General features: G+C 43.6%; 1 protein-coding gene across 7 annotated transcripts; it reads right to left on the bottom strand.

Moving 5' to 3' along the window:
• Nucleotides 1–36,788: 36,788 nt before the first annotated feature.
• Nucleotides 36,789–62,085, bottom strand: ST3GAL5 (ST3 beta-galactoside alpha-2,3-sialyltransferase 5). 7 transcript variants are annotated; one of them, XM_027662719.1, is made up of 7 exons: nucleotides 62,067–62,085; nucleotides 48,573–48,694; nucleotides 46,759–46,873; nucleotides 44,788–45,131; nucleotides 43,214–43,400; nucleotides 40,460–40,618; nucleotides 36,789–39,282 (listed from the first exon to the last, which is right to left on the bottom strand). In XM_027662719.1, the coding sequence occupies exons 2-7, from the start codon at nucleotides 48,614–48,616 to the stop codon at nucleotides 39,019–39,021; spliced, it is 1,113 nt and encodes a 370-aa protein (XP_027518520.1). In that variant the 5' UTR covers nucleotides 48,617–48,694; nucleotides 62,067–62,085; the 3' UTR covers nucleotides 36,789–39,018. The 7 variants fall into 7 exon arrangements, with proteins under 7 accessions (XP_027518520.1, XP_027518517.1, XP_027518518.1 ...); XM_027662716.1 differs by having other exon boundaries at nucleotides 48,583–48,694; XM_027662717.1 differs by lacking the exon at nucleotides 62,067–62,085 and adding an exon at nucleotides 61,400–61,483.
• Between the last annotated feature and the right edge of the window lie 10,004 nt (nucleotides 62,086–72,089).

Here is a 72,089-nt window from a genome sequence, read left to right as displayed (position 1 = left end):
CAAGACAAGAACTGATGACAGGAAGAGATGGATTTGGGGTGGGTTGGAGAAGGGAAGGGATAAGGAAAGTGTGGGTGAGGAGGAGACAGGCCAGAACTGATTAGGAGGATGAAGGTACTGTTAGTATTTGGAGACAGATCAGGAATAAGGAGAAGGGTCTGAGAGGCTGGTGGGTTCTCATAGGCCGGGTGACAAGAAAGGAGTAATGAAGGATTATAAGGGGGCTGGGTGGTCATCGAGGAAGAGGAGCAGATGAGGTTTTTCTTTTCTTTTCTTTTTCCACATTTGGATAATAATGGCCCTCACACTATTTTAACTCTGATTTTTAGCAAAGTTTATTTAAGCTTTGACATAGTGCAATGTTGTCAGCTGAGCCCTGGTTAACAGTGCTGTCCCCTAAGCCCAAGGCAAGGGGAATAAATCAGTTTAAATCTCTGCAAAAGGTTTCCCAATTGCAACAGGGTGAAAGCACAGGCAGAGTAAATTACTGTGATTCAGCACAGTAATGTTCATGTTAATTCAGCATCTGAATCCTCCAAACACGGAAGAGACACTCTGTCATTGATATAAACCTGGAAACAAGCTAAAATAGCAGCACAGGCTGGTTTTAGAGGCACTTACACGGAGCAGTTAGCCTGGGCAGTGAGCTGGGACTGCTTGTGGTGAAAGCCTCACAAATGGAGAGGTGGGTGAAATGCCAGACAGCCCAGGGAGAGAAGAAAATATTTATATTGATTTATCCTGACATTTGAACTGTAATGTCCTTATAATAAACCATACCCCAGAAGTGGGTGTTACTCGGATTGTCCTGACACCCGAGAGCAAGAAAGCCAAGAAGGGGAAACTGAGGCAAGGGCAAAGATTTGACATCCAGCTGCATAAGCTCCCTTTGTGGTGCTTTATCAGGGCTATTTTCACCCATCATGTATTCACATAGTTAAGAGAATCTAGGAAGCTGCAATTCCTTTGCTTTCCAAAGCCGTTACTCAGGAAAAGACTAATTAAGTGGCTGTGTTATTACAGCAGGTCCTGGAGTCTCCGAACACAACCAGCGGCGATTAGGCAGGCGTCAGCTACTGGGCGGGATTTCCCACTGCCCAGCTGTGTAATTATCACGGCAGCTAAGCCAAAATCCTTTGACAAAGAAAACCAGCTGCAGCCTGCGGGGCTGGGAGATAGCACATGTCCAGCGGAGAAAGAAAAACCTCCTCTCCTCTGTGTTTTTCCAAACAGAAAGATCAATGAAGACAAGCACACCACATTCCTGCAGGGGAGCAGACGGCAATATCGATTTCTGGGGAGCACCTGGAATAAAGATCAGGGGTACAGTACAGCTCACTGTGGGGTTTTTTTATGGAGAACTGGATATTCACTTCCTCTCTTAGTTAGGGATGTGGAGGCAGCAGGTGAAGGTGCTAAGGAGGGAGGATCTGTTGCATTGCTTTGAAATATGGACCCCATGCTGCGGCATCATCCCTGCAGGGAGGGCCTGAGGGCTGTCTTCAGTATCCCCAGTAAAGGACTGAAGTGGACTTTGAGTGACGGAGAAGGTTTGGGTTTGTTTCTAGAAAAGATTTCTGTTCTCTGTGAGCTTGAGTAACCTCCTGCCTCGGTTTCCCCATCTCTAAAGTGATGGTATGTTCGTTAGGTACCTCATGGGCTACCTCAGCCACATCCCAAACAAACTGGGCAGAACCCAGCCCACCACCCAGGAGCTTTCTTCTCCCCTGAGAGTGTCACCAGATGCACTTTCAAGAGATGTCTTCCCTGTCTGTGGTCACAAGGCCTTTGCTGGCACGTGAAATGCCCATTAGCATTTCCAAAGCTGCTCTTCCCTCCCAGAACCCAGCCTGCCTGCCAGCAGGGATGGCTGATGCACAGGAGGGAGCAGAGAGCCAAACACAGGGGAGACAAACTGGGCTGCCAGCATTTGTGAGAGGAACTGGAGTTATTTGGAGGAGTGCATGCAGTTCCTTGCCATGGATCAGCAATGTGTCTGGTGGTGCAGCAGGACAAAAACAGGTTAGGAGAATGAGGAGAGATTGCAACTGGGGAACATACCACTGCCACCACTACCAGCTCAGGGTCATCCCCTCCTCACAAGCTACCTGCCAGGTCCATCTGACCTCTGTAGGAAGAGAGTCTGCCCCTGGTTGTTTCTGGTATGTTGGTGTCCCAGCACATCGTGCATGGTGTAGATCTGGTTGTGAGGAGCTTGGCATGAGCTGCACAATCAGCATGTGTCAATGGGCACAGGACACACCTGAACCTCCTGGCATGAAGGATGGTGTGAGACACAAGAAGGAAAAGAAGGAGAAGGACAAAAGCCAACATTTTCCAGAGTATCAGCATATTTCTTCCCATTTATATGTAGTAGCTCCCAGCCCAGTTCCAATTTCATATCATCATCAAAAGCTCTCTCTTTGCTCCCATCCAACTTTATTTGGAGTGATCCTCTCCCTTCCTTCAAACAGCCTGATGGGACCTTTTCAATAGGTCCCTCATAAACACTGTTTGCTTGGTGGAGCCTGCAGGCAGGGACAAGTCTCACCTGCTCTGCTGCATGAAGAACTCATGGCTTTCTTGAAGGTCCCAGCCTCGGCCTCTAACTACATCCTCAGTGACTCTGAGAATCTGCCAACCATTAGCAAATCCCTTCTCAGAGGGCTCTTCAACCCACAAATCCATTTGCACATAAATTGCCTGACACACAGCCTGGATGAGTAACGAAGAGTGTGACCTTCCGGGGATCAAGCATTGCTAATATCTCAACTATTTCAAATGTTTAATAACTGAATTTAATGCAGCGAGAACAATTTGATTGAATGCGCAATATCTGTAGCAGCTAATTAACCACAGTGGCCCAGAGAGGTCTTGGACTTCATACAACCTTTCAATATAATTACAAATTTTTAACAGCAAAATGAATTTAAATCCAGGCTGACACAGCAATCCATCTTCATCTCCAGATAAAAGGTAGCACACATGGTATTAACATTTAAACAAGAGCCATGGGCAGTGGAGAGAGACAAGGAGCATTAGCAGATGTGCCGAATTAATTACTAACAGCGCTGTGGGAGGGGTGGATGAGCGCATTGCATTGTACAGGTCACACAGCACTGCTGCTCATTTTGCTGGATTTCCCTGTAATCCATGGGTTTAGACTTCATATCAAAGGCAGGACCCTTTGGGTCTTCCTGTGTCTTCTCTGGAGGACCAAGTGTGTGGGTCCTGACTGATCCTCCTCCTGCATGTGCAACAGGGCTCACATCAGCAATCACAGGACATCACATCCCTAATTTTATTAGAGCTGTTTCCCAGCAAAGTGGGTCTGAACATGACAACCCCTCATGGGAATCCTCTACTCTCCTGTGTCCCATGCTTAGATCTTCTCCTGGAGATTTCCTCCACTCCTCTCTTCCCAGACAAGGGCTATGTGCTGTGACTTGCAGGGACATGAGGAGTTGGGTACAGAGCTTGCAGGGTCAAAGTTTGATCACTCTTGTTATAGATATGTGGAGATTAAACTGGACTTCAGTACACTAGGTGGGATTCATGGTCCCCTAACACAGCATTCCAAGTAGTCTGGGGGATCTGGGGGTGTCTGTTCCTCTCCACTGTCTGTAAGACATGTCAAACATGATTCAGGAAAGGAAAACATTTGGATCCATCCTGCAAGTGGAGCATCTCAGCACACAAAACTGTTGTGGGTGTTAATGGATGCAACAAGTGTGTTGTGGGGTCATTTCCTTGCAAAGCCCTGACATTCAGTAGTATCTGACCTTAAAACTCAACAACCACAAGGCACCTTCCCAGCCACCTCCCAGATAATAATAACTGGAGGGGAAGAACACATCTGGAGTTTTAGTTTGCTTTCTTGGTTTGAGACTTCTGCATTCAGAGAGCCTCCCCTAAAAGCCAGGAAGGCAAGCAGCAGGTATTTATGAAAGGTAAGATTTCTACTTTAACAAGCAACCACCTACCCTCAGCTTCTTGGACAAGGCATTTTAAGCCTTTCTAGAACCTGTACTACTGTAAAGCCAGCATAGGTAATTTCTGTGGAAGTGCTCCCCATTTATAACAGCAGCATTAGACTGACAGTAATGACCTTTCCCAAATCTTTGTTCGCGAAGACTGGCCATGGTAGACTGACAGTAAAACAGACAACAGCCTATGATGACATCCTATGATCATGGTATTGAGCGGCATTAGTTAATATAAAAAGTTCAGAATAAACAGATAAGACATGAAGAAACTATTTGTTCTTGCTTTTAGGAACCTTTCAGATTCCTGCTTAGCTTGTATCTGTCAAAGACATTTTTCCCATAAGAGCTCGTGAAGCATTACCATAAATCTGTTCCATGGAGAGTTTTAATTGCTGAGTTCAGAACTAGGCTGACTCTGCCAAATGTGATAGCATCAGCTGGTGGCGTCATTTGTCATTGTTACAGGCAAATAAACTGGTGAGTTAATCAAAGGGGATGAAAAATGAGGTGGTTTCGGTTTTTGGAATCCTGAATACAATTCCTTCTCCTTTTTTCTCACCAGTCTACACCAAAATGCCAACAGCACCAGCTGCCCAAAAGGCATTCATTCAAACATACATTGTAGACGACACATAGGCATATTCTCATCTGGTAAAGTCAAGGACAAAGAGAGGAGACATTGTTTAGTAGGAGACAAAGAGAAAAAATCATTCTCTGGAGAGTGCAGCTGAAGGAGATGAGCAGATAGGCAGCCACTGCTGCTCAAACAGCACCTCAGTCCAAGGCCCCTCTGTATCAAGGTCTCTGTGGAAGGTCAGAGTGGTGAAACATATTCTTTCAAGGACCCCTTGGACTACTGCATAGAACAAGTAGAGATCAAAATCTGAGAGAGTCTGTTTATGAATCCTGTTTGTCAACAATATGTTGTCTGGAAGCTCAGATCTGGGCTTTTGCTAATCCTGTCCTGATCCCAGCCATGAGGTGTTGTTTCACCCCACGATTGCTTGCAAATCTTTGCTTTTAATGTGCCAGTGCTGGTCTTCAGGAGACCAAAAGTAGATGAGAAGTAATGTATTTGGTCAAAAGATGTCCTGCTTATCTCCTTCTTCAATACCTTTGGTGGAAAGACAGGAGTTAGTCACCAGATGAAGACCTAGTGTATGTCATGTGGTACCTCAAACTGATAGAGCAGGCTCCCTAATCCTCAGGAGACTCAGTAAAAGGGTCCTCTTATCTCATACAGACTTCTGAATTCCCTGAGCCACTGTGAAGAAATGATGCAGCCAGCATCTCCAAGTCTATGGAGGTATACAGTCACTCACAAATGAATCTCCACGGTGATCATAGAATATCCTGAGTTGGAAGGAACCCACAAGGATCATCAAAGTCCAACTCCTGTCCCTGTAAATGTAAAGTAAATATATAAGCTGAAACATTTATGGTTGAAATGTCTTATGGTTGAAATGTGTTATGGTTGACCCCAGAACAAAACCCAGGTCCTTGGCCAACATCAGCAAGAGCATCTCTCCTCATTCTGAATATTTTGAAGGCATCTTCTCATACTTTCTTTTCCCCTTCAGGCCATCCCCCACTACCTCTCCCAGGAAACTTTATTTTTAATCCAGCCCCAATAGTCCTGAGCTTACATGTATTTACAGAGAAGTGGAAGACTAAGAGCAAAACAGGGTGTTCTGCACAGCTCTGTACTCATCTTCCACCCAACTGCCCTTACCCCAGCCACAAAAGCCCAAAATCTTGCACATATAATAGTTCTTATTCTTCCTACCTTTTTCTTAATTTTCCCTCTCTTTAACAAGAAAATCACACTTTACTTTCATCATCCCTTGACACGAAGTTTGTTTAGGCAGGATCAGAACAGATGGAGGGGAAGGACCAGATACTTCTCCACAGCCAGCTATGGCTTCTTCAAACTTCATATATTTTTTGTATCTTCATATCCAGAGATGAACAGGTTTCGTCTTGCCTAGTTGCTAGTCTCCTGACTGGGGAGGTCAGATGGGCCAAGGTGAGCCACTCAGCTTTGCACTTCGAGATGCTGGAAGAGAAAAGGTGTTTTCTTCCTCAATATGTGTGGAATAGCTTCCTCAATAGGTGTGGAATAGGTGGAGAGAACAGTGACATTCCCTTTGCTCAGAGCTTACACAGTTTTAGGACTTTTAAGCTTTCCCCAGAAAAGTAAGGGGAGACTTACTCCAGTGCCCAACAGCATCTGTGAAAAAAACCAAAATGGTAATTTAAAGAAAAACAAAGTCACCTCTTCCAGGGCTTGATCTCATGTTCTCTGAATTTGACCTCCCGTCCACTAATGTGTACGAAAATACTCTTCACAATGAAACATTTCTTCATAGGCAATTAACTTGATTTTTATTACACAGGAATTCCTTTTCCTGTCAGACAGGGTTTGGGTGAGCTGAGCACTGCACATGACATCTCTAGTTCCTCCCAACAGATATCACAGTGAATGATCTCACAGAATGTGCATTTCCCCTCCTCAAAATTTCAAAATGGGACCACATCCTAACAGATTTCCTATAGCCTAGTAGGAGGCTGCACCCGATTTGTCCCTCCAACTTAGTGACAGCAGTGGCTGGACATGCTACAAGCTTCTAAGAAACCAAGGTTGAGACAGGAGAGAAATTCCGTTGTAATAAACAAGTGGAAAGCAAATATATGCTGGAAAGAAGAAATAAACTGCAAGAAAGAAGCAGCATGAAGGAAATTTTGGTATCAAATCTGTCAGGTTTCTGCAGGCAGAAGGCAAGACCAGTATGTTTTCTGTTTGCCTAAAGTGCAGCAATCAGCAGTGCTTAGTGCATACAATAGCAGTTGGCCTCACAGACTAAATCCTCGTACAAGGCTCAGGGTCATCTCCTTTACCACAAGTGAGAGATCCTACCACTGAATATCTTAAGCTGGTGTCTACTAAGGATAGTCTTTGTATCCCCATGCCTGGCATCTCAGAGCATCCGTCGGTCATGGTCTCAGACCCCAGTGCCCTGTGCCAGTGGCTCACTGCATTGGCATGTTCCCCTTCTGAAAGAAGAAACCAAACCAAAAACATGTGTCATCTTGCCAAGACTCACAACCTCACCCCAGATCTCACAACCTTTGAAATCTCAGATCCTAGTAGCAAGCCTTTTACCCCTACCTGGAAAGAATTCCTTGGTGGAGAGCATCCTGTCCCATACATCCATGCAAAAAGAAAAATAGCTCATGTTTTCGTACCAGCAAGCTCTCGGCCCCACTGAAGAGAGCCATTGTGGAGTGACTGCATTATAAAAGTTGTTAAGACCTCTTCCAGACCATAAAATATGCAACAAAACAGAGTGCCAAATACCAGTCCTCTCCACGGCCCAAGACAAAGAGCCGCCCTGCAAAGCATTAATCCCTGCAGCTGCCTTGAACTATTCATGTCTCTTGGCCTTACATAAGGAGCCATTCCATCCCAGCTACCACTCTCCCCAAACCAGAGATTTGCAGAATCTTTAACACAATTAAAGGTCATTCTGAGAACAGAGAACCCGAAGATTTGAATGGGAGGCTGTGACTTAGCAGAGAGGGCCAGGCTATTTATTTTCAGTGGGGAGTAAGTTTACCCAAAGATGCAGTTATGGTTGTTTCTCCCTTACACACATCAACACCCTTTTCTTTTATCTAACAGCTTCATGGTTTCTACATTCTCTTGGGCTATGAGGGACCTCTCTTCAATTCTCTCCTTTTCCTGGGGCGATCTGAACATCTCCCATCTTCCTACCCCAAACCACCAGACCACAGGACAGAGCTACACAATTAAGCATTACCAAAGCCCCATGGGTTGTGTTATTGAGGTCAGCTCTGCAGGAGCAGCGTGCTGTCCCCTGGGCCAGCCGGGGACCACGTACCACCTCCTGCTGCTGGGGATGACAGGACCCAGCTTCAGTTTCCCCCAGGAGAAGATGATCTGTAGGAGACACAAAACCAGCTGCAGAAATGTGGGAAGCATCCTGGTTTGCTGAGCTCTGAGTAAAATATGCTCCCAGTCAAGATACAGGCTACAGTGTGCCATCTGGGTCATCCTGTTACAGACCTCCAGTGAGATTTTTCATTTTCTCTTACTGACACTATTAAATGTTTCATACATCCACATGAATATGCCATGGACAGAGTGTCCCTTGCCATTTCATCCCTGTCCATGGCAGGAGATTTGAAACTAGATGATCTTTAAGGTCCCTTCCAACGCAGACCACTCTGTGATTCTGTGGTTCTATGAATATTAGGAAACTTAATCTACAGGCTGGAGAGAAAGTCATGGACTCTTCTTCTGTGGCAGAAAGGATTTTTAGGTTTTCACCATACAAAGCTCTAAGAAGTAGATTTGCAGAACATCCTTTGATGAATAAAATAAAAGCTTTGCAGTGCAGCCATAGAGGTTGGGGGTTGAAGCTGGACCCTCCACCCGTAGGGGAGGAAATTACATCCAAATTTCCTTCACTGTGGGTAAACACCCGAAGAGATGGGCCTTTGGATATAAGGAGCTGCCACTTCCACATGGCTATTTGGTTCCTTGCTTTTTGTACACAGGCCTGAAAATAAAATGTTTCGCTTTAAACCAAAAGAACATTTTGGCTCAACACAAGAATGCTTTTTAATTTCTTGGGTTATTGAAATAAAGCTACAAATTTTAAGCTTGGCTGGAGCAAAACTTACATTTTTTACAAATGTGTGCTTCTGTAGCTAAGGCACACAAACAAACAAACAGAAATCTGTCTCTCACAGCTCAGCTTCTCATCCCAATAGGAGATCTTTCTCCATACTACTAGTTTTCAGTGGGTAGGAGATGCCACCTTTGGTGGTTTGCTTATTTGGAGGTCAGGAGACCTCTGCTGAAATGCAACAGGAAGAAATTGCCCCAGTGACAAGAAGACCATGTTTCTGGCACAAAAAGCTGTTTTGCACTTTCAGGTGGCAGCTTATGACAAGATCTGTAGTAGTGAAACTCATTGCACCAGCAGCCAGACCTTATCTCACTTATTTTAAATCAAAAGGAGGAAAAATGGGAGTCTGTGGTGCTGTACTTCATCTGGAGTAGGTAACTTGAAGGAGTCTTAACAGGAAAAAGAATCTCTAGAAGAGAAGTCCCCAGTTTCCACCCAGCATGGTCCCTCTAATTTGCCCAAACTACTCACCAGGATGCCCAGCTCTCACCTTTGGATTAGCATTGAATCCTCCAAGAACCAAAAAAACCCACTAAGACCTGGCAAGATTAATCTAATTTGTCCTTCCCTGTGAGTCATTGAAGTATTTTTAAATGAACTTTAGAATAACAGAGCCCTCCTCTTTTTCTGTCCGTGTGGTAGATGAGAGCTTTGGCCCCAGAAAACATCTTACGGGCACCATTCTGAACAGGAAGCAAAAATAAAGTTGTTCCATTAGCAAAGGGACTTGTTTTCCCCACCACTCTGGTCTGGGCTGTCCCAAAGCCCCTAAAGGCTCTGGTGCAGTTGCTTGCAAATGCTCTGATGAAATGCTACCAAATCCTGGCGCACAAGCCCATCCCACACCAGTTTTATGTGACTGCAAACCCTCAGTTTAGAGGCTCCCAGAAGTTTAATGTGCAGTGTCTAAAATAACCTGTCTGTTTGGTGACGCAAAATGGCTTGGACAATTACATATCCACTGGGATTCTCAGAGCTGTGAGGTGCATGGAAACCAGTCTATAATGACCCATCAGCTGTCAAAGCATTTTCACTCCTAATTTATGAGAAAGAACCAGGAAAAAACAAACAAACAAACAAGTGAAACTAGATCAGGTCAATGTTTTTCCGATTATTATTTGCAATTAAATTTTTAGGTATGTTACTGACAGCAAGCTGGACACAATACTAAAAGTTCAGGCATGTTGGTGCAGGCTGATGCTGTGTACCAGCATCAGTGGGGTTAGAGATGATGTCACTTCAAAGACCCAAAATAGGGGTTGTTAAATGCAGGCTCCTTTATAGTGTCATGTGTCAGCATACCCAACTGTAGAAGTGTATTAGGGAACCTGGTCTTAGAGAGGAGCCACATCTAAGGTTAAACATCAGCAACTGAGAAAAGCATCTTTTGGAATCCTTCTCCATCATGGCCAAAGGACTGTTGAAAAGAGGATGTAAAAAAGGCAAAACAACACCACCACCACCACCCCCAAACAGATATATTTTACAATGCACTGAAACAGTGGGTTTTAAACTTGTACAGATATAAAAAAAAAAAAAAATTGAAGTGGCAGACCCAATAAAACCTATTTTCCTGAAGACTTTTCCCCTACAACTTTTCCTCATTTTCCCAGGCCAGGAAAGACATTGTCAGTGGTACAATATGCACTGCCCAACAGTGAAGGGTCTGTGCCTCATTCCAAAGGCATAATCCAGGTCTCTCCTCCCCCACACCAATTTGCACAAATCCATTTTAAACCAAACTGTCTATGAGGCCACCTTGCCTTTGTCAAATTTGGTTGATCAAGTGATTCAGGTGAGGGTAGTGACTGGAATGGCAGAGTCTGCTGAGGAAAAGGAAAGGACCAAAGATGGAAGAAAATGTGCCCAAAATACTTGAAAAGATCCCTGGGCTTTGATCTGGCTACCAGTTAGAAACCACAGGCAATGTGACTTGTACAACAGGCTGTTTACAGGAGCACACATTATCGAAATCCAAGGGCAGGGACATGTTTCACTGATATTTCACTGATGTGCACCAACACTCTAACCTGTCCTACCCAAACTTACAGGGATGCAGGACTGAACTGTGCTTGGCTACAAGCCCAAACTCAAATTCTGTTAAAATAGGCATTGGAAATCAGGACCACAGTTTGAAATTCTGGGTAGCATAGACTTCAGTTAGGCAACTTCAAGCAGAGGTGCAAACCTCCCATGGTGGTTGGAAATGCTGCTCATCTGCTCCCTTCTCCTGGGTAATTTTCTGGATGCTCCAGAAACGCATCAGGCAAAGGCACTTTTCAGGCCTCTGTGGCAGAGGGTAAATCTTCAATCTCCACAGCCCAGTTCCCCTGGCTTTTGGGGTTTGTTGCTGAAAACCTGTAAACAAAACCCTCTCTGCTAGTGGGGGAAAAGCAGTACTTGAGCTACTCCTTGAGCAACAAATCCTGATTCCTGCAGGAAAAAAACAAGGGTGTAGTCCCCAAGGATTTTCCACTTGATTGTGAAACCAATTCCAAGGTAAAGTTCAACTACAAAATCTCAGAGTGGGAAAAGTTTCAACCCATCAGATCTCTTGGGCTCCTAGGCTGTGTTTGCCTTTCCTTGGCTTTACCTTCTCACTACCCTCCTTGTTCTTGCTACCTCTCTTTGTTCTCCCCTTCTCCAGTCCAATCTCTTTCCCAACTCTCATGTTTGCATCAAAAAGAAAGACTGGGAAATGTGACCAGCAGGTCAAGGGAGGGGATTCTGCCCCTCAACTCTATGAGACCCCCACCTGCAGTGCTGTGTCCAGCTCTGGGGCCCCCAATATAAGAAAGACGTGGATCTGTTGGAGCAAGTCCAGAGGAGGCCACAAAGATGCTCAGAGGGTTGGAACACCTCTCCTACAAAGACAGGCTGAGAGAGCTGGAGTTTTTAAGCCTGGATAAGCCTCTGGGGAGACCTCCTAGGATGTTCCAGTACCTAAAGGAACTACAGGAGTGCTGGAGAGGGACTTTTGACAAGGACATGGTGCCACAGGACAAGGAGGAATGGCTTCAAACTGAAAGAGGGCACATTTTGATTGGATATTGTGAAGAAATCCTTTACTGTGAGGGTGGTGAGGCACTGGAACAGGTTGCACAGAGAAGCTGTGGATGCCCCATTCCTGGAAGGGTTCAAGGCCGGTCTGGATGGGGCTTTAAGTGACCTGGCCTGGTGGGTGGCATCCTTGCCCATGGTAGGGGGCTTAGAACTAGATGATTTTTAAGGTCCCTTCCAACCCAAACCATTCTACGATTCTCTGATGTTTATCTCTCAGCTGGGTCCTTTTCACAGCCTTTTTTGACCTGGAAGGGAAACAAAAGGTTTTACACCCAATCTCTGAGTTCATTCCTGCGTGGCAAACAGCAACAGTTCCCACAAAATGGGTGACTCTCTTCTCCAAAATCACAGCTCAACCTCCTCTTCCTTGAAGGACAGACATCCTGGCTCACAATGTTCAGCCCAGACAGATGCTGCAGGGTTGATGTGAGCATCGCTGGCAAACTCCTGAACCCAACTACACTCACTTATTAACACGTGCCTCACGCTCAGCCAGCAAAGCCCTGGGTTCTGTTTTGGGTGTCATGATCATTGCTGTTGCTGATGATGAGCATTTTGCAAATATCTGACGATACAGCCCCTCTCCTGCAGGCACCTCGATATAATTGGGCAAAGGCGTGATGGAAGGAAAGATAAAGAGAAAACACGGGTAGATCTGGCACAGAGCCCGCTGCTCTCTTCCTTTGTTTATAATGTGCACGAGGGACAAAAAGCAGAGGAGAATGAAGGGGTTTGTGTGTTTGTGGTCCACGCAGGTCTCACAGCATTATTAAAGGTTAATTTGATGATCTCCAGCTTTACACTGTGCTCTTCCCCAGATTCGTGAAAAAGTGCGTGGGATAGGCAAAAAACGCGTTGCAAGGGGACTCTAAATCTTTCTCCAAAGACAATTAACTGTTATGATCATTCACTAATAATGAGTTCGTGTTTGCAAACCGGCCCAACCGCAGGATATGCTGAACACGTTATCATCAGCTCCGAGCTCCCTGAAACCTGATCAGGCTTCAAAACACGCCGGGTTCCTCGCTGCGAGGAGCGCTGCCTGCTTTTTTATCTTCTGCCTCCAAATTTCAGTATTATTTAAAAACTATAATTGAATTTCAGTGCTCTCTCTGTGTGTGTGTGTGTGTGTGTGTGTGTGTGTGAAGAAAGGAAACACTTCTCCCAAGATTTACTGCATGTCTGTTACTGTGTGGGCTGTTTTGACTCTGCAGCGTAGCACAGACCATGCAAACCGCGCACTATTGGAATCGGTTCAAACTTTTACAGTCCTTCAAATTGGGGCTGGAGCCGGAGAGGAAATACTAAAATCCTGTATATACAACTTCTGTCTGTGAGGGGGAGAGAAATTCCATGAAAATTAAGAACTCAATGATGTATAAATTTATATTCTGTTTAAAGGCTGGGTTGGGTTTTTTTCTTCTTTTCTTTTCTTTTTTGGGTCTTTTTTTTTTTCTGTTGAAAAAACAACTGAACTGTTATACAAGGAAACCCAGGATCTTTAAATAACACTGGGTCCTGCTAGCTGGTGGTAGAACAGGGGCTCAATCTTTTTAAGCCAAGCCATCTAATTAGCATGTGAGCCAAGTTTTATGAAGGTGAGTCAGTTCAGATGTGTTGCTCCTGAGAAAGCCGAGCCAATTTCTCTTAATGGCATGTGCTGTGAGTAATTAAACCGGATTCTGCAATCAGCATATTGTCCTTCCTGGCTGCAGACACCCGCCAGCAGGCTACAGTCAACAGGCACATCCACAGCAGCTCCTGCCCAGCAGGGACTGGCAAGCCCCAAGGCCAGGATGTAAGGAGGAGAGGGTTCAGGATGCTTTCAGCATCCTCTGATGGTTGCACAGCCTCGCCCCAAAGAGCATTTCACTACAAAATTAAATCAAATATAATAAGCTCATCTTGGGGTTTCCTATCCCAGCAGCACGATGCCCAGTGCTTGGTACCCAAATGGCTCCACTCCACCAGTACGGTCCTAGCACAGCACTGGTTTTGGAAACACGGACACTGACCCACTCTTGGTGCATTTCCAACAGGACCTCACAGCCTCCCCAGCCACTGCACCCGGCTCCCATCCACAAGGAAGCTGCTCTAACCAGGACTACTCCCATATTGTTTCCATTATATTTTTATGACTGTCATGTGGACAGGGGAAAAGGGGAGGTGGAGGGGAGACAAAAAAGAGAAAAAGAGAAGCAGGATGTCAAGTTCTGCCTTTGAGGAGAGAGCTGACAAAAATGCAATGGTCAACTCCCTCTAGCACACATTTGCAGACACTGAAAATCTGAGTGAGCACAGGCAGCCCCACAACAGGAAAGACCCAGCGCTTCCCTCAAAAGCTGTTTTACAGCTCCTCTTGCAAACAGAAAGGCTGTAACCTCCATCCCCCTTCGTTTCTTTGCTTTTTTTTGTTTTGGCCTGGGCAATTTGCTCTTGATCACACACAGGTCAGGAGAAAGTAAGCACAGCAGTTTGATAAATTGCTTTCTGCCTGGAAAGCCTCACACGGCTCCAACAGGACGCGTCTCCCAGCCCTTCCCCAGCAGATGCCTCATGCTTTTGCCCCAGCAGTGACACCACACAACCCTGTGGGTCACAGCACCACAACGGGCACTCACAGCAGTCCCCAGCACTGTGGATGTTTGCAGTTCATACCCGCAGGGTCATGCACACCCTTGCACGTCTCCAGAGCTTCATGAGCCAAACTATCTTTGTCTTCCACCCCTGTGACAAACATCTGACCCTGCTGAGCCCCATCTGGAAAATGGGATCATTTTAGTTCATTCTGAGTTTTTAACTGGTTCCCATTGATGCTAATGGGTAAGTGCTGCAGCTTGTCCCCACATCGATGGCACCACTCTGGAGAAGGAGAGCTCATCTCTCCTACCCCACATGAGTGTCCATGCCATCAGGCTTTGGCTCTGCTGCACCAATCCCCAACGATCCCCGCCCTCCATTCACATGCTAAAATGTTTCCAAAGTTCATCCTTCTGCCAAAGGGGAGAAAAACAGGAATCTCACAGAAATCGTCAGTGGGCAATAAGCTTGCTAACCTAGTTGGGGCATGAAAGGCATTTGGTTGAAAATCGGGCAGTGATGTCAGGCTGGCTGTCAAAGGAAAAGACAAGAGAAACACATGAAAAGGGGAAATCACCTTCTCCAAGTGCTACTCCTAGTAAAAACTCTGCACTGAGTGCAAGCTATTTCTATAGCCGGTCTTTACTGTGATATTTCTTAGGGCTCACCTCACCTTCAGTCTCCAATATCTCCTGAAATAAAGCATGTACGGTTACTGCCTTTGTGTTAGGATGCAGGAAAAGCTCTAAGCGGCTCCTCACGTGCAATGTGGTTACATCCAGTACTCCTACAATGTGGCAGCAAACACTGGGTGCACGTAACTAGGGTACACATTTCCATTGGTGTTTTAACCTTCCCTCAAAAAAAAAAGTAATTTTTATAATGGAATTTTTTTTGACCAAAGGAAAACCATCAGACCTAAAGTGCATTATGGGAGCTTCAGTTTTCCCCTGGGGTTTCCATTTTCTGCAGAGGCAGGAGTTGCAGTCAGCCTGGACTGCAAGGAGAGTTTGCATCCAAAAAAGAGACATCAGGATGGGCAACTAGGTGGCTGAAACAAACCAGATCAGGAAAAGCAAATTATGCTGCCACTCTCAGCTGCAGCATATTCAGTTCCATTTTGACAGACCTGGGGAGACTTCTGTTTTCATCAAAAGTGCCTGCAAAAGAAAAATCACTTTCAGGCCAGGATTCATCGTTTCCTTCCTTTTTGCTGAGTGATGACAGATCTTGCAGAAGCCCTAAGCATAGGTGAAGTAGGAGAACCAACATAAATATAAGCTAAAATGCATCTCTACTTCCTTCCCATGGAATATCGTCAGCCCTTGTAAATTCTGCCATGTGAGCAGCTGGTTCAGAGGCCAAAGAGAACAATAAACAACGCAGGAAGCAACTGCTGGCATCTCTGGAGAAGGTCCTGGAAGGCCCAAAAGCAAGGCCCCTGCTTTGCTGTGGGCTATGTGCTGAGTGTATGTGGTCCTCAGGGGGACTGCAGGTCAAAGAGAAGATAAGAAAACAAAGAGGGGTAGAATTGCTGCCACAGGGCCACCTAATGTGTCTGTGGCAAAGCCGTGCTCTCCATCCCTTCACACTTTGTGTGTAGGCACCAGAACAAGTCAAAGATGGGCAGCAACCTCTCGCTCCCACAATTTGTGCATCTTTTTTCCATCCACATGGCCTACAAAGGTTGGAGAGAGTAGGACAGGCTTTGGCACATTTTTTTAAAGCCATCCCGAGGTAGAGAGTGCACCACCTCTCCAGCTGAGTGACGTGGTAGGAAGAGGCATCTCTGAGGGGAAATGTCACAGTTTGGTCTCATGCTTGCACCCCTTCTTAAAGTTCATAGGGTAAAAGTAGAGCAATTGACTTTGAGTCTCTCACCAATGGGTCACACATGGCTCCTGAAGCATCAGCACAGTTCCTTCCTCAGTTGTTAGCAAAAACTTTTGGGCATAGTGCAAAGTCAGCCTGACTCCAGCACAAAGTGTCACACAGACTCAATCTCCTGGGTATCATCACGCCTGTGAGCTGCTGCCAGAAGGGACATCAGCTGCCCAGGTTGCCCTGTGGCTCTCTGTTGGGACCACACAGCCCACCCTGCCCTGACACTCTGGGGCTGCCATGGACGCCAGCCGCTGTCTGGCCAGCTGAGACGTGTCTACACATCTCTGCTCCCTAGGTAGTCATCTGCTAAAAAAGCTCATTGAGGCCACAGAATGAAAGCTGAGAGGAGACACGGTTGCTGTCTATAAATACACTGGGGCAAGCATCGGGGAGGCAGTTGAGCTATTGAAGCTGAAAGACAATGTTGGCACAGGAACAAACGGGTATGAAGAGGCCAGGAATAAATTAAGCAAAAAATTAGAGAAAGAAGACAACCCTCTGAGAAGCTCTTGCCTGGAACAGACTTCCAATAAGGGACTACGTGACACAAAGTGGATTTCAGTCAGATGGATCTGACTAAACTAAGGAAGATGTGGAGGGGGCTCCATATCATTGCTGCCTGAAACACAAAGGGTCACAACATGCATCCAGGTGATCCTTCCTGGTTCCCCATCCCACATTCCTGTGAATGTGTGAGTACCACTATGCAGGGGACACAGGCAAATACAGAGACATAGATATAAATGCTAGATTTGACCTGAGCTGCCTCAATGTCACCATAGAATCATAGAATCGTAGAATGGTTTGGGTTGAAAGGGATACCTTGATGATCACCTAGTTCTAACCCCCTGCTGTGGGCAGGGACACCTTCCACTAGACCAGGCTGCTCAGAACCCCATCCAACCTGGCCTTGAACACTGCCAGGGATGGGGCATCCACGACTTCCCTGGGCAACCTGTGACAGTGCCTCACCACCCTCACAGTAAAGAATTTTTTTTCTAATATCTAATCTAAACCTCCTCTCTTTCAATTTAAACCCATTCTCCCTTGTCCAGTCACTACACACCCTTGTAAATAGTATTGTCCCATCTTTTCTGTTAATTCCCTTCAGATACTGGAAGGCCATAATTAGGTCACCCTGAAGCCTTCTCTTTTCCAGGTTGAATTATCCCAGTTCTCTCAGCCTTTCCTCACAGAAGAGGAGCTCCATCCCTCTAATCTACTTGATGGCCTCCTCTGGACTGGCTTCACCAGGTCGATGTCCTTCCTGTGCTGAAGACCCCAGAGCTGGAGGCAGCACTGCAGGTGGGGTCTCACCAGAGCAGAGCAGAGGAGCAGAATACCCTCCCTGACCTGCTGGCCAAGCTGCTTTTGATGCAGCCCGGGACACATTTGACTTTCTGGGCTGGAAATGCCAATTGCCGTGTCATGTCCAGTCCCTCATCCACCAGCACTCTCAAGCCCTTCTCCCCAGGGCTGCTCTTGACCTGTTCATCCCCCAGCCTGGATTGACAACAGGGCTTGCACCAACCCAGGTGCAGCACCTTGCACTTGGTCTTGTTAAAACACATGAGATTCTCATGGGCCACTTCTTGAGCCTGTCTAGGTCCCTCTGGTTGGCATCCCATCCTTCAGGTGTGTCAACAGCACCACCTTGATGTCCCATCAAAGTGTCTGTGTTTGGAAATGTAGCTAAGAGTAAAAAGCCCACTATAACCTTTTCCATTAATTTGACCATTTTTTTAATCTATTTAGTGCTGGTGCCCACCAGACTCTACTGCCAAAGGCTTGCAGAGGTACATTTGTGCTTGATTGTGTATGATGCATAAACGTATATGAAATACAGGTTCCCTAACATCCCTGAGATACCTGAACTATACTCATGTTAATTCGAGTCCTGTAAATCAGAGTCATTCTGTAAACACTTCTAGGCTATATTATCTTTGACACCTATTTTACTCAAGATGTATTATCCTAGTCATCCCAAATGAGAGCCAATAATCCCTTCCCACCACACCCCATATCGTAGATTCCCTATATACTTCCTATTTAACAGACTAAGTTCGCTAAGCATGTTTTAATTTTATTGTTTTGATAAAAAATACATCTAGAAAGCAAATTCAGGGCAGATGGGCAGGTGAAAGGTCTAATTACTAAATTTATAATTCATATGTAGCTCTCAATTCCTCCATCCATTTAGGTTCAGTCTTAGGAATGCTGTTACCAAACATAGCACTCATTACATATATTTTTTCAATGAAAATCAATTACTGTTCTCACAGGCATAGAATCATTTTACATAAAACCCACAAGATCTTCCATCCTATGATCTTCAAGTCTTTTTAGAATCTTTCTGACCCTTGAAGACACTGAAATGTGAGCAATTATGTCAGATTTGGGGGACATTGGAGGAGGCACCATCACAGAGAAGTTGTTTTGTGTAACTCTCCTGATTCTGAGAGAACCACAAAAGGCTCCAACACATCTTCAAGTTCATCTAGAGGAAAACAAAAGAATTTTATTCACTTCAACAAGAGAGAGAAATGCACTCCACCATGCAATAGCCTATGTGTGACAAGCTTGATATTTATTCCAAATCACCTCAGATGCACTCGGTTTGCAGACTTCAGGAACGTGCTCCCACTCTTCCCAAGAAAGATGAAGGCAGGGAACATTTGAAAGTCCTCTCCATTCTCCATTGCCCAAAGACACTCTCCTGCTCTCTGCATGCCCTGAAGTGTGAGCCCAGGAGCTAACCCCACACTTGTGAATTGAGACTGTCTTCCCATTCCAACACACAGCTCTTGCACATTTTTGCTTCAAAATGAAATGTGTTAAGGAGGCCCTTGGGAAATGAAACAAAAATGGCATTTTCTTTCTTTCTTTTTTTTTTTTCCCCTATCCATCACTTCTTCTCAAGGCCTCAAGTCCCAGGACATCCTGCCTGACACAATCCAGAGCTGGTCCCTTCAGGACCTAAATGAAGTCACAGCTTCAGGGTTGCCAGACAGAAAGTTCACTGGAAGGGCCATGGGAGGGGTTTTGTCCTTCCCAAGGAGGATAAGAAGTTGCAGGAGAAACCTGGACACTGACTGCAAAGGTGAGAACTAAATCCTTTGAGGAGCAGGACAAACCCATGAATAATTTTTCTTCTTGTGCCCATACTGATGATGTTTTAACAAAGTATAATTTAATGTGAGAGTATTCACAGCAGCTCACAATGATGAGAAGAATAAATGAGCCATGACATTTCACTCCAAGAGCAGTAGATGGGGAATTCATAGATGCGATCTTGTGAAAGCTATGAATTCCCTACAGCCCTCTCCTCTCTCCATATTCATCTGAAACATTCATTTTTGAGTTCCCTATTCTAACACAGGAATAGCCGTTCCTTACTCACCAGGGAGCCACAAGAACATGAGATCCTTGAATCTGCCTGCATGGGAACATCTCCTATGTACCCAAAGAACATCCCTATCTTCATACCCTCCCACAGAGGATAAAGAGCCCCAAATCTGCCTGAGTAATTGTCTCAAGAAGGAGGAAAGGAGGTGATCCCTCCATGCTTTTCATACCCCACAAGCAAAGCAGTGTAGGAGGATCGCACACTGCAGCTAAATGTGCTTCTATTTCTGGAGATATTTCTCCTCTTTATGATCATGTGTCACTTTGCTGTCACTGTGCAGGCACCTCAATACTTGTATCTGCCATGTCTTCAAGCGTAACTCTTTGAACTCCTATGAAGACTCACAGGTCCCTCAATTTCAACCTCGATTTCTTTGCTTTGCTTATCTTTCAGATACAGTGAGAAAGTGGGATCCACCTTGAAACTCAGTGACAGCAAATTGGCCCTTTTCACTCCCACTCAAAGCAGGCAGGAACATGCAATCTGGAAATCATTGACACCTTATAAAAGCGGTCACTTATTTTGAGGACCCAGTAAGTCAAGGTTTTCTTCATACGTGGAGCTTGGCACAGCTCTCCTCCCAACTTTCCTATATGAAATTTTAGGCTTAACACCTTTTTTTCTGCATAATTTGCTTTTGAGTGTTGAACTGTTTTCCTGCTAAAGTTTGCCTCATGCTGAGATTTGAAAAGCAGAGATTTTTGGCTAAAAATGAATCACTGAGGTCAGAAAGTTTCTACAGACCTCATAAACTTCATAGTCCTAAGTGATTTAAGACTACAATCCTAGGATTGCTTTTGGACTGAACCAGGAATTTGGTTGACCACTGTTCAGTTCCCTGTGGAGACTGTCACTTTGGGAGATATTTTACAATTTGAGGTGTATTTCAAGATGGTGGCTCTGACAGAAGCACCTATTGTGTTGCATAGACTGTTGAGACAAAGGTGGCTGCAACGTCAGAGCTCTGGCTGCCATCCACACAATGAAACAGTGAAAGAAGTGAGGAGGGATTCCTCCCTGGACTCCTCTCCTCCATTTCTGGTCCTCAGCATTGTAAGCCACTGACTTCCCATACCATATTCATATTACTCCATTCCAGAGCACTGGAAGCTCATTTTTACAAATATTTCATCATTTGCCTCTAAATCCCTCTCCCCTGCCAACCAAAAGGTGAATTCCTTTGCCTCCCACATGAGGATGTATAGGGCACCCACCCCAGAGCAGCCACCTGGGAGCCAGACAGCCATTCAGGATGCCAGGGCTGTGGTTTCCAGCACAACAAAAATAACATCAAGGCTATCAACCTATTTCAGGACCGTTCCCTCATGCAGGACTATCCAGCCAAACTATTCCCGGCTGCTACTGTACTGGCTGATGGACACTGCGTGTGCCCAGCATACTGTACATTCCCTTGTAAGGGCTTGCCCCATTCCCTGCTATGCTCTGAGGTGTCATCTGGCCTTTTGCCCCACACCTGCTGATGGAAAGGTCCCCACAACACCCACTCTTGAAAACCTGCTCCCAAGGATTTCCCGGGAGCTCCCTGGCTGGATACAATGGCTTTGAACTGAAGGAGGTGCTACCAGGCCAGAGCTGAGGTGCTGCATCATGGTCCTGTGGTGCAGGGACATGGTTCTCTGGTCATGCAGCATCCCATGCAGCAAACATACTGCTCTTTAGGAAGCTGTTTTCAAACTCACTCCTGTTTACTAGATTCTCTACAGTGAGCTAGGGCCTGGGACTAGAGTGTGGGAGGAGGGAGAGTGACAGGGGAGCTGGGTCCAGCATTGGATCCCAGCTTAGGTCTACATTGGAGATCCTGGAGCTGGAGCTTCACTCAGGGTTTATCATCACTGATGCCAAAAATTCATAACAGAAACCCCAGACTTCTGCAAGATCCAGAGGGGCACTTTCATCATTGATGAGGAACAGGATGGCAATAGGCCATCCTGTTGGTGTAACACCTTGCAAAATGGGATTCTGGGCCACACAAAGGTCTGCAGGGATGAGGATTATGAATGACACAGTCTTGGAAGAGAAATAGGTAAAAGCTGATGGATAGTGGGCATTACAAGAGTCAAAATATTTTGGATATCAGCCAAGAGTACTAAGGACGGGACTCATTCTATCCCACTTTGTATTCGTAGTAAGATGTCTCACTGCTCTGTGCTTTCTTTACAGCCTGTGAAGACAATTCAAACCTTAGGTCCAGGGCAACTCATCTCTATTGACTTCAGAGGGAACTCAGACCAGATGCTACCTAAAAGTTAAGGACCTGAGTTAGTGGGTGAACCTAAGCTGAAACCTTCAGTTTATCACCAAAGTGAATAGAGAAGAGATCAGTACTGCCCCTCCTCGTCCGCTCAGGAGGAATTTGTAGACTGCAATGCGGTCTCCCCTCAGTCTCCTCTTTTCCTGTCTGAACAAAACAAGGGACCTCAGCTGCTCCTTATATGGCTTTCCCTCTAAGCCCCTCTGTGGCACTCCTGTTAGCTTTATATCCTTGATAGAAAACATAGATGAGCAAGTCCCTGATGGAGGTCAGCTTACAAACCAAGAGACTGGCTCTGAACTGTCTTTGGGGAACACAGCTCTGAAGTCACACACTTCACCTCAATAATACATATGTGGCTTTGTTTTCCCACCTGCCTTTTTGCCCATCTGAAAGCACAGAAGACATGGTGCTCAGAAAGTATTTTATCTGTCCTCCTCTTCCTCACCATGCCCTGCATACCAGCTCCTCTCTCTTGAGCTTTTCAAGGGAACATCTCCCTCAGTCTCCATCCACCAAAGACACTGGGCGCCTGAGAGATACATAGTAGGAACTTTCAGTGCTTAGTTCAAAATTCACATCCCTAAAATTTGTACAGCTGCTGTTTACTCCTGGAAATACTTGACACTCGTAGAGACCACGGCTTCCATCAGCAAGGTTCCTACCTGCCTATTAGTGGGCACTGCCTTTCTCTGTAGCGCTGGTTTTTTTTACTCCTGTTTTAATGCTTTTCCTTACAATCAAATGTTTAAATATCCAATTTAAAAATGACTATGATTCTTACCATGCAAGGCAAATCAAGCTAAAGAGCAGCATGAGCAGAGAGAGAAGCACTCTAGAAATGCCCAGTTTGCCTATCCACCACCAGTTCTTGCAAAAGACCCAAGACATGTTTTGGCATTGCTTGTTTTGGCATTGCTCATTTCTCACACTGCCCCACTGCCTCACACTGAGAGCAACCACTTTGCAAAATCTGGAAACTGTTCCCTTGACCCATCAGATAAGGCTGCCGCAGGATTCAATTTCTCAGCAACACTCCTGGCCAGCAGCTGAAGCAATTCCTGCAGTAGCCCAGCCTGATAAAACTTCTGCTAGATTCCTCCCTTTTTGGCTGAAGATTTAATTTGAGATCTAGTATCCCACTGTGCACTCCCCCAGACTTCCAAAATGTTCTTCTCAAAACAGCTTTCCCGTCTCGCACTGCCAGGCTTTGCACATCTGGAGTCCAGACCTCATTGTCACTGACCCAGGACTCACCATAGTTCTCCTCCTCCAGCTCGAAATTAAACACATACAGTCATCCTGATCTGAGCACAACCCTTCTGCCAGGTGGTGTCAGCATCCCACGGCGCCAGGTCCAACAGCTCACGTTTGCTTTTAAAACAAAACAGCCTCGGCTCAAGGCGCCCATGCCGAGTTTCTAGGAACCCCACAAAATGTCAGCTGTGTCCTTAGTAATCAATACAGCCTCTCCACCCACATCAGTCTGAGGATGAAATCAGGGGAAATCTGTTATTTGGCTTCTTATTTCTCCTTGAGATGGAAACCCCAGAAAGCAGCCTGTGGAGATGGTCTGTGATGGTACCCTGCAGAAGCACTGGCAGTCACTGGCTAAGTCCCCACCAGTGGGTAGCCTCTGCTGAACATGCTGATGAGTAATTTCTGTCAGTGCACCATTTTGGAGTCACAGAGCAGTTAGGATCAGGCCACAGAGGCCAGGCTGGCCCCAGCCCTGTAGGAAGTGCAAGAATCACCCTCTCCTCTCTTCTACTTGTTTCAGCGAAATGTTCCCAGCTCCATGCCTGCCTTTTGTGGGTAGTCTTCTGCTTGTATGTCACCCTGCCCAGAGCAATCACACAGACTTCTTGGAGCTGTAGTCCATTACAATGGCACAGGACCACAGGAAGACGTTATACAGCTGCTTTGCTATAACGTAGAAACCTTCCCCTGCTCCATATTCTACTGTGCAACTAGTTCTGAATTTGTCTGCAGCTTCTGGTGACCTTCAGGCTGTCACTGGAAACATTTAGGACAGTAAACTTCTGGTGAATAAAATTGTTCCTTTTGCCTCACTGAGATGAATTCCTTCGCTTATGGAGCTTGGCCCCCTCCAGACATCCATCTTATTCCAGCAAAGAAACTCCAGGTGCAGTCTGTCCTGGTCTTTTTGGAGGAGAACACCCTCATCTTCTCCATCTTCTGCTCTGAATCATCAGGTGTCAATCAGCAGTAATGATTCCCACCCGGAGGAATCTGGAGGAAACACAGATTGGACAGATGTTCTGCTTTCAGAAGACAGCCAGTGATATATATGCAAGAGCAGTGGGTGCTGCGAGAGGAGCGAGGCTGCTATTAGCAAAGAAGGAAAGGGTCAGGAACAGCTACTGTCAGCTTGATGCTACCAAGCAAAAGAGAGAAATGGGAAGATCTGGATCCCTCCTTCAATAACTCCTTCTTCCAGTATCACCTAACCCGACCCTTGTTGTATTAAAAATATTATCATTTTTGCTCAGTACTTGAACTCCAAGGTCCCATCCATTGCTGAACACTGTGATGGGTGCCAGAACCATGTCCTGCACATGTGTCTCTCCTCTCTAGCAAACACCCAGAGTATCTCAGTGTATCTGGTGTTGACAAGATAGGCTTTAACTTTGGAGAGCTCTTGGGTGCCAGAATGACAGCGCTGAAGAATGAGATCTTCTGCTGCTGGAATGGGCACGTGTTCAACACTGACTCAGGACAGGAAAATGCCACTTACTAAAGCTCCAATACTTGTTTCTCAACCAGCCAAAGCTCTTGGAGGTCTCTCATCTAAATGCTAACCAGGTCTGGAGCTGCATGTCTTTCGAGACCTCACAAGAGCAGGCACAGTATAAGGAGGATGATGTGCTATTCGTTTCAATTTGTAGAAAGATGCTCCTGGATTTTTAATAGCTTAATACTGAAAGTTTCATTTGAGCTCTCCTGCTTCAAATTTCATTGATCAGTGGGTTGGTGCATAAAACACACAGGTTTTGTTTCTGCGTATTAATGTCTGAGTGCCACACTGAGCACCAGGGTCTGTGACCACGAAATCAAAAGGGAGGATGAGGTGACTAGTCAAAAAAGAAAAGCTATTATTATATTTAAGCATATTTTAGGGTGGCAGTTTTCTCCTGGCATCACCTCCCAAGGTCTCAGCCTTCAATATGCTCTCAGCGTACTTGGTCAGGCAAAAATCTATGGTCAGAAAAGGGATTCCAGCTGTGTGTTCTCCCCCGAACCACACTGAAACACTCATTCAAAATAAATTATGCCCCAAAGAGAAATCCTCCCTAAGAATTATGCAAGGGTTAGCATTTGCAGGGACCTCTTTAACACATTCCCCCATCCTACCAAAGACCCACAACGAGTTCAGGTTTTCTTTTATATCCCCATCAGCGGGGGAACCGGGACATGGAGCCCTGATCCTACCAGCTCCTGCACAGCCTGGCCTCCTCCAGCTAAATAGTTCTGGGCTTACGCTGCAGTCTAACTGGCCCGGGATCATGGCTAAAGGGCCCCGGAGAAGAGCAGAACAGCGCTTGGCGTAGGTTTGTGCACCCATTCGTCCGTCCGTCCGTCTGTCTGCCACTGCCCTCTGCTGGGGAGCGCGGCGGCTCCGGGACCCCGCGTGTGCTGCGCGGTCACGCAGACCCGGGACACGAGTGGCGTGAGTGTCAGGCTGCGGTGCTGAGGATGGAAAGAGGAGCTGTTCCAGCTTTCAGGCCGGCTTTGGCTCCCTCCTACACAGAGATGATGAAACCCAAACCAGTGGGAGACGCTGCGATACTGATGCACCCACACACAAGAGTCCACTCAGGTGATGCAGATACCTGTGACACCAATAAATTATAAACACGATGACCAGTGTAAAATTAATAATAGCTTCCCTTGAACCACAGTATAAGCTTACTTAAACAGCATAAGGAGCAAGAGCATGTGAGTGCTTCCTAGCACTGATGGCACAGTCAGACACGGCTTCACATATGTGTGTCAGCTCTGTGATCAGCAAAAGGGCACACAGAGATGGTGTAGGTGCACTTAGGAGGCATCCTGTAACAAAAGTTGCCAGAGGGAGGCCAAGGTACACATAAGGGACTACAAAAAGGCAGAGCATCCCCCCAACACACAAGGAGAATGGCTGGCAAGACAATGAAAATTAGGTGAGCGGTATCAGGAGCAGAGGAACACACGACCATCATCACCCTTCCCCTTTTGGGGCTTGGGAATTAGCAAAAAAACATCAAGAATAAATGAAGGAAAATGGAGAAAAAAGAAAACAAGCAGATTGGTTCTGACTTGCTCTCTCAAGCCTGGTCACCTTGACCTGGGTGAGTGGGAGCCACCGAGCCTGCAGCCCCCAGCGCTCACTGTCAGCACTTGCTGGCTGTGTGTTTTTACAGCTAATGTATATGGGATTGCTGGATTGACATTGTGGAAGAACTGACCATCAGAAAGAAGCCTGTGGTGAATTTAGTAAAGTTTAGTTCTGCAGTTCAAAACTGGCCTGATGGGCCAGTCTTTCAAATACTCCCTTTGCAGCCATCCCTAATTCTACCATGGATGGATGGATGGATGGATGGATGGACAGACTTATTCATATGCAACACAGGGTTCTACTGGAAAAGGACTACGGTCTCAGCAGTATTCAATTCCATGTCTGCTTGTTTGGGTACCAAACAATACCTCCCCTCTCCCTGGGGCAAAGTAACCACCCCAGGATCCTGGCAGAGGATGGTAGCTGGGATTTGTACCCTTATCCACTACCTGTGTTGTCTGCAGACTCCTCCTGTCCCCTTCAGTGGCTTTATTTGTGCCAGAGACTGTGAGTAGCACAGCTAATGACAGGGGGCCAAAATTACATGGTGGCCATCAGAGGTAGTTGTCACTCACCTGCTCTGGGGAGCAGAGAAACCCAACCCCTGTGCAGGTACCTTATTCTGCTCTTGTTCATGACAGGTTTGGACCCTCACACTCCCTCTTTCTTAGCCCTGTAACACAGATTAGGGAGAACAAGAATTGCCCCCCAAAAGAAACGAGAAGATACCTCATGTAATCCCAGCATCCAGCCTGTACTGGCTTCTGCTTCAATCTGAGAGTTGGGACAAACAGGACCTTTTCAGGAGCATCTTTCTTGTGATCCTTCAGTTAGTGTCCACACCCTGCAAGTGGATAGCCACAGCAAAGGAAATGTGGATCAGAGCCATACTTTCTCCAGCACACAGCGATGGGAAGGTACAAGAGGACATCAAGGAGGCAAATGTTTGGGAATATCTTGGACATGAGGGTCTCCTCCTAAGCTTTAAGTACAAGAGAACAGCTAAGACCTGAAAGCACTATTCAGATCTGCTCCAAAACTTGTTAGCAGAATCCCTTATGGGCCTGGACTAGTGCTGTGACCCGTACAAATATCCGACCTCTCTTTGAATTTTGCTAAGTGCCTGGATTCAGCAATAGTCTGCAGCAACACGTTCCAGAAAATGATTGTACTTTCCATGAGAAAACTGTGTGCAGATGCCCCTTGAATGAGGTGTGTGACATAAAAAAACCCAATACAATCACATAAAACAGTGGGAGATCCTTAGTTTGGAGAGCACAGCAATTGTTAGCTCATCTCAGAAAGGAAATCCTTGATGCTGAGGCCAGGTCCTCAGCTTGGATTTTTCCTGAGCTCTGCACTTCTCTAACCACATAGCCCAAGAAGCACTGTAATTGATAAGGAAGTGAAACTATTTTTTAGCTCCTCATCCCTCCTTTTCATCTGGAAGGAGGATATTTCAGCACAGAGCTCCAGGATATAAAGGCCACAGAGTTGGGCAGCAATCAATGGAAAGTCTGTGAAGGAAAAGAAATGCATTCACACAGGGGAAATCTGGCAGTAAATGAGACAGAGAAAAAGGTTTCCTCTCTCCTGGGGGGAAAGCACAAGAACTATCCCAGCAATTTTTATGGACTACAGTCTTGTAGCCAAACCTGGAATCTTCTGGCTGCTTTGAAGGATATTGTGAGATTCCCCCAATATCTGCACTGAAGTAGCCCATTTCCTACACAACATTATTCCTTTTGATTTATGTCCACCAAGCTTTGTGTGCTGGAAGAAAAACAGAGACAATGGCAAGCAAGGCACTCCAAGGAGTGTGTGACTGTCCACAGAGCTGCCCTTTTGGAAGGGCTTTGGAGGAGCAGCAGCACAAGTTGGATAATCACAGCAGCAAGAACATTAGAGATCATCCATTCACTTTTCCTAGTCCTTCCATTCCCTTCCAGATCGACCCAGTGATGAGGATTGGTTGTGTTTCCTTACCCTAACACCATTCCCTGCTCATTGTTACCAAGGAGGTCATCAATTCCATGGGCTCCATCCAGTGAGGATGAAACTCCTGCCTGCAAAGACTCCCTGTTGAAATTTCAAGCATCATTTTTTCTAGTCAAATGAAAAACCCCATGGATCATACTTCTGCAACCCTGAAGTCACTCCTAACATTGCACCTGCAAAAGCCAAAGTCAGTGAGTGTCCTGAGAGCAGTGGGATTAAGCAAGCCTGAATTTCCATCAAGTGTTGCAGCTAGAGCTGGCTGGCTGAAACAGGGTGGTAAATGACTTACCTTATTCCTCCCCTACCCAGGTATAGATTTTTAGATTGTTTATGAACTTGTAATACCTTTAACGACTCTCCCCACATGTAAAGTTTATTTAAAATAGGCCATGAGCTACTTGGGGCACCAGCAGGCAGAGGTCACACTGTGTAATCTTTATTTCCTCTGTAAACATAATGAAAAAAAAGTAATACTTGCCATTCAACAAATGAACAATGACTTGTTCAAGACCGCAGTGAAAGCCAGATGCAGGCTACAGCAAAGGCAACATGCTAAGCAGCAACTGCATCCCCTCTTACCTGCCCTGCCTGCTGTGGGCATCCCTGCCTGCAGGCACATTAGCAAAAACCAGATTGCTCTCATATTGGAATTGGGAACCAGTCCAAGGGTCCTAACCCAGCCCAGGCTCACAGAGATCATGCAAAACCAGAATTTTACCTGCTAAAAGATCCACCAGTTTAAAACTTCCCTGGGGGCTCTCCAAAGGTAGTTGGAGGTACTCCAGGGTTCTCCCATGGGAAGCCACTGCTGGAACTGCAGACCCTCATGAAGTGATGTCTGTACGTGTAAGCTGCATCAGGGGCCTCAACACTCAGCTGCCTCCTTGCTTCTGTACAAGAACCCACTTGCATGTCCTCCCTCTATCCAGTGAGTTAGTAACACAAGGGATGACTTGGTGTTTCAGCTGCTGGGGCAGCCACATGCCACGGGCAGTATGTTTATACTTCCCTGTGATGTTCCTATTCCTTTCTTCCATGCTGCCCTTTCATGAGATGATAAATTGAGCATTGTTCAGATCTTGCCTAACAGCTAGCACAGATGGGAAGAAAAGTCAGAGCCAGAATCAAACCTCTCCAGGTGTGTTTGCTTCATTCCTGCATTTTGCAGCCGTGTTCCTAGCAGCACTGGTTGAGAAATTGTACGTTTTTGGCTTACATTTTTCATGGCAGCTTTACACTGGGAAACATCTCTGTCAAAGGACTGAAAGCTGCACAGGAATGTATTTCATTTGGAGCTCTGCATGTTGATGATTGCCAGTTGCTGGGTCAAACATCAGGATCTCTTCAGAGATACATCAGGAAGTTGTTGTACTACCAGGTGTGATCATTTTATTGCAACTCTGTCTTTTGTGGACTGCAGAGAGAAATGACAGCAAAGATGTGATCTGGGAAGCGCTGTTTGGAAGGAGAGCAGTGGCATTCTCCCTGTCTGGCCCACATGTGCTCACGATTCAGCTTCGGGTTAAAAAGGATGAGACCTCCAAGCACTGTCAGCTGGAGCAAGGGCCTGAAAGATGTCATTGCATTGCCATAACCCATTGCAGCCCCTACCAGCAGCCAGTAAACCAGTCCAGAATGGGGGAGGAGACTTCATTGTCACATGTACTGGATCAGGGACAGGCTACATCCCCTAATAACAGTCAGAACAGGCTCATGAGACCAGCTAAGGGCAAGCACACACACCAGGAACAAGTAATAAGGGGTCACACTTGCAAGTGTATCCCAAAACAAGAACAGGAGTGGTATGCATGCAGTCCCTTTATAGTTAAGGATTGGGCTGAGGGTCAGAGATAAGCAGAGCTTGGGAAAAATGCTTGAGTTTTCCAGGCCAGTGATTTAACCAGTTATGTTTGACTTCTATTTCTCTCTCCGCTGACACAGTGATCAGAAAACTTGGAGTAGAGACAAAGCAGAAGTCCTTCAAACACAAGGAAGAGATTCTCCAGGGATATTAGACATGGCAGAAGCAGCTGCAGTGGGTACCGATGGGTAAGCTCACACTCTGCTGGGGCATCAGTCAGGGCAGCTCCCAGCTGTGCAAGTTTGTGCCTGCAGAGAACCCACCCCTCACCTCACTTCATGGCTTCATATGCAGTGAGGTGTATGTTGTACATGCACCGAAGCACATCTGCCCTGTGTTTCCCCACCTCACCTGTGCTGCAGATTTCACAGGGTGGCTCCTCCCACTGCCACCAGCACTGCAGGTGCAAGGAGCAGCTGAAGCAAAATGCCAGCTGAGAGGGCAATGAGCCACAGAGAAAATCCTCCCTGGATAGGCTGCAGGCAGGATTTCACAGGAAAGTGTTTTACAGTGTCAGGGTCCATTACATCCTTTGGCTCCAGCTGGCTTCTCCAGGTTTCACACATTATTTTCACAGGAGGAGAGACAAACTAAATGGAAGTGCAGAGACCATGTTTCCTGCAAATTTTGAGCCTTCCCTTTATTTCTGCACAATTGGGAATCTGTTTTGTTCCCAGATCTCCTCTCCTAAGCTGAAATTCCCAATCATCACTCAACAAGAGAGGTGAGTTCTAGCCCCAGTGCTCAAACACACAACCTCTGCAAGCTGACAGGTGCTTTGTCCAGGATTGTACATTTTAAATCGGTCTAGGAGATGCTCTAATTTTAGCCATAGTGGGGGTCAACTCACAGCTCCTTCTGAACCAAGGACTTGCAATTCCCTCTTCTCTGCCCTCAGCATCAACTTTAGCTACAGGGAAAAGTCTGTGCCCAGTTTCATGACAGCATGTCCTATAAGGAGAACTAGAAATGCTTCAGGAGTAAGGGCGAGTAACCACAACCCCATCATCAGTGTCTAATATCATCCATCAAGTCAAAACGGCAAAAAGAGAGAGTCTGGAAAGAACACTCCCTTCCTCCCTCTGGGGGAGCTAAATCTATCCCCTGCTCATGGTGGGATCAGCTGCAGCTGAAACAGTCCTGGCTGGAGCTTATCCAATACAGTCTTCAAACTTTCCAGTCCTGGAAGACCTCCCAGCACAATTACGCCAATGCTTCTCTAATCTCATGTTAGAAAAATCTCCTTACTGAACCTAAACCTCCTAGGATGCTATTTGTGACCATTACATCTTGTTCTTTCCCTAGGATGATGCAGAAGTAAGAAGGGAATTACTCTCTCTATTTTTGACCCTCTGCATTGTCTTCTCTGGACTAGTTGGTCACTGTTTGCTCAAGTATCCTTGCTAGCCATGTTTTCGGAGGTCTCAGGATTTTTGTTGCCCTCCAAGTCTCTGTGGTGGCACAGAGGATTGAGTCAGGCTGGATAGACCTCCATGCATTAGTCCAGCTCCCCGGGAAATGGAGCAACTAACAACATACGCAGCAACACTCCCTCTAGAGCTGGAGATTCCTCCCCTCCACAAAACTGTACAATCCATGGGATAAAAGTCCTTATCTTGAGCACTACTTGTGTGTTGACCAAGGAAAACGGGTCATTCCCGTGTCGCTCACTTCAGACCTACCTTCCAGCACCCAGCCAATACGTGCTGCATTTGTGGTTAAGGATTTTTCCTGGTTTGATCCCTCGAGTCGGTGCCTTGAAGCTGGAGAACCTCGGGCACTGCCTGTGCGCATCCCGGCTCGGCAGCACCACTCGCGGCACAGCACTAGATGGGGCTGCGCGTCCACTCCTCGCTCCCGATACCGCTGCAGATGGGAAATGCCTCCCAAAGCTTCAGCTGGAAGCAGAGCCCGAGCTGCATTTACTACCCACTGGGAGCCCTCCTTGGCGCTACTTTCAGGGACCACTTCACCGAATTTGCTTTTACACCACGGTGTAAATCTCAGCATCTCTTCTCGGTGAGCCTCCAGGTCGGCTATCGGGCACTGGGACAGCTCTTTTGGTACCCGGGTATTTAAAATCATTGAAATTTCTAATGCAGCCTGACCTGTTTTAAGCAATGGATGGGGATGTCCCTTTGCAGCAGGAGGCTCCAGTCCAAGCCACCCCCAAGTGTCTCTCCAAGCTGCAGAGCTAGAAACTCACATTCAGTTTCTTTCATCTGTGTAAAAAAAAAAGGCAAATAGCAAAAGCTGTAGGTAGTAGCATTTCTGAATTTTCCTTCCTCTGAGTCAAAGTCTCCATTGATGGTCTGAGAGCTTGACCAAGGTCAGGGTAGGTGAGAGGTGCTAAGGGATCTGAGTGTCTGACTCTGCACCTGTGTCCCTTGCCTACCACAAATCAGCCTAAATTAGGCTTCCAAGGAAGAGCCAGGAGCACAGTGTAGGTGCTAGATGGGTCATAGAGTAGGCTTAGAAAACAGGCCTGATAAAACCAGACAACAGAAGCAATAACAGGCTTTAGGCTCTCATGACCATACAGAGGAAAACCCACTGGGGTTTTGAGCTAAGCCATGATCTGAGCCAATAAACTGCCTCTGTAAATAGGAAAGGACTTGCTTAAAAATAACTCCAGACCTCTCTCCTGAGCCATAAAATGGAAAATACTCACGATAATCTCGATACTCAACTGCTAGAATGAACCAACTCTTCTTTCTTTTTGAAGATTTTGCATTAAAAAAAAGGCATGATATGAACAACTATGGTAACCTGTATACTTCCTTCCTGGACAGAGCAGCACACAGGGGTCATAAACCTGCCCAGGACCCACATCCTGATCTTTTCCTGCACGTACATTAACACCAAGCCCTGAAAAGCCACACCAGCTGCTTTTCATGAGTATCTGCTCTCCTCAGCAAAAAGAAGTTGGCCAAAATTTTTTGTTGAGATATTTCGTGGTCATTACAGCAGGATGAAGGGCCCAGGCACGCAGTGACATAGAGGAGCAATCCTGGCAGCTGTGGTCCTGCTGCACACAGTCCTAAGGCTGCACTCATATGTTCAAATGAAATGTGGATATTCTTGCCTTCTCCAGCCCACCACTAAGGTCCTGGTTCCATGCCTCTCCAGACCTCCTTATCTCAACCCTCCTCCCCACCACATCCCTTGTTTCCCCAAGTCCTTTTCTTGGCTTTCTCTGCTGCAGCCACTTTAACTCTGTAGCCAAGTCCAGTCAATTGGGCACAAACCATTTCCACCTGAAATTCTCCAGCTGATCAGCCTTGAGAAGAGACCAGAGAGACACAGCCCTACGTGGCACACAGGAATGCTCAAAGTGGGAGAGAACAGAGTAAAACAGCATTAAAACCCCAAAATTATATTGATGGTCAAAAATAAAGGAAGCTGAACCAAAAGAGATGCAAGGGAAAAAACAATCAGTAACAGTTCAGCTCTTACAGAGTTAAAAGTGTTAGAGTTCTTTGTAGCTTCTCCATCAGCTCCAGGAAGTCCTCACATCTCATCTATAATTCAGCCTGAGGTGGTGGGGAAGTAACTCCAGTTTATGCAAAACGGACTTTTTTTTTCAGCTGAGATCAGGTAGAAAAAGGCTGGAGCAAGTGACAAATTTGCAAGTAATCTTGTGTCTGCTTCCCTCCAGACTGGCTTACATGCTAAAGGCTCAAGCTGGGGTTCAAGAACTCCTTAAGCAACAGAATAATTATTTTACCTACACATTAGGAAATCAAAGATCACCGAGAGGGAAGCGTGTGATGCTCAGCCCTGCAGCAGCTGCTTAGATTTCTAATTTTCCTTTGTCAAAGAGATGGGGGAGAAAAGAAGGTTGTTTTTCTATGACTTGCCTACCACTTTCCACCACGTTCTAGCTGAACCCTTCCAACAAGTAACCTGACCACTGCTGAAGCCATTCCGTGCAACTGGAAGCGCCTCCTTCCAAAGGCCAGGGCTCCTCACTGCCCACGAGGAGGGAGCAGGAGTGGCTGCACTGAACAAGGAGGCTTTGTTCTCCTCTTTGGCAGATGTAGGAGCTTGGGAAGAAGTTGCTTTTGGCCTGAGCACAGGAGAGGGAGGCTGTGAAAACAAATGACCAGGCAGATGACCCCAAAAGGGAGGTGAACTAGCTACATTCAGCCCTGCTCAACCCTCCAAGCATGAGCAGCTCTAATTCCAGTTCACAGGCTGCAAAATGCAAGTGTTAACAGGCATCAGAATTTCAATCAAGATTCTGTCACAGGTGTGTTTTTTGTTAAACCACAGAGAGGTGATGCATAAGTAGTTGGACAAGAAGAAAAGAGTAAATCAGCCGGAATAAGCAGGCAGCTGAAGAGAATAACAAAATAGATGGGCCCAGCCTCTCCACTCCCTCACCTGAAAACACAGTCCTGTCAATTCCTGGCTTTGCACATTCATATAAACCACAGGAGCAGTCACGGAACAGTTGATTTAGCTCTTTCCTCCTTCCTTGACCGTCAGAGTGGCCACTGATGCTGTCATGTCCTTGAGAGAGTCAGTCACACATGATAGTTTGCATTTCAGCTTGTGAGGAACACATACCAGGTCCCCACCAAAAGATCCCTTGTCATCCTTCAAGGAAGGCATTTTATTGTGTTCTTTCTAACTAAGAGAGTCTTTTAGCACATGGGTGCAATAAGCTGTACACAGAGAAGAGCAAGGAATACAGGTAGAGCTTGAGCAGAAGGATTCCCTCATGGCAAGGTACAGGTCCATCACCAGTGCAGAGCTATGAGCCACTGCAGCTCCTTCCCAGGGAACAGTAGGGAGGATTATACAAGTATAAAATGCAGTAAGTTTTGCAGCACACCCTCCCTTCTGCTGGAGACTTGCTGGATGGAAATGCAACACTCGATACCCCTTTGTAATTCACACCAACCATGGGCACATGGGTGGGTGCTTCAGTCCCTGCTCACAGGGTTGTTTTAGGGAAAATAAAATGGCCAGAGAGGCAGAAAGTGCCAGAGACTGTGGCAAAAAAAGCACTGTTTGTGTGCCCAAGAAAGGCGATTAGAGACACAAGGGTTTAGTCATGGTGTGACTAAGCCCCACAGGGCCTCAACATGTGGGCTCCTGTCTTCCAGCACCTCAGGAGACCTGGGATGAAGGTGATGCCAAATGACTCAAAGCTGTTTTCACCACGGTGAACCTACATTTGTCTGTAAACATAACCCTGAGAACTTCAGGAACTTTCAGGTCATGACCTGTGCTACTGCAAGAAAGTAAATGTTCCCAGAGTCAGGTGGCTGCAGAACCAAAGGGGTTGCATTTCACATGGAGCTTAGCTGTACATCTTCACACGCTTTCTTCCTTTAATTCATATTTTAATCTGGTCATATATCATTTTGGTCAGTGGTTTCTTCAACACTGCCTAACTCTTCAACAGCATTTTTAAATATCATCATATTCTTCGGTTTTCCTGGAGCTGGGATTTATCTCAACCCTAACAGGCAGGATTTTGCCATTAGGTTGTTTTTAAAACATAAGCAAGGTTGTTCTTTCCCAGAGCCCTCATTTTAGATGACAGCAACGAGTATTAGTTTGTCATCATGTATATCCGATTTATTTATTAAATAATAAAAGAGCTATGTGGAACACCAACACCTTAAGTATGTTTGATATTAGGAAAGAAAAGAGCCTTTCCAGGCAACAGAAACATCGGAGGGCAAGATCCAGGTGCTGGTAAGATCAAGTATTTGTATAAAACCTTGCTGCTGGCACACAGCATTGCATCTGAGCTGTTCTTAACAGAGGTGCACGAGCTCTCCCTTCATGTGCCCTTGGCACAGGCAAAGAGGTCACACTCACACTACACAGCTGTCTCCTCCGGTGCCTTCCCATTTCCTGCTGGAGTTCCAACTGCAGTACGAGAGCTGGAGCTACCAGCACACATCCACCCGCTGGAGAGGCTGAACTGCTCTTCAGCTCCTTATCTCAACAGACCCTACAAGCTCAACACCCAGTTCCGATGCCAACTGGTCACTGACTGCAGCCACCCTTTCTGGCACTTCCCCACTCCACAGTCAAGCAGCTCTTTATGGCTCCTCGTGCACGGAAACCATGAAAAAAATCAGCATCAGAACAGGTGAGGCACATCCATGACTCTGGTATCTCCTAAGCAGAGAGTTACAAAGAAGAATTCCACGTGGAACACAATGGCTTTATCACAGCTCCCTAACTCCTTGCTGACTTTTTAACCAAACACCATTAAGGCTTATCTACAAGGGATGATGCAGACTCTCTGCAGAGCATAAGGTCTGTGACACAGCACCAGAGATACACAGAGCTTTGGTTCTTGCCTCATCTCCAGCAAGGCTGAAGCACAGACCAAAAGCCACAGTCTGTTTCCACCATTGAGGGAGACACACCCTTGAATTTAAGGCCACAGTCTGAAATACTCTCATCCACATTAACTTCAAAATTCTGGAAGCCTACAGTATAATCACTGTTGAGATGGATTCTCTCTTCCAGGCACCAGACAGATAATTCCACTGATAGGTATTAAAAAGGTATAAATGAACTCAGAAAGAGTTACCAGCTACTACCTCTCTGTGAGTGCCTGGGATTGCATCAAGACTTTCAATTGCACCAGTAAGACATGTAAAGTCCTTAATAAAGGAGAGAGAATAAATAGCAAACTGAGCGACAAACACATAAATAGAAAGTGGTTTCATCAGTTTATTGCTTTTTGCTGCCACTTCACAGAGGGTCGAGTCCACGCAGGCACATTCAAAGCAGCACACACAACCATGGAGAACAAGGTTTTATCAGAAGCCATAAAACTCACAGGAAAACAATCTAATCCTACATCAACATAATCTGAGAATTTCACAGTAAATACAGCATTTCCAAAGAGCTATTGGCATTTACATTAATCAACCTGATTATTTTAAGTTGCTGAATAAAGCAAAGTGAGGGACCAAGCGCTCAGAAACACATACTTTAGGTGTATTCAGGACATCTCCCCAATGCACATTTTCTGAAATCTTTCAAATTTTCACTAATGCTAAATGAAATTAAGGTATTTTGCTTCCAGTTTAAATACCAGGAGAAAATAATTTTAATTTTGATTTGCGTTTTAATATATTAACTAAAAGGATATTTGTATAAAACTCTTCACACATGAAATACTTTTAAATTAAATATATTACACTTACAGGAAAAACATAGATTAGAAATTTATTGCTAGTGTAAAAAATAATGTTTCTCATGGAGGAAGAGGCTGGATTAATATGATTGCTAAGAACACAGACAGTGTCAGTGACAAAAACTTCTGATTTTCAAATTTGCTCACCACCCACAGCTGGCTTTCAAGGACATGTAGGTACCTGGGATTTATGAAAGATGAGATCCACAACTTTCTCCAGAGTTATGCTTTATGATCTGATGTCATTTCATTGCCTTTTAGAATAACAGTGAGAATCAGTCTGCTGCATTCTAACGTCATTGTTCACTAGATCTTCTCTTCGTGGAATAAAAATAACAAAACACAACCTCCCTAATCTTGTATTTCAGAACTTCAGAACTACAGCTACATTCATATCTTTGCCCATAACAAAAGGAAAAGTGGGAACATTCACCATGTGAAGAGTCCATGATTATGAACAAAGTTTCTAGGCCAACCTTTGATCGACTTGCTAAAAAGCTTTCACTTCTAAAGAAAGCCTCTTTCACATAGTGTAGATTAAGCAACACCACTAGTCAGTGCAAACAGTCATATCTAATACTCAAGTAGTTACAAAATAAAAATGAATGCCAAAAGTTGCTTACAGATCTGCACAGCCCAGTGTCTTTGCAGTGGACTGATTTCCATTCACAAGAACATATACCAGTAGCTTTCTTCTCTTTCCTTTTTAAATATGCTGTTTTCAGCAGTTATCTGGCTTGTTACTAGATTATACTGCTTTCTCAAAGTGATTTTCTTCTTTACTTATACACGCTCACCCAATTGCTGACTTAAAAGTTCATAGAAGACCAACAACTCTACCTCCCCCTTCAATCCAACAGTCAACACTAGAGTTCATAAGGGTTATCAGCATTGCAAACTATTAAGATATCTATAATTAATTACTTAAAGATAGTAAAATCAACCAATGGAAATTGTAACCTGGTCATAGATTCTATTATTGCTAAATAATTCCTACAAACTGGTCTTTTATAGAACCAGCAATCCTCAATTCACTCAAAAAAAAAGGGGGCAGATTTTGTATTAATGACACTTCTTTAACTGGGGTAGGATTCTAACCCAATACATTAATACATCAATGATTTTGATATCAATCACGAAGCCAAGGTACTCACTACTCAGTTGTTGCCACAACAATTCCTTTTCCGTCAACTCCACTCCCATGTTTCTCCTTCGCACCAAAAAAATTATTAGCACGAAACCAAAAGAATATAAATATTTGAGGGGGGAACACAATGCTCAAGTTCAAGTAATGAAAGACTTCAGAAGCACACGCCCTTCTTTTCATGGTATGCATGAAAAGGAGTCAGACACCAAGAGCTGGAACAACAAAGACAGGAGTTCAGCGGAAAACAACACTCGGGTGCTGTTAGACAATTCAGGCCAGCGATGTGCGTTCCACATACATCTGAAAACAAAAAATCTGCTTTTATTCAGACAACTTAAAACATTTTAAATACTTTAAACACATCTCTCTCAATTCCAAGTCGCATTTACACAGCTATTCACAAAAATGTGCAAAGTAAAATCTGACGAAATTAATTTACAAGTCCAACAAACTGAACGTGAAATTAAAAAAGGCAGCAGGGATTCCACGTCCATTTTATATACACTTTAAAGAACTAAAGATTGCAGAATGGTTGATCCAGCTGAACCTCTGGAAATTTAACAAGCCCTGTCCATGCTGCACGTCAGTCACTAGTTGTCTTTGCTGCAGAATTCACAACGTATCCCTCCAGTGAGGTCTTTGACAACTTTTTCTTTGATCAGCTTTTGCAGGAATTTTGTTTCGCTTGTCACATTGTGCATAGTTTGTCCGTTCATGGCAGCCATGCAGAGGTTGTTGTAGTAGTGCAAAGGTGTGCTGGGCTGGTCCAGGTCATATCCAAACCCTGCTATGCTGACTTCATCACACAAATGTGTGGCCAGAACAACTGCTGTGACCCCGATCGTAGGTACATTCTGAAAAAGGGGGGAAAGGGAAGTTTGTTCAGTTCAAACATATAGTTTATAAAAACACAGTTTTTGTAAAACATTTTACACAATTTAATGGCTTCGTCTATTCCCTCTGTTCATTTAAAACTGAAATAAATTAATCAGTTAAAACTAAAACTAAAAATCAATTCAGTGATCAAGTAAAGCTAAATACTCCAGGGCAAAATACCAATACAACTTGAGTATTTGCCTTTAATGAGGCTTTTGGCTGTCAACACTAAATTTTTTTTTTTCTGTGAAGACAAGGTGCCCTCTTACTGTGTAGTTAAACTGCAAGTGAACCCTCGCTCCAAACACTCAAACAACTCCTGACATGCAGTTAAACTTGACATTTCTTGAGTTACACTTATTTCAGTCTTGAGCAACAACAGGCTCTCTAACAAACAGTATTCTTCAGAATACGACTTTTCACTGAACAACCCGTGAAGAAGGCAAATATACTATGATACAATTAAGATACATAGCTTCGTAAGTTATGTTATTCTGATAAATAAATGTAAGAAGATCCTTCAAAGATTCGTGCAATAATGTCAACATTAAATGTCTTCTCAGTTCAAGAGAACTAGTGACAACCAATTCCTCCAACACATAATTAAAATAACAAAACGCAGTGTAAAATTAAGCCAGGCAATTCATCACTCTGTACTACTGCAGGAGCAAAGGACGTGGAGGGAGGATATGCCCATCAGTTGCTACTGAGTACTCTGCACACACTGCGTTTCCAACAGCTGCAAGGTTGCTTTAAACTGGCCTGGTTTTCAGACTCTCTCTGGTTTCCCTGCAGCTGGAGACACATCTGTCCACAGCTGATGGCTGGTTTGCCTTAATGGCACTGTTTGTAACACACTTAACATATATCAAACGTGTGCTTTTGAGTATTTCACAAATATGTGTGAGTGAACACACTCTACTGGAGTGAATTTATGTCTCACAGCATCTGAATGCCATTTCATGTCAGCAGGCACAGGCATAAAACCTCATCTAAAAAGGTGAGCTGAAATCTTACTTTGATTTTGCATGAGAAAATACAGGAGGTCTTTTGAGAGCACATAATCTCCCTATTAGCTGAGACTAGCTCTGAAACTGCACTGTTTGATTCACCTTGTATTTTACTGTCTCTTTCTGGTAAAAGGAAACCTCTTACCTTATCCCAACCCCAGAACTTTGATCGAGGCTCAGGGAACTGTAAAATGTCCAAAGCTGTCTCTTTGATAATGACTGGATTTAGAATCCGAAACTGCTTTGATGTAAAAGGAATTTTCTCAGCAACCTCCCTCCAAAAGAAGAGTCGCACCCACAGAGGCTAAAGGAAATAAAAAAATACAGTTCAAAGGGAAACTCTGAGACAGACTCAGTAGCAAATACAAGTTACAGAATTCACCAGGGAGTCTGAAAAAACTCAGGAAACAGTTTATGACTAAGGTGGTTCAGAAATACCAGCTCAAGTGACCGACCCAAAAGAGGAAAATCTTCAAAGTATTTGGAATTGCAGGGAGGACAGCAGAGGGAAAAGTTGTTTATTCTGAACATTTGGCTGCACTATGTGTTAATCAGTCAATATATCCACCAGCACCCCCAGGTTCTTCGGGCCTTCCCCAGCACAACTGAGCAGGCAGCAGCATTTAAAGAAATGAGGAAGGGAACCACAGTTTTCCACAAAGATTAAACAGGTATTCTGAAGAAAGCACTGGATTTAAAACAATTGTGCTCAGGCTTTGAAGTGAAGAGCTGCTGTTTGACAGCATCCAGCTAGTGATAAATGTAACACTTTAGAAGAGGATTTACACAGGACTCAGAAAGCCAGATTCTGATCTCATGCCACTGCAATCAGTTAGATGCCCACTAATGGAAGAAAAAATACTACAGCACACTCATTTTACAAGTCCATAAAATGAGTAACATTAAGCAAATGACAAAACTGATATAGCTGCAACATAGACCTATATTTTTTTAAACAGGCTTTAAAGAACAGAAGCTTAAACTGATCAAATACAGGCTGTAACGGTTCCCATCTTTCCACCCGTAATCTGAATCAGTTTACTACAGTACCAGTGCCTGCACAGAGAGCTGAGCCAACTGAAAGCTGAGTATTTGAAAGAAGTATATTTGCTGTTCACAAAATCACAGAGCCACTGAAGTTGGAGATGAAGTGATCCAACTCCCCTGGCTCAAGCAGACACCCTGAGCCAGATGCTCAGGACTGCATCTGGATGATTTTGAGAAAGATATCCATGGATATTCAACTCCACAAGGTCCCTGGACAACCTGTGCCAGTGCTCAGTCACCTTCCTTAAGGTTAAAAAAAACGTTTTTTAAAAAAAAGCGTTTCCTGATGTTCAGAGGAACCTTCCAGTGTTTCAGTTTGTGCCCACTGCCTCTTGTCCTATCACCAGACAACACTGAAAAGAGCCTGGCTTCATCCTCCTCACACTTTCCCCTCAGATATTTATGTATTTTAACAAGGTGTTAGAGCCTTCTCTAGGCTAAACAGTCCCAGCTCTGTGAGTCACAGCAGAGGTGCTCCAGTCCCTTAAGCATCATTGTAGCTGTTCAGTGGACTCTCTCCAATATGCCCATTCCCAAATCAGATGCTGGCTCTGCATCAGCAGAAACAGCAAAGCAAGGAAGAAATGTGAGAATGAGCTGATCTGCTCCTAAGCCACACAAAACAAGTACAGGTACTCTTTCCAAAAAGCACACGCTCCCAACATGTAACTCACTAACAGAGGATGCTGCAGATGCCCAAAAGCAAACATTCTTTCAAACCCCCCCCACAAATTTTAATACAGAAAGCCAGCCTCGTACTAGTCATTCTTCAAGACCAAACCTTAAAATATGAAATAGCCAGAAAGCTTGTAAAACAAGAAAGTTAGGAAATCAACTCAAGTTACAAAGCTGCTGGTCATCAAAATTACCACACTGCTGCAGGGAAGGTCACAGACCAACACTGTCTTGCCCCCAGTTAAAAAAAAAAAAAAAACAAACCAGGAAGCAGAAGTTCTTCAATTTGCACAAATTCATGGATTCAGGAAAATCTCCTCTCTGCAAAACATGCTCAGATTATTGAAAACAAGGCAATATTCCTCACACACACTCCCTGGACTAAAGTAGTAGTAGTAGACAGTCATGGCCAACATTAAACAGACCTTCCACATGATCCCATATTGTAAAAATCACAGAATTAAGAAGGGAATTTGGAGTACCTAAACTAGCATAGATCAAACAGTTAAACTTGGCAGGCTTTCTCTTAAATCTCTCTCAATAATTTAGAGCGTTTGTTTTCAATCTGTGGTCAGAGAAACCTAGCTACCAGTTTTCAACTTGCAGAAATTATCTGCCTGCAAACTGAAAGAGGTGGAAGCCACCAATTCAAAGTTAATTTGGAAATATGAAACCCTTTCTATCAGTTCCTTAGGAATCTCTGCACTTCTTTAAATATTTAGTTCGAGAAATAAGCAACCTCATCATTTTAGAACTACAGTCAAATGTTCAATCACATGTTTAACTGCATGTATGCCTGTTGTAGCAGTACAGGCTTTAGCTGTTAAAAAAAATGAGTTGGCATTCAGAAATCTCATTTTTATTTTGGGCTGTACAGCCTTAAACAAGTCATTTGAACCTAATGTGAAATGAATTACACTTTAGTAAACAGCCTGTCATGTAGCTTGGTGTGAACCACCAATATCTGCAGAAAAAAAGAAGTGTTACTGTCAGCATGGGGCTTCAACGTGAATGCTGGCCCAACTGTAACTAGGAGACAGAGCTAAAAAAATCCCACAAAGTTATGTAAAAGATCCTCAGCACAATAAAACAGAAACTAACGAATGAATCAGCTCCTTAAGCACTGGAAGGGAAAACAAACAAAAATACAGGTACACAAGACTGTCACATCACATACCAAGGTTTCATTTTTCACCATTGCTTGAAGCCAGTTGAAATCAACACTTTTAAACAAAACAGCCACAAACAAGCTTGCAGGAGGATACTCATGTTCAGAAAGGGGGGCTCCTTCTGGGTAAGTCATCCTTATAGTTGTTTTGTTACCAACGTGATCTGTGTATCCTTGAACTGGTGCATCATTTAACCTAGAAAAAAAACCCACAATGGTGATAAATTATATTTAATAAATGCAGGTTATAATCTCATTAAAACATCAGACACTAAGCAAAAACTTGTTATTTAGCCCACAGATTTTTAACAAAACACAGTACAGTGTTTTCTCAGAGCCTCTATGTTAGTCTCGTGCACTCATCCTGCCCTTATCTTTGGGAGGAAGCCAATTCTATTTCTACATTAAATGGCATAAGTGCAAAACTTTGAAAAGATTGAACAGAAAAGTAACTTAAAACAGCATTGCAGAAGTTCCTGTCTATTGACTTGTGTCAACTCAAGAGGCTTAAAAGAGGAAGGGGAAGAAAACACACAGAAAGTTGCCTGTGTTATCCTTTTCAGATATATATATATATATATACACACACACACACGTACACACGAACTCACATGAGTATTCCACACAGAAAAGCATTCAAATTATGCCTACAATGCAGTGTAATGCATCCTATGGGTTTATATCATTCCAGCTCACCAAAAATTTAAATGCTGGCACACTGCTGACCAGAGCAACATCATCCTACTCCATCAGTTCTGCAGAACAGTGCAAGTCCTGCAAACTTTTCTGTATCAACACCTTCACACTGCCAGCCCTAATTTTCAGAGAACAGCTAACACAAGTTCTCTGCCCCTGCATATGCTAACAGGTTTGTTTACCTTTGTATAAGAGCTACTGACTCGATGAAATCTTCCCTTTATAAGAGGAGCAAGCCATACTTTACAAAACAAGCTGGGAAACTGCTTCTATTAAATTTACTTGTGACTTTATATGAATAAAAACAAGGAGAGTTCAAAGAGCAATGTTTAGAGGGCACAAATACAGAGCACATAATCCAGATGTTAAAAAATATGCACAATCACAGAAAGCATGTGGTGACCTTGCAAAGATCAGGGAAGATAAGTGTGCTATAAAGGCATAAGCAAACACCAGTGCAGACTGAAACACCAATTAATGTGTTTGAAATAGGGGTTATAAAAAACCAGTTCAAATAAGGATCCCAACTAGACAAGGGGAAAAAAATCACAGGTGAGTCCTCTGAAAGCTTAAACATATGAATGGATAAAATCATAACTGTCTACTTGACTATAATTTCACTGATTTCTATCTCATTTCTGCCCATTTTTTTTTTTATCTGAAGTCCACAAATAATTACAGTGAATTCCTGGCTTGCGAACATGACAATTTATTTTGCTCCTAAGACTTCAAATTCCATCAAGTCACAAGCAAATTTATGAAAAGCACTTTCAGAAAGTCCTACGAGTTGCATAAGTGTTGGAGATACTCCTCCCTTAAAAAGAAAAAAAAGTTGGCTCATACAGTAATGTTGAAGTACTTGGAATCCTTAAATGGAAAATATGTACCTTATAACAATATCAAACTGATTCAATAAGTGACCCAGCTCTGATCCATGAAGAATTCCACCACTGCCAACAACAACACAACGCTTACAGTGTTTTGACTTCAAATCTTCTGGTAAATCATGCTCAGGTAAGAGTTCGAGAAGATTTTTAAGCTTGTCAAAAAACTTGTGAAATCCAAATGGAGGTTCATACTTAAATAAAGCTTCATCTTCATTTACATTTTTCCTTACAAAGGGAGATATGTCCATGCTGTATTTCTCTGCAAATAACCTGCTCATTTCTTTCTTCACGTAAGAAGGTCGGCACTGCTCCTGCAATGCGGCGCTGGCATATTGCTGTGCTCTCTAAAACAAAACACACACAATTTCAGACAGGAAAGCCAGCTGCAGGAATGTACAAACCCTCTCAGTGCGACCCACCAGCACTTTAGCAAACACAGGGGTTTATTTAAAAAGTTTAAATGTGGAAGTACAACATATTTTAAAGCATTTACTCAAATGCAGATACTAACGAGTGCAGGGTGAAAAGCTGCAAAGGAATGCCCCTCCACACAATCACTTGAGCCTAGATATGAGGTTCCTAAAGGATAAATTAGGCTAGTAGAACTGCTAAGTGAAAATGAGCTGTTTGAGAACATTTGTACTATTATTTACAACAACATATAACATAAAAAAAAGCTAGACATATGTCTACCTGCCTAATTCAGCAGCAGGTAGAATTCTACCCCGCTGCTCAACAGCATGACCTGAGTTCTGCCTGTGGTAGGATTCTACCAGAGACACATCCACTGGGTTAAAGTGCTGTGAAACAGCAGGTTGCACTTGCTTAGTAATCAGAATGAAGCAACACTTCTTTCATAAGCATTGCTGAAACGCTATTGTGAACGACTAAGACAGGATTTTATAAAGAATGCAAGGTGGGGGTGTTTTGAGTCTTCTCTCAAAGATCAGCTACCAAAACAGAAGACTACAGTTCCATATAGCATAAAAAGATTAAACTGTCAGATGAAACTACACATTGATCCATTTCACAATAAAAAGCAAAACACTACTCATTGTGTCTTTAAAAATCTGTAACGGCAGATATCCTCTTCTGATGTGAGGAAGAAGAGAAACAGAAAAGGTATTACTTTTATCCATTAAATAAAATCTTGTTTTCATGTTCTCTTCCCCAATAAGCTCTGCAGTGTTTTCCTCCACTGTAATTAAAAGGAACATGAGCAAACACAGGGGTCAGAGTCTAAAGATTCAAGTCTAGTGCTAATTTAGTTCTCCTGTACTGCTACGGAAGAGGAAGTGTTTATCTGTGCGCACAAGGAGGGAAGTTGTGCTGCTCTTTTTCACTTCTTTTTCTTTTCAACCAAGATTAATCTACAGAACTGCCTCTACCACACAGAACTTTTCTGCAAGTTTGGGCATAAACACTACACTGGGCAAAGCACAACTGAGCAACTTTGTGTTGCTGTACTTTGTTGGCAGGACTCAGTGTATCTTTGGAAGAGTCTCATTTTTAAGGCTGACACCTATCAGTAAAAATTAATGCCACTCACATGGCAACTGCCCCAAACAGTTTGTAATGAGCTACTACCTGACTAGTTTAATGTGTTGGGCTTGGGTTGTTGTTGTGTGGAGTTTTTTTGATACGTTACTTTTCATTTGCATCAATTTTCTGATCACCAGTGTCATCTGCACTGACACAGTAGCAGGACTAACATGTCCATTTCAAATGTTAAAGTCACAGTTACATCATTTCATCCCTAAAAATCCAGTTTCTCTATGCACTTCTGTTGTCATTCCACAAGAACAAAACCCAGAAGTTCTATGGCATGAAATGAAGCATAATATATTTTCCTTCACAGAATAATGTCAGCATTCTAGTTCTTTGTTGTAGAGCCCTATAACTCTTACCTTGTCAATAAATAACCTTTTTTTTTATTCCAAGTGAAAAAAAAGCAAGCCAAAAAATACCAACCCTTACACGATCGAGGTCCACATACGGCATTTTTGTTCTGTCACATTCTTCAGGGCCAAAACGTAATTTGAGGATATAAAGGAAGCACCCTCCGACCACAAAGAGTACAAGAACTCTAAAAACAAACAGGAGGGTGAGGCGTAAGAGAGAGGAATAAAAAATAATCTTTTTTTCCAGCGTTCAATCAACCATTAAATCAGTATTTTTAAGCAAATTTAGGACAGGTGAATACTTGCATTTGAATCAAACCAAAAAAACCTATTGCTTTGTTCACTCCAAATCTTTCACAACTCTTCAGACCTATCTGCAGGAAAGTATGAACATATGTAGATGCTTTGATAAGGAACATGTTGCCTGCATTATATACTTGAAATGCTCTGATGAGTCAAAAAACTCTCCTCACAAAAAAAAGCAAAGAGTGACTATTGTTTTCTTCCGTAAAGGGCAACTCTACCTTATGTATTTTCATGCAAGTTGAGAAGAAGAATGGAACTTCAAATTGCATGATTTTGGGCCAATGGTAACCACTGAAACACAACTTCCAACTTGCTGGCAGGACACAACGCAGACTTTAGACATTCAGGTTCATACTGAGAAGCCTAACTTGGTTATTTACACCCCCAAAACACGGAGAAGAAAGAAAAAAAAAAACTAACAAACTTTAAAATTGAATAACACAGACTATCTGTATTTTTGATCTACTGATTTCTCATTCGTAAGGAACACCACTCACTGTTGATGTCAAAACAGTCGCTTAACTCATTTCATGTCTAAACCAATCTGCAAAAAAAATGCATCATTATTTGGTTACAGTTCTGGTTGTTGCTCAAGTATGTAGTTTGAGCTTTATAATTGATTTTCACTTCCCATGGTCTCCTAAGGACCAGACGTTTGTTTAAACATCTTTACAAAATATACAACTTACTAAGTGTCCAGTGCTTCTTGAAATTCTTTCAGATGAAGTTAATACAGATTTTCATTTTAAAAAAAAAAAAAGTTTGTAGCATATGAACTAATAGATGCAATCCTGGCAGTCAGTTTGCAGTACAGGCTACAAACAAGGTGACCACTGGAAAAGCAGCACTGTTCTCACATCTCATTTAAATAAATTAAATCTTGCACTGACAGGTGGCCTAAAACCTTCATTAGCATGTTAGGCTGCAACCCCTGGAAATCAGAAAGCAGGGGATTCACAGCAGATGAATGAGGCTGGTTTTCACCCACAGAAGTTTATCAAATATCCCCAGATTCAGCTGGGGCTGCACTGTTCACAAAACACCTATGGATATAATCGCTTGGTTTGGGGTTTTTTAAGCTCTAGGACCCAAAAATTAATGTGGTATCAGACTAGTGAACTTTTTTGGTGTAAAATATGGTTCTGGATGCACATGAGCACACATTTATTAAATATAATTTGATGTCAAGTTATAAACAATGGAGTAAGATTTTTGATGCAGCATTTCAGAAGTCTTCATAACCAAAGTAACTATGAGGAAACACCTCCCCAAAATACCCAGCCAGCATCTGCTGGCCTTCAAAACCTTGATACTGGGACTTTTCTGGATACAAAAAAAGAACTGGAAATGCCCCTGAGCAAAGTACTAGGATCTCACTTTGGCTTGGGCATACAGGTACTACAAGGAGTGAGCCCGGGCTCCTCAAAGGGTTTTCAGTGCCCTATGGAAAGCTGTGTGCCCAACTCTCCATCCAGTGCCTGTGGCAACCTCATACCTTGATTTCCACATCCTTTTTGTAACTGTCCAGGCTACGGGAAGAAATACTGACCCCTGTGTTGCTGTGACAATGACACTTACTTGCAAGTACCTTTTAAAAACCAGCTTGGTCTTCTCATCTTCATGTGCAGCCACCTTATACCATTGCACAGGAGGTGAATGATCACTTTTCAGCTTCACAGCGTTACTGTCACTCAGCATTGCTGTAAAAAAAAAAAAAATTATCATAACTTTTGCTGAATTGAAAAAAGTTGATAGGATGTCCACAGACTGACAACTTTGTTTCCCGAAGACTGTGATTCTTAGTTACGGTATCAGGAATACTGAATTGTTCCTGACCTCCTCCTGATCAAGAGCACACTCATTTCAGCTGCATCACCAGAACATGATTCTAAAAATGCTGCCAGGCACTGATCTGTACATTCTTCATCAGAACCCTGAAGTCTAATAATTGCAATTACATCAGTTACTGTCAAACACTTTTGTTTGATCTGGTCAAACACACTCCAGACAGGGAAAAAAAAATAACCTATACAATGTGCTCAGGGTATTTAGGATCCCTGAATCAAAATCAAATCCCTGCACTACACTACCCTGCAGGCTTCAAGGATGCTCACAGCATGCAGAGCCTGTACAAGCCATCCTCAAAACTGGAACCCACGTTTCAAATCAACTCCCCAGTTTCCCCAAGGTTCAGCAAACCTGACTCATCATCATTGCTCTGAATCTAATACTGACCTCTTCAGCAGCCCCAACAACACAGCCAGCAACTTCAACAGCAAGTACTGAAGAGGGTGTGGAGAAGGTTTTGCCTGGCACAAGGCAGGAGCAGAAGGCTGCCAGCACAAGGGTAGTTTCTACGCACAGCAGCAGCTCCCCTCCAACAAACATCGAGGAGTGCACGGTGCTCCCTCACAGATGGGTAGGTCACTGATCATTAGCTGGCAAGAAGCAAGGTTGCTGCTTACCTTGTGTAAGCTCCCATGAATTTCTGTCAGCACACTCCAGTTCTGATTTTGGAAAGGAAAATGCAGGCTGGCACATCAACTTCTCACAGTGCTGCCATCAACCAAAGAAGTGAGCAAACAAGGAAACACTGTGCTAAGCCTACCCCTATGAGTCTGCTGGTTTTCCCCTGAAAGGAGAAGGGATATGGGTAAGGGTGTTTCCTACCCACCCTTGGCAGCACTCCCTTTGATGAGCCAACCATAGAAGGGTGCAACCTGCTCCTCCATAGTGGAGGATTTCAGCCCTATTCATTCCCTTTGATCTCGGTGCTTGCCCCTCTCTGCTGCAAAGGTCCTCTTCAGGTCTCCTGCCAAGAGTTCTGTCACAAAAACTATTAAAAAAAAAAAAAAAGCAAGGCTAAAGGAAGGCTTTCATTTAGGGATCCCAGTTCACAGAATATTCTGTGTTGGAAGGGACCCATAAGGATCATCGAGTCCAACTCTTAAGTGAATGGCCTAGCGGGGGATCAAACCCACAATCCTGCTGTTATTAGCACCATGTTCTAACCAACTCAGCTATTCTCAGGGATGATCTTCCACATTCTCTTTTCCACCTCTTTTTATTTTATATAGTGATATGACCCACTTGAAACCTCTACAAGCCTCTACAAACACTTTGTTTGGATGAACAACTGATGTTCTTAAACACCAGGATAAAGGAGCTGAGGAGACAGAAGCATCCCCTCCAGAACTCAAATCCAGGCCACTGAAATTTCAAGGGTATCTAATTCAGAACTAAGTCTCTTTGAACAGTCATGCATCATTTCTCAGTAATAAATTTGGTACACACAGCAGAAGGTCAAATAACACAAACCACTGTGAGACAGGGTGGGAGAAGCAGAGATAAAGATCAATAACAGCATCTGAAGTCTTCTGAAGAGGAGACATCAAGTGATGCTTTCAGGGTGACATGCAGGTGATAATAACTCACAAAACAGAGCAAGGCAAAAAAGTCCTAATGGTTTTTGACAGCAGGAAACTTCAAACATAGGTTATTATGGCATTGCTAAGAACCTCAAATTACTCACCTGGCTGTATTTACTAATTGCACAGGCTCTCTGAGCTCTCACATCCATTTGCAGGCCTTTGTCACAAAGCTGCAGTATCTTAAACAGCCCCTTTTAGCAGATCTGAAAGCACTGTACAAACTGAAGTCAGTAGCATTATGCTTGTCTAGGAATAGGGTAAACTGAAGCCTAAGGGGTAAGTGACATCCCACAGTCCCCCAGAATTCTAGCAATTAAGCTGGAAATCGAATACAGCTCATGTCTCCCACACAACCTGTCAAGGACACAAGTCGCAGGTCACAAGGAAGCTATCAAGCCTTAAAAGCTTCCCCTTTTCTCAGAACAGCACCTCATCTCTATTGGTTCCAGCTACACCACTGAATAAAAACTGCACTGATGAGCAAAACTGGGTGTTGACACCACCACCCCAGTCATCCACATTACAAGCCCAGTTTGCTCTCAACTAAGATTTGCAGCAAATCAGTGAAGTCCACATGAGTAAAGGCATCGACAAAATTTGTTACAAGGACCATACCCTAGTGTTAGTTATGGATCACCAAGTTGAACTGTTCTACCTTGAGATGTTCAGTGCCAATCCAGCAAGACTTGTACAATCACCTTTTAATCCATGTATGACACATGTTCTTCCTGCCACACTACACAGACAAGTCAGCTCAGCAGCCCTCGTCCAGCACCTTCATACTATGGGACCCAGTACTTTCACACCAACACACCTTGAGATGCCAGGTATCCATAGGGATCGTGTTGCCAGCACGCACAGGGAGCAGCCCCAGCTCATGGAACCTGTAAGCATGATCACACCAAACAAGAGGTGATCAGAGGACACTGCAGAGCTGTGGAGGAGAGCGTGAACAAGGCCTGTAGACCATGTGGAAGCCCCAGGATCACTCCACGCACTGCAGAGAGTACACTCCATCAGATCACCTCAGAGGAGACTGTCTCAGACCAGCACCAAGAGGCGGCACCCAGCACTGTTTGGGAAAGGGAAGGGGATCTCTCACCGACACGGATGGCTACAGCCTTAAACAAGGCAGCAATTATATCTGTCAGTTCCACACATCTCCACAAACACAGCTGGGGAGAATAATAAAATGGAACCTTACTTTTTTTTTAAAATGAAAAAGCAGGAAACAAGCTTCACCTAGAAGTGAACCGTCACTGTTCTTCACTAGAGAACAATGCAGGTAATAACTCTCGGGTAAACATAAAAAGGTAACTTGATCATAGTCTATATGAACCTACATCAGAACGGATTCTGCACAAAAGAATCAGTCAGACCAGGTACCACAGGATCCTGCTACCAGCAACGCGACATTGTGAGGTCTGGCCATGGTACCAGTAACATTTCTGAGGGAACACACTCCAGGTTAAGAACACATTTTCCAGTACTTTAAACCAAATCCGCAACATTTTACGGCTTGAATTCTAGGGGCAAAATTAAAGCCTCACTGCCTTAGCATTGTTCAAAGCAGGTTTATACTTTTTTGCAAATTAGTCTTTCCTATTCTAGGATCCTGGTTCTCTCATAACTTGACAGAAAGACTGCTCAATGCATGCATGCAAAATTTCCTCATTGCCTAACTGCACTAACATACTCCTGGAATCACCTGCTGTATAGATCTCCTCTGCTGTATAAATCAACAAGAGCGCCCTGCAAACACCACACTTTGAATCATACTTTTCATGAAGCCTTGCAAAACAAAGGGAAGGCTCCAAGAGATCTGAAATATGAGGAAGGAACTGAAGAGGTGGAAAGTGATGAAGACAGAAGGGAATTAAACAGGAATGCAAGACTACAATAAGCCAGTGCTATCAGAAAGTCTTTCCCTGCCTCTGAGCAAAATAAATTCCAGCTGTCTTCAAACAGTTGCTTCACTCACCCTGGATGCGGAAAAAACCCCAAGAAAACAGACAATTTAATTAATGACCTCAGCACATCCTTTCCAAGTCCAACCCTTAGTATGTACTTTTTTTTTATTTTTTATAGTGTTTATATAACTGATATAATTTCAGTTTTCATTTCCACAGCAACATTCTTTTGTCAGTTCTGTTCACTACAGATGCTTCCCTTCTCGAACAGATCAATATATATAAACAGATACATACATATATCAAGTCAAAATGCATTTATCCAATGCAGCTTTTTTTTTTTTTTTTAATTACTCAGGGTTGGATCCTGCAGTCTTTATTGAAGTCAGTAAGCCACTGCCACCGGCTGGAATGGTGTAAGAGTGCTTAAAAGAGCAAGGTAGCAGTAACAAGCACCTTAGAGCACACCTTTCCCACAGTCTTCCTGACTTTAAAAAATAAATCTATGAGTTTGCAGAGAGAACCAGGGCAGTTAAGATACCAAGAGCACCAAAGAGCTGTTGCATACAAACACCACTGCACTCTTCCAGAAAGGGGCCCTGCTACAGCTGTTTTGAGAGCCATAAATGTAAATGCCTCAATCTGCATACAAAAGATGGCTCAGTAGTCCTGCTATGTTACAATCACATTTTGCATTGACGTTTCTATAGCTACTCATTGTGGTGCAATTAGTGAGAACTCAGGGGATTTAAATTTGCTTTTCATCTGCTGAACTTAAGTGCTCTGTGCAAAGCTGCTTCAAAGGATAAACTGTCCATCAGTAGAACATATTCCAAAGTTTTTTGTGGTGTTATTCTTTTCACCATGATTTACTTCTGTCTCATTGTTATTCTTAAGTAGACAAAATTTCCACACTTGGAGTCTTTCAGAAGCAATTAATTTAAGCCTTTGAGATCGCTTTTTATGTGGGGCAACTCCAGGCTTTGTGGGCAAGAGACACCATCTGTTCTAGAGTTGTACAGCATCCAGCACAACATCATCTTAGACAACACCTGAAGCTCCTAAGAGTTGAAAATACAAGCTAGTTTTCCCTTCCCACAGTACCACCACAAGCATAGAAACATCAGAAACACCCAGCTTTACAAGTCAGTCGATATCAGGGTCTTGCTGCACAATGCAGCCTTTGAGGTTCATGTAAAGAGATCACGACACTGCAGTGCAAAGCCCACAGCAAATGGAACCTGAAAGTCACCTTTATATAATGAAATTACTAATCACAAATGATGGGGCTCGAGCAGGCATTGAAACAGAAGGTAAAACCAATGCAAAAATACCCAAAACCCACCTGGCTCCTTTCATGCCTTCTCCTCTAAATCAGATACACGTAAGTTCCCTAAGAAACATACCTCCAAAACCAGTAAATGATAAGATGAAAGCTACTTGGTTTTGAGTAACATTTGTTTCAAAAAAAAAAAAAAAAAAAAAGGCAAAGTTAAAAGCCAGAGAAGGTGTTTTCACAAGGAATTAACTGGAGCAAGGTACTCTTTATTGAGATGGGACATTAAATTTTCAGCAATGACCTCTGCATGAGCTTCTTGTTCTGTGGCTTTTAAAACCAACAACAACCAAAAAAACCACCTCAGTTATACGGCAAAACTTTATGCAAGGAAGAAGTTAGAAGAAAAAAATTAAGAAAACTTAAACGTAATTTCAGATTGTTTCCTGGGACACATTTGGAGAAAAAAGATGACAAAAACCTAACTGACAACTACAGCACAGTGTTTGTGATTACCTGCAAGAGTTGGGCCCATGAAAAGTAACACATTTCAATCCCTTCTCACTATCGACCAAATAGATGAGATAATGATTTTCATTAAGGCTTCTAAAATTGATACAGTATTTTAAGTAGAAAATTGTTTATTTATGTAAAAACATGAAAAATAGTTTGGTAAAATTTACAGTTAGGATTAATTTTGTTTGCCTCTGCAGTACTGAAACCCACAGAGATCAAAACATAAGAGCTGAGACATTAAAAAAGTAGTAGTGGTTAATTAGGTTGTAGCTTATGCTTCAAAACCAGATGAACAGCAGAGCCTCTTGCACGAAGATACCTAAGAATACAAAAACTTTAACTTCTTGATCTTCTGTTCTTAACACAGTAATTTCAAAACAGATTCAGAAATCAGCATAAAACTCTCCCTGTTCCCACATCCACCCAAAATCTGTTCAACTCTCTTTACTGGGCAAACCAGTCTTGATTCAGGGAATTTCAAAGTAATGTAATTTTTTTTGTCAACGAATACAACTGCTGACCATCAATTCTAATACTGAGAAAAAGAAAACAATCTAAAGGGTTTCCTTTCCTTTCACAAGCTAAACTTAAGCCAAACACTCCTCCTTCTCCCCTCCTTGCCTCAATTTCCCTTATTTTTGCCAGAGTTACATGGAGCCTGTCACTACTCTTTTGGTGAGGTGACAAGCAGTGCAGGAGCTGGAGTCAGGTGCATAATGTTTTCTGTCTGCAGCTCCTCTGTGGTTTTCACTATTTCCTGTGCTCTTCTGAGCTCCTTACCAGCCTACCACCTCTGACAAAGGTAGTCCACAAGTCCCTCAGTGTTCCTCCTCCAGGACTCTCCCTCCCAAGTCTCCTTATCAAAGCATGATGCCTTCAAACCCTTCACATGCTTTCAGACTTCATCATCCTTTCACGGGAAACAATAAGCCATAAATGAAACAAATTTTGCAAATAATCTCTGTTTATATAAAACATGATAAACAATTTCATTTTTTAAAACCAAGAGCGGATCAAGCTTGATCCCAATAATATTTGAGGGGGGGGAGGAATGGTAATACAAAGAATAAAAGAGCTGAAGCTTAGAAGAGTTAGTTGTGCACCCCATTTATACACAAAGGACTCTGCAGTCACAAGTGTTGTACGAACTGTTGCCTTACAACTGCAATTATTTTTATCCACCCAAAACAGAGTATTCCTTAAATACAAAAAGAATTTGGAAACATACTATCTTCTGACTTAGAAAATTTGTTATTAAAAAAACCCAATCAATCTGAAAAATACATATGATCATCCTCTAGCAAGAGGCATTCCAGAAACTGCAATATAGTGAAGGACTGCCTCACTTTCAGAGAATGTTCAGGGTTGGAAGGGAGCTTAAATATCAGCCAGTTCCACCCCCCTACCATGGGCAGGGACACTTTCCACTAGACGAGGCTGCTCAAAGCCCCACCCTACCTGATCTTGAACACTTTCAGGAATGAGGCATCCACAGCTTACTTGGGCAACCTGTGCCAGCGCTTCACTACCCTCATAGAAAAGAATTTCTTCCTAAGATCTAATCTAAACCTGCCCTCTGTCAGTTTGAAGCCATTCCCACTTGTCCTGGTACTACTGAACCTTGTCAAAAGTCCCTCCCCCAGCTTTCTTGTAGCCCTTTTTGGTACTGGAAGGTGCTCTAAGTTCTCCTCGGAGTCTTCTCTTCTCCAGGCTGAACAACCCCAGCCCTCTCAGCCTTTCTCTGTAAAAGGGGTTCTCCAGCTCTCCGAACTTCTCTGTGACCTCCCCTGGACTCACTCCAGCAGATCCTCATCCTTCCTGTGCTGGGGACCCCAGAGCTGGATGCAGCACTCCAGGTGGGGGTCTCACCAGAGCAGAGTAGAGGGACAAAATCCCCTCTCTCAACCTGCTGCCCACATTGCTTTTGATACAGCCCAGAACATGGTTGGGTTCTGGGCTGTCAAAGTACAAGGCCAGCTCATGTCAAGCTTCTCATCTCCCAGCAGCCCCAAGTCCTCCTCCTCAGGGCTGCTCTCAATCCACTCTCTGCTCAGCCTGTATTTGTGCTTTGGATTGCCCTGACCAGGTCCAGGACCTTGACTGAACTTCATGAGGTCAACTTTCCAATGACTTGTGCAGAAATTAATCCAAATTTTAAAGCCAAAATTTAAACACAGATTTAATGGATCAGGAAAGCTAACAACCTGCCCAGATGTTGAAATTGGAATCAAAATGTATACAAGAAAAGTAAAAAGGTTTTTATCTGGATGGTTCCATTTGCCCATAGCGATAAAATACTCAGGAGAAGTAGGGAGAGAAGAGGAACAGACAAGTTATCCCAAAGGAACTGTTTCCGATTGAGAAATCACTTTCTATAACACAATAAACATTGAAATATCTTCTTACAGGACTTTTGTTCAATGGTACATGACCAAAAACCTTCAAAACCACAAGCATGAGGAAAAATTCCAATGATACTAATGATTTGAGGGAGACTTATCAGGAACATGCTAAAGCATGAGTGATTCTTGTGTTATAAGCTATAGCAATGTATTCACTGTTGGATATTTATCCTCAAATAATCTTCTGATCACCATCCGACCACTTCCTATCCCAAGACATAAAAGAGACAAAAGCCAGGGAGCTGTTGCTGATTAGGGACTGACAACTTCTTGCCAAAGAAAAAAAAAATTAAGCTAAAGTTAAAAATTAGACACTTCTGTCAATTATTTATTCATCTACAACAATATAAATCCTATAGTTAAGTTGGTATTCTAACATATTCAGATAGCTCAGAAACTTTCCTTGAATATTATTTGCTTAGTGCCTATTACTATTGAATAAAAAAAGCATTTGACAAGATACCTGTTCTAATGAACAGAGTCAGTTGTTTTGGTTAATTGAAGAATACATCCTTGATGGCAAAAAACTCTCTAGCCTATAATATGGTTATAAGCACTTACAGTGGGACATTATGCACCAGTGTAATCAATGTGTCTTAGAAAATGAACTTTGAATGAAAAGGCTTTTTAATCAGACAATAAAAAGTAAAACCCTATGTCATCTGTACAATCTGCAGCTCATTTGGTTAAGATCTTCCTCCTCAGAAAATACGAATTTATTACTGTACCCATGTGTGTGGACACAACTGGCAAAAAGTGAAATAAGGAGCAAATGACAATTTCAGAGCAGCTGACAGACACTCTCAAAGGCACTGTGAGAAATAGAAACCCAAAGCCGGGTGATTTCCAATTAGAATTTATTATATGATAAAAGCAAATTCAGCGCTGGGTGATCAGGGAGGGGTTTTAACAACTCCCAACGCCTGTCACACCCAAAGAAGACAGTTGTTCTACATTTATTTCCAGCTACTTCGTGAATATTCATTATACATAAGCATAAACATTACACATTGGTAAGTCAGACATTCAACAGATGTTTTTCTTAAACAAGGATGTTATCTATAAGCATCCATAATATGTTGTCAAGTCAGACATTCAGCAGATGTTTGCTTGTTATCTATACAAAGTTATAAAATTTTAAGAAAGGTGTTATTATCCAGTTAGATAAACAAAATTCCTTCACTATAAATCTTACACAAGGTAAAAGGGAGGTAACTTGTTTTATATCTTTATAGGGGCCCAATTAAGTTTTACGATTTGTTTTTCTTTTCTCTCTCCAGGTTATATTGACCTTAAACCGTTTTCTTTTTAATTAGCTCGAATCATCCTCTCAGTTTATCACAGTACCAACAGGATGACAGATGAAAATTATTTTGCCTGCAGTCATGAATAGCAGCAAGCAACAACAGTGCCCTAGAGGCATCATAATTTTTTTTCCCTTGCCTTAAGACACTCTATCTGTGTTTTGTTCTAATTGTTTAATGGCTCATTCCTACACCCTCTTCCCAATATCAACCACCAACTCATGAAATCATTAACAACCTTATGTAATTGTGTCTATTTGCCCAGTTTTTTCTTTCGGGAAGGAAACATGTAAGGCCACAACTTGCTCTTAGTCTTGGGTCATCCAGATAGAACACACACACAAAAATGGTCCCAGCTCAAATCCAGACCAATTATCAGCTTAATTAGAGACAGAGTGAAACACCATCACTTCCTTTCAGCAGCATTCACAGGAAGCTTTTTAGACACTAATAGTGCCTGCTAAAATAATGTTATAAGAAAAGAACTCTTAATGAGGTTCTAAACGATAGTTCAATGTTCAAAACAGGGATACTCTCTTAATTTCACTTCTGGCTTGGCACCCTCTTCTCTATCAAGTTTTCCAGACTTTTCTGTGAAACCTCTTTCAGGTGCTTTGAAGCGAGAAGCAGCAAAAAAATGCAATAAATAAACACCAGAAATATCAACAAGATGTGCTTCAACACCTAAGAGGGCTGCTGATGCTTCGTGACAGATGAAACCAGTACCTGGATTTGGAATTTTTCTGATTCCCAAGTAAGCAACAGAAAGTCAAGTGTCGCAGCCGAGCAGGAAGAAACAGGTGAGTTAAAGCACTGCTGTCGTGAACAGTGTGATATTAAAAAGATAAGTTTATTTCTTACAGGGGAAGCTTCTTAGCCCCCCTCATCCCTTTTTCTTCTGCAGGAAATCCCAGTTTTCCCTTCCATGCTACTTATGTAAGAAACACTGGCCTGCCTGCTCTGGATGTTCAGAACCCGATGTCAGCCACTCCTCAGGATCTGCTGAAGCCAAACACACATGGTGGATGAACTGTAGTGTAACAGTAGGCAGCTGCTTCTCAGAAACTCCTCCAGTGCACATCTCACGTGCTCGTTTCACATCCTTCTCCCCACAGACCCATACCAGAGGAAGCACTGCACCACTCCAGCACTTTGGGGAAGAGCCACACAGACAGGAAGGGAGGAAAAGAGCCCAGTGTATCAGCACTTCACCCCCTACGAGCTGGGCAAGCTCATGGCACACAAGCAGAAGATATTTCTGAGCCCCTGCAAGGAAGCCAAAACAAATTAGGTCTTTCCCCTTACATGGGAAATTTGAGGAATAAATCTTTCCTAAAAGAAATGGTCGGAAAAGACAGGGCATGGCATTAATCTTTACCGAGCTAAGGAAACATGCCTTTTTCAACACAGTCAAGATGTTTTATATTACATCTGAATTATGGAGCAGAATAGCACTGAACAACTGGTAACTATGGAACAATGCTAACAGCACAGCAGCATTTTTACCAGAGTATCATCTAACAACACTCCAAGAGATCATGGTAAAATCACACTTGAGCCGACAGAAGCAAAAGAGGAGATGCCAAAAGCCTCCTGTGAGGAAAAGGCTGGAAGGGAAACTACGATACAGCAAAGAACATTGCTGGAACCAATTTTAATGCTTAACTTCTGAATCCAAGACTTCAGGACCTAACAGGTAGCAGAGAGTGCTGATGGGATGGGTGAAGGAAGAGCTTCTCCCAAGGATAACAGAGAGCTTTGCTTGTCCAGCTTTGCAAAAACAGGTTGAGAGTCTGTCCTTAGATACACCAAACATGTAAACAAAGCTAAAAGCAAACAATTCAAACAAAAGCACAATGTTAGCACACAGGAAAAAGCGGATATAAATAAATAGGGACTAGGAGCAAAAGATTCCTGAGTAGCAAAGCAATAGCCCTCCCATAGGAGTAATGGAAAATAACAGACTACACAAGTTTTAAGGAAGTCCGTAATAAATTAAAAACAACTTTATGAGAGCTGCCTGTAACAGGGAAGACTCATGTCCGAATTAGAGTTGGGTGGTTTTGAAGCTCTGGATGCACCTGCTGAAGATGCTTTAATCTGTTATATTTGAGCAGGTTTCATTCAGACTCACTTGTAGCCTGAAAATTATGCCATGACAAGTTTGAAGCACTGTCTGGATCTTATTCAGTACATTAGCCTTTACCAAAAAACTCAAGAGCTACTTAAGTTTTACAGGCTCTCTTATATAAACAAAACAACTTACCCTCCAAGTATTCCAACTTCACAGCAGTCTTGGCACATTTGATATCTGTCACCTAAACTGATGTACGCAAAGCAAATGAAACTGAACATTTTTAGCCTGTTCTCTTCAACAAAAGGAAGTTTCTACTACCGCAATTTGTCTTCCTACATCCTGGCCCTAACTGCCTGTCAATCACTCGGCCAATTTAACGAAACTCCACGGAAGGGAGGATGTTAAACGCAAAGAAGTTCCAGGAAACCAGAGGTGGGATGAGCTCATTTCTCATCAGCCCAGAGGAAGCAGAAATTGCACTAAAATGCTTTCATGCACTAACCCTCCAGCTGCATTTTGACCTTTTAAGACATTCCCTCAGTCTGGCTAGCAGAGGGCTTGGGAGACAGCTCAAGATTTCCTGCCATGTGATCTAGAAGGGAGATAGTAACCTCCTCTGCTGCAGCAGATGGAATAACAGTGTAGGGAAAACACCCCTCCTAAACCGCATCTGGACAGCCTGATCGTAAACTGCGTTTAAAAACACCTATCCACTTCAGAGACATAAAGAACATCCTCTACAAGTTTTCTTTGGAAAAACAAGAAACATGCACCTTAATCTACCCTTTTTTCCCCAGAAAGAGACAAAGCCAGCCATTTTCCACAGGGAGAGAAGTTTACATCCAGTAATTTTATGATTCATTTCCTATTCATTTCCATAACTAAAGAGAAAGGCAAAACAAACATCCCTCCTCCATCAGCCTCATGTTTTGATCTTGCCTAATTAAGTAAAATAAGTAAATAAATAAATAAGCAAAGCTCAGCACACACACAAAAAAAAAAAAAAATAAAAAAGGAAGGAAGAAAACCAAACGAAAGTCTTTTTCGTGAGCAGTGCCGAAGAAAATAAAAAGGCTTTGGCAGCAACAGCAGAAGCCGTATCTGTTTTGCATTCACATCACTCCAAGCATGAAGAGAGAAAATCACCCACAAAAAGCCTATCGCATCCCGCAGACAGGCAGAAGCCTATAAATTCTAATCCGGAGGCACACCCGAAGACAGCCGCCGCTACATCCTCTCCCTCCCTTCAAGACAAACACGGCTCCCATCGCCCATCTGCCCCGAACACTCCCGCAGCCCCACCTCCCCCGGCCCGGGCGCGCCGGTGCCTTCCCCGGAGGCGCTGGTGGGGTTGCGGTGGTGGTGGGGAAGAGGCACATACCGCGGACTGCAGGCCCCGCGCCGGGCCTCCCCATGCACTGATCACCCCGATCCTCCCGCCTCCCCTCCCCGTTTCCCGGTGCCCCCCGTGCCGGCAGCCCCGCGGTACCTGCGCCGTGCCCGGGCCGGTGTCTCCTCATGGGCGCGGGGCGGCCCCGCCGCAGGTAGCGGGGCCGGCGCGCGGGCGGGCGGGCGGGGGCGGAGGGGAAGGGGGGGGAGGGGGCGGCGCGGCACGTGGCGGCGCGCGGCCAATGGGAGCCGAGCCGCCCGCGCTGAGGGGGCCGAACCCCCCCCCCCCCCCCGTTCCGCAGACCCCCTCAGTGCCGGGGGGTGTTCCCCAAGGAACGCTGGTTTAGTGTGCACTTCTTTCCCTAAATGAGTCGTGGGTTTGTTTGTTTGTTTTTTTGATTTGTTTTGGTTTGTGGATTTTTTTTTTTTCACACACACATGGCCCTGCTGTCCCCCTCGTCATCCCCTCGCTGCCCGCACTCACCCCCTGTGGAGAAACGAGGTGGGTACCCCCTCCAAAAACAAACAAACAAACAAATAAACAAACAAGAACCACCGCGGTTTAGCTGTTTTTATCATGCCGGATACCCCCAGCAGCTCGGGTGTGAGGGCTTTCAGGCCTCTCCCCAGCCGTTTTAGGGAACTGTCGTTTCCCTGACCAGGCTCACCACAGCGTAAAAAAAAAAAAGAAAAAAATTATTTAGTGGTAGACTTGCATAAGCAGCTGCTCGGCTTGAAAAAGAGGGGAAGCGACCTTGTAAACCCACCTGACCGTGGGCATGGAAGTCACAAGTTAAACCACGAAATAAAGAGCTGGAAAACCACTGGAGCAGAGCGAGGACGCCTGGGCGCCAGCTCTGGGGGAGAACCGATGAAGCAAGAGCACGGGTTAAGTCATTGCAGACTGTACTATCTAGGAAATTTTTATTACTTTTTTTAAATATCTGGTTTATTGCCGCGGTATCTACAAACTGCTTCCTCACCTAGATAGTTGATGCAAAACAATCAGTGATTCCAGACATCAGGAGCTGGTAATATTAGGGCTGGTATTATAGTGCGTAACACACTGCAGAGTCCATGCCAGGAGAGAGCAGGGGAAATGCTTGCTCTTAGGCAAGGTGGGATACAACTGTCCCTGCGCTGTCATTCCCAATTAAAATGGGGTGATGTGGTAGAGGTCCACATTGCTTTCCCATCAGAAGAACTCCTGCACAAGGAGATCAGAAAACAACCATGATTTTCTGACCAGTATATATGTTCCCTTACTGTCAGGAGCGGATAAGCACATGTCCTGAAACAGGATGGTTTGGATGCTTTCAAATTTTGTACAAGATAAACACTGATTTATTTTTTTTTATCCATATCTTGGTTGTTTCTTCTGCTAAACTACATCTCTTGTTCTCTACAGCAGATGAGGTATTGCTTCTGTGTTCTGTTAACTGTTTGATGGTTCGAGTTGTAGTCAGGGCAAATCCTTGATCACATTTTGCACAATTCAAGAGAAAGTATCTATAAACCAGAAACAAAATGTTCCCTGCCCCATTCTTCCAGCCATTGGCACAACCAAGGACAGAAGATTTATTTAGGATTAACCCTTAATGCTAGTCCTTCTCCTTAATTGCAAGCAACTGTTCATTAATTTGGACTTTCAGATGAAGCCAGAAGATGTAAATAAAGACCTCGACTGTTCAGCCAGGAGTGCACAAGGGTGTCACAGGGCTATCACATTGAGCTTTGGCCAGAAGACAACCAGGCTTTGCAAGCAGCCTTGAAGAAGAGCAGCTGCAACAAAGATGTGTTATATTCATTAAAAAAAAAAATACAGGAGTGATCTCAGTGGATCAGAAATAAAACCTTGATAAATCTAAGAAAAAACATCACTATAAGGGGGAAAAATGGCATTTATGGGGGGGGGGAAAAGAGAAATAGCAGCATTTCAGAACATGTTTGTTCATTTCCACCGTCATCTCTGAGATCTGTGGATATGAACTTGTGGGTTCTCAGAGATGTCTCTTCTGTAGGTAAACTGGGACCCTGGATGCCTTTCAGTTTTTATCACTGGATAGGAGCAAGCCACTGCTGACTCAGACACCTCAGAGATCTTGGCTCTGAGAGTAATTAGGTCCATACAAGAATAAAGTTTTCAGCTTCAATCATCAATTTTGCAGTTTTCAAGGGTCTGAATCACAGACTGCTACTTCCCATGTTCCAGCAGTCCTGCTTTGATGCTTGGGGTAAGATAAGTCACCACTTTAGAAGGATGCTCCATTTAAGTAAATTGCTCTCTAATTATTTTTGTGGCACAGCTCTAATGGTTTTGTTAGACTGTGTTATGCTTTAATGTTTATTCTGATTGGTGAATGCATTACAGAATAGTGACACTGCTGTTGTAACTACAGAAGAATTTCTTAGACAGTCCCACTGTAGTTCATAGAGAAGAGCACTCAACAGAGTGCTCTTGTAACTGGGCGTCTGTTGCTAAAAATACAGGCTGTTTTCCACAGTAGTTTAAAGAAGTGAAGTTTCTCCTGCGGTTGGACATAAATTGTATACCTACAACAGTGTATATAAGGGCTTTAGTCGTCTGTCTAAGGTGGGACTTGCCCAATTTGCATGGAGGATGAAGGCAAAACCACATGGATATTTGTCATTTTCATATCCAGTCCCGCTCTCCTACCTGAAAGGTAAATAGCAGTTAATTCTGTCAATAATAAGATAGAATCTCAGTGGATTGAAGTCCCAGAAATAAGTAGGAAAAATGCAATGCTAGGACTGCATCACCAGTCCAGCTAACAAGGCAGGGAGATAAGAATCTGAGGGACAGGAAGCACAATCATAAGTGACTTCAGTAAGACAAATTAAGTTGGGTAAATGTCAGAGGATGGGGTAGTTTTAATATCTAATTGCACTAAATTGCAGTTTTAGTAGGGTTTTTTGTATCTAACATTTTAGAAACTGTCTGTGACTGCTAGTTGGGAAGACAGAAGAGGAAAAGGGATCCCTAGTTTGGTCCTAGAAAGTGTCATAGTACTACTAACAAAGAACCACGCTGTAGCAGTAGCTGTGGCATCCTTGGATTCAACACTCTTGTAGCACCATGGAAAAGAAAATCAGTAGTATTCTACTTCCTTTTCAAAAAAGAGAAGCAATATAAAACAAAATACACGTTTCATTAAAAGGGCCCTAAAAGAAGGGACTGTAACCTCATGATAATGAGCCAGAAGGAGGTTTAAGGATCAGCTTGCAAAAGATATAAAAAATAATAGCAAGTCTTTCCTGGAACAAATCAGGGAGCCTGCTGGAGTTTGACTGCTCTGTAAGGCAAATAGATTGTTTAATATACAGAAGAAACATCTGGAGAAGAATAAAGCTAGGTTTATTTTTGCGTTTGTGAATGGGAGGGATGAGTGTGGGTAAACTCCCCTACTGGGCAGCTTCTTTAAGGGGACTAATTGGGAAAACATGTCTTGGATTAAAGTGCAAGTATAAAAGATGAAGGAACACATTAACAAAGTGAGCAGCAGCCAACTGCTGAGACCAGATGGTGTTCGACCAGGAGTTTCCAAGCAGCTCAGAGATGAAGTGGTTCAGGTACTAACTGGTGTCTCTGACTTCTCACTTAAAACTACCCAGACATCAGGGGAGTCTGGAGAGTTGCTCATGCAGCACTAGATTTTTTTAAAGGATTTCAGAGAAGGTTATGGAAGCTGTAGACATGGATGCCCATGTCCTTGCTAGACAAATAAGTAGAAATTATGCTAAGGAACAGAAAATACTTAGTGGACACATGGAGAAGATGATACATTAGAGGAAGTCATTATAGCTTTTTTTAAGCAAATTAGTGTCTCAGAAAAGTTTTCTTTGAAGAAGTCAACAAGCTCATGGAGATTCAATTAACCATCTATGGTGATTTCCAAAAGTAATCAGTAAGATTCCTCCTCATAGGAAGTAAAAAAATAGGCTGCTAGTGGTTGTGAAATATGGATAAATAACTGATAGGAATGGAGGTGAGTGGTGATTTACAAAATGTGCTGATGATAGTTATTCAGGGTAGGGCTAACTGAGAAAAACTCTGAATGACTATTTGTTACTGATAGAGTCAGTGGAAAAATGGCAGATGACATTAAAATCAAATAAATATGAAAAGATAACTTATAAGAAAACTATTCTGACTTTACATTTATGCTGAGATACTTTGAGTTGACTTTTACCACTGAGGAAAAAGGCCTTGGGGTTATGAGAGGTGGTTCTGGGAAAACATCAACTCTGGGCTCAGCAGTGATCAAAATGGAAATTGAGAACGGTTAAGATTATTGTTAAAATTTATTAAGAGAGAAATAGGGATCAAAAGAAAAAGTGCCATTATATAAATTCCTGTTGCACTTGCATCTTTAAGTGCCCGTGCAAGTCTAATATCCCTACCTCAAAAATAATATGGTAGAACTAGAAAAGATTTTTTTAAAATTATTAGAATTGTCAGAAATAGTAGGAGGGCTTCCAGATGGGTTATGGCCAACTCAGCTGGGTCTCTTCAGTCTGCAGTGGAAGGGAGATAATATCACAGTCTGTGTGAAATCTTCAGGGGTCCAAATCAGGACCAAGAATCAAGATTGTTCACTAACTTATCAGACACAAGAACTGAGGTACAGCAGGTGAAAAGTAGAACTTGGAAGGCTCAAAACAAACAAGATGAGATAATACTTCATACAGTCTATAGTTAAGCTAGAAGAAGTCTTTGCTTCAGGATATAGTGGATACCAAAATTTGCATGGTCTTAAAGAGCAACTGAAGAATCATCAAAGACTCTTGATCTAACTCAGCAAGTTCCTGACTTGTCAGTCACTGGAGCTGGGAAGGCATTTTGGGGTGGTACAGGATGTGTTTTGTCCTGTTCTTTCTGTTTTCCTATTCACATCCTCTCAACCACCGTCAGAAACTGTTGCACTGGGTCAAGCTTTCAACCAACCCAGTATCAGTTTTCATATACTCATGATTATTTTTACCTCCCAACACCACCCACATCATCCAGCTGTTATAATCTCCACAAAACATTTCAGGTGATTAAGAGTGTGCAGGCACCTCCTTGTTGTCTTTGCCCTAATTTCTTCACTGTTTCATGTACCTTAGTACTATGATTAAGCCTGCATGCATTTTTGGCACTGCCTACAGTTTTGGAAAAAAAAAAAACTCATTAAAATCTTTAATGTGTTCTTCCTGGAAGCATTAAAAACAAATTAAAGCTTGTAGGTGCAGTGCCTTTCTCACTCCCAGGGGAATGCAGCGGGTCAGTGCAATCCTAAATACAACCTAGATGGAAGGAGTGATATTATAAGTAGTGTGCTGCTCTGGAGAAAAACAATACATTGTATGGTGGAGAAGTCAGTGGTCTAAAGGGGTGGATGCAAAGCAGTTTGTTTGGGTTTTCTTCTACCATCTAAGTTGGCTTCGTGAATTAATGGGAAACAGAATAGAAATATTCATACTTCCCATTTTAACTGGTGCAGACAGGCTAAGGACTGTTGGAGTAAAGAAAAATCACTACAAATACATAATTTATAATGATGATAGACCAGGTATGATTTGTGTCCTTTTGAGTTTCTTTTCCCTAGAAAAAAATATTTTCGTGCACTTCATAGTGTTTTAAGTCTATTAGTAATTGTACAAAGCCTGAACAGCAGAGATTGTAATGTATATATTAATAATAAATTTTCAGAGTAAAATACATTAATGCTTTTTTAAATGCTCAATTAAGCAATTAGCTAATGCCACAAAGCATTAGTAACAGAGAGCAAGTATAACTTTAAATCATTTTATGAGGTTGTAGATATCTTAAGAGCACATGGAGTGAAGAAGTCTGAGAGGAGAAAAGCATCCAGCCCGCTGTGACAAACAGCCTTGGGATGTTGTCACAGCTCTTCCTCTGTGGCTTAGCTGGCCAGGAGATGTACCTTGGCCACAAGACTGTCTCTGGTCTGTCACTCTCAGAAATATTAAATACTATCACATCAACCTGTGCCAAACGGAAGACTGTTCTGGCTTCTTTCTCATCCTTCTTTCTCCCTTGCTCCATCCATTCCTGTAAATGTCCAGGTTAAAATAAAAGCTGAACCAATCTAAAACATCAAGCAAAAGGCACAGTCTGTAGATTTGTTTAGCAAGCTTTCTTTTGAACTTGAGTGAACTTTGTCTCTTTTCTTCTAGAACGTTACTAATTCCTGTACAGTTCCTGTAACAGTTATCATTAATATTCACTAAAAATCACTGATACAATTAGTCACTTTGTTCCTGAGTTTTGATTAGGCAAATGAGTAGATTTCTTCAGAGCAACATATATAAGGATTTAAACCTGCTGATTTAAATTTCAACACTGTGGTTTTGATCAACCTGTTTACTTAGCATATCTGCTGTAACCTTTGATATGTTTGAAGCAGGGACCTAAAAAAAGAATTGTTGAATGGGAGATATGTGCACACCACAGACCACACACACTCTTTTTTGTGCCAGTCTTTATCACTTAAGCAAACTTTCCATTTGTAGGTAAATCACTCTGCAGATAAATTACATACATTACAATGATATGATAATTTGGGTTAGAATGGATTTCAGGAGGTCTCATCTCCAATCTCCTCCTCAAAGCAGGGTCAGCTCTGAGGTCAGACCAAGTTGCTCAAGATGTTATCCAGTTGGGGCTTGAAAATCTCCAAGGATGGAGTTTGCACAACCTCCCCCGGGCAAGCTGCTCCACTGCTTCAATGTTGCCACAGAGAAAAAGTTTTTCCATATATCTGATCAGAACCTCTTGTGTTTCAACTGATGCCTCTTGTTTCTACATTCTCCACCACGGACCCCAGTGAGGAGCCTGGCTTTGTCTTCTTGATAATCTGGTACTGGAGAGCTGCAATCAGATCTCCTAGGAGTCTCTACTTCAGGCTGGACGAGTTTCCAGTCTCCTCAGTCTCTCCTTATGGGGCATGTGTTGTAAGCCCCAACCATCTTGGTGCCCCCTCCAAATGTCTCATTTAGATCTCTAGGTAGAGGGATAGTCAGTGTATTGCCTATGATCTTGTTAATACAGCCAAGGCCCAGGCTGCTTTTTGGCCTTCTTTACTTCCAGGGCACACTGTTGGCTCATGTGCACCTTGCTGTTTTTCATGACCCCGTGTCCTTCTCAGCAGAGCTGCTCCCCACCCAGTCATTACCCATCCTGTACTGTTGCCAGGAGCTCTTCCTCCCACAGTCCAGGGCTTTCCATCTGTCCTTGTTGAATTGCATAAGATTTCTGTCATGCCATTCCTCCAGCTTCTGTAGGTCCCTCTGAGTGGTAGCCCTGCCCTCAGCATGTGGACTTGTCCTCCCAACCTGGTGTCAGCTGCAGGCTTAGTGGGAGTGCACTCTTATCACCTCTTCCAGATCATGGATAAAGACGTTAAACAGGACGGGTCCCAGACAGACCCCTGCAGTACTGCCTGGAGGACTGCACCCCATTAACTGATCCCTGAGCTTGATCATCCAACCAGGTTTGTACCCATCTCTATGCCCACCCCTCTAGACCATAACATCCTAACTTGGATACAAGAACATTGTTGGAGACACTGTTGAAAGCTTGCTAAATTCAGAGTGGCATCTGTTGTTCTCCCCTCATCCAGAAATCCAGTCACTTTATCACAGAAAGGAGTCAAGTTGATCAGGCACAGTTTACCCTTATTAAATCCAAACCTCTTCCCCATCACCTTCTCCATCAGGTGCCCAGAAACATGCTCCAGGAGGACAGGGTCCACTCTTTTCCCAGGGTCCAAAGTGAGACTGGGCATAACATAAAAATGCATAACTGAGCTGCAGTAACATCTACAGGGCAGGTCCCAGGAGCTGCCACAAGATGAAAGTGTGTGCCTTTGCTTTGGGAAGAGGGGAAATTTTGCTTGTGTGAGACCTTTAAGAGTGATCATGGACCTCCAACCAACCAGACACACCCAACTATGTCTGTTTGTATTGACATATGTTGCATTTTCTCTGCTTTCTGTAAGCCCAAAGGAGTAATGAGGAAGAGGAAAGGGCTGATTTAGCATTGCCTGACAGATGCAAGAGCAATTACCAGAACCCATCAAGGCTTTTCTCAGCTCCAGGAAGCGTGAAGAGCATATTTTGACAATGTGCCACAGGCAGACAGGGTCCTGCTTTGTGTTATGTTGTGAATAAATAGTGCCTGACCGTGTCAAGAGTTTATGCAGGGTTTTCAGGATCTGCCAAGGATCTGTTATTGAAGAGTTTCTTTTACTTCTCAGAAAAGCATAATAAATTAAATAAAGCATGATCTCTGCAGCACACAGTTTTACTGTGCCATAATAGGAATCTGAGCAGGACAAAACAAATAAAAGTCTCGAAAAAGAACAGGCAAGTTGGAGGCTGTGTGAGGGACAGATCAAAACAGTCCTGTTTTCATACCATGGAGACAGGAGGCTGCTCACTGGTGCTCAGAGGGGAAGGACACAGACTCTGGGTACATGAGGTTATTGATGCTGCACTGAGCAGTGTTGACACATCTCATATACCGAGCATAGAAATCCCATAACTGATCTCTCTTCTCCAGAAAGAAGGCTGTTTTCTCAAAAATTTACCCCAGCAAATGTCTCTGTTCCCCCACCTGTGCCAAGCCCAGCAGGGCCCACCACACATGATATCTGTGTGCTTCTGTCTCCCATCATACAGTCAGATGTGTAGGTCACTCATGACAGGAGCATCTTCTGTGCAGCTCCAAACCATTTCTTTCTTTTCCCCATTCTCAGAATCAGGTTTTCTTTTAAAGAGTACTCATCAAAACAGACCACTCCAAATCATTGCTAAATTGGATTATTTTGCTTCAACAGCTCGGGGGAAAAGAGTTTCCTTCCTAAATCTGGGAAGATGTTACAACAAGGACCAGTAGGTGCCCATGTCTTGCCCTAATAATACAGAGGCAGGAGGCAGGATGTGTATTTAGAGTTGAGGTCTCAGCAGTGCTTCTAGGATCCCCCCTTCAGAGAGAGAGTGGACTCACCTGCCAGCCTCTCCGCTGCAGTGAGACCACCAACGCTTCCTGCATGTGGAAGATGCCTTATCCTGACAGCAGAAATAAAGCTGCTCTTCCTAGAAATGTACAAATGTTAAATCACACTCACTCCCTAATAACACTGGAGTTGTGCCAGAGAACAAAAGAGGCACCTGTGCCAGGATAAATCATCTCTGAAGAGAGAGGAGAGCGTTATTTTCCAGCTAGGCTGGCAAGCCAGTTCAAAACCAAGGGCCTTGAGCCAACACATGCCAGTTCTACCCTTCCCACTGCTGCCAAATGACTTGCTTAAGATGTGGCATTTTAGATTAGAAGCAGAATTAATGTGGTTTTGATGCTGTAATAGATTCATAGAAAATTCTTCCTGCAAAAGCACGTAACCTGAAAACTCAGTTGGAGGATTACTTGGAGGCATCTTTGGACCTTCTCCATGCTTTGGATGCTCAGTGTGTTGTGTATGTCTTTACTTTGACTTAAAATTTGCATTGCCTATTCTTTCTATTTTTGTTTCTTTTTTGTTTTTATTTCTGTTTGGGGGAAAAAAACCGCATCTTTGGAATGCATGTTGTTTCTGAACACTCTGCTGCAAGGTTTGCTGCTGAGAAACAGAGGCTAAAGGCTGTGAGCTCCTGGGTGTTTAGATGTTTCCTCAGTGACCCAGCAGTACAAATACAGCTCTGTGGCCAGACCAAGAGGACATACTGCACATTTAGTCTTTGCTTTCAAGAGGTGTGCTGAGTGAGAAACCACCAAATAAATTGTGGGAAGCACGCTCTGTTTTAAAACACAAACAGAAACATATTTTGTTATTTTTGCATTGTTTATTATCAAAAAAAGCTATCATTCACCTTGCTTGAATATTATTTTTAAGTCTAACATAGTAACACACGTGATCTCCATGAGCTGACAGCTACAGGACACTAGTTCTACTGGAGCATGGTGAACACTTGGGATGGACAGACATACCGTGGGAGCATGTGAATGTGGCAGCAGGTCACATTGCCTTTTGCTGAGAGCTCTCTGCCTTGCAGATAGAAGAGGATGTCACAGAGTCTCTTGTAATGTACCACAAAGGCAGCACCAGGGCTGAGAGAGGGACCAGGGCTTTTACTGGCTTTTCCTTTCCCTCCAGCAGCACTGCAATATCATCCTCTCCATCAGCATTGCTGTCTCCCTGACATATTCCCTTCTTGCCCACTATCCCTTCTATCCAAACAGCAATTCCCATCTCTCTGGCAGTGCCTGCAGCGCTCCCTTCGTGGCAATCTGAGCCGAGCCAAGACATTTCCTTCTCTGGGATGCAACCCGAGGTCAACCCAAGCCTTTTTTATTTGGAGCTGAGACTTTAACTGACCAGGAATCTGTGTGCTGAGAATGGTAGCAGAAAGAAAGATCTTTCCAAAACCTGTGGGAAATATTAATGTGGAAGAGAGAATGGTTGCTTAAATGACCCTTTACAGACTTCTTTTCTCTCCTCTGATTAGAGGTCAGTGAACCCTTTCTTAGCCCTGAAGTTTTTTTTTTTAATTCACTTGTCAGGAGGTTTTCTGGCACCACTAAAAGCAAGGCAACAGGCAGCAAGCTTTGTCAGTAGGACTTTGGTGTTGTAATCCCTTGTAAAGATTATAACTGCTTTAATTAGGGGTTGAACTTTCCTGTTTGCATGAGGTTTTCTTTCACAAAGGCGTCCTATCCAGCAAAAGCCACAAATATTTTAGTATAAACATCCTCAATCATTATAATT

Source organism: Corapipo altera, unplaced genomic scaffold, assembly GCF_003945725.1.
Source record: "Corapipo altera isolate COAL_440 unplaced genomic scaffold, ASM394572v1 95, whole genome shotgun sequence".
Taxonomy (NCBI): domain Eukaryota; kingdom Metazoa; phylum Chordata; class Aves; order Passeriformes; family Pipridae; genus Corapipo; species Corapipo altera.
Note: the sequence above shows the minus strand (reverse complement) of the source record. Positions and strands in the feature narration are given on the sequence as shown.

Coding starts and splice junctions, on each gene's coding strand:
- ST3GAL5 (XM_027662713.1), bottom strand. CDS start 61,430: ATGAGGAGACACCGGCCCGGGCACGGCGCAG. Junction 45,132..46,758: donor TGGACCTCGATCGTGTAAGG/GTTGGTATTTTT, acceptor GTTTTGTTTTAG/AGAGCACAGCAATATGCCAG. Junction 39,283..40,459: donor AGTTCTGGGGTTGGGATAAG/GTAAGAGGTTTC, acceptor CCCCTTTTTCAG/AATGTACCTACGATCGGGGT.